This window comes from Convolutriloba macropyga, chromosome 5 (assembly GCF_964194025.1).
Source record: "Convolutriloba macropyga chromosome 5, txConMacr16.3, whole genome shotgun sequence".
Classification (NCBI taxonomy): domain Eukaryota; kingdom Metazoa; phylum Xenacoelomorpha; order Acoela; family Convolutidae; genus Convolutriloba; species Convolutriloba macropyga.
Genome location: NC_134472.1, coordinates 18,836,526 through 18,907,027, shown reverse-complemented (window position 1 = coordinate 18,907,027; position 70,502 = coordinate 18,836,526). Strand labels below are relative to the sequence as shown.

The window sequence follows — 70,502 nt, the reverse complement described above, 5'->3', positions numbered from 1 at the left end:
TCCTTACACAGAAAAACAAGCCAAAACACAGGGTTTATGAAATCCAGCTAATTTTGCACATTTTTTGGACAAAAAGAAAAAATCTTTCACTTCCTGATTTTCTAAGTCGCTCACTGACGACGACAACAAAAAACGAACACCGTCCACAAACGGTAGAAATACCACATTCAATTACATTTTTCATGTAATCAATCAGCAAACACCACCAAGAAAGTACCACTTTACTGCATCAAAAGAATGTTTTAACAATATCTCCACAGATTTAACTATAGACTCACAACTTTCCTCTGTATCTGAGGTGTATCTAAATATTAAAGACAATTATTTTATTAAGACAAATGTTCCACTTAAAAAGTTATATATCTTCTTGTCTCATACGCTGAATATTTAGCAAATGGACAACGACTAGACTAGAACGCATACCACTCAACTTTTTAAACAGATACAACAAAACCAAAACATTACAGAGACATATCCAATAGTCCAATGTACGGATGTTACATTGAACACCAATAAAACAGAACCACTAACAACAATTTCGGAAAACGCTACCAACGCCGAATTAATAAACAGTATAAAATTCTCACTTCCAGCAATGCGTGACTTCAGACCTAAATCACTAGAGATTTACATTTATTTTCAAACAGAAAACTCTGAAATAACAGAATTAATCGTATATGAAACACAGCTACATTATCCAGTTCTTAACAAATACTTAATCAAAAAGATTGTTTTATTGTATCCCAGAATCGAACTCTCCCAAAAAATAATAACCACTTTCTCCACTTCTAACGGCATTTAACAAAACACATACACATGATCTCTCAGGTGATCCCGGACGTGAGAAAACTCATGCTTCATTCACAACTTACTTTTTTTCGAACATCAGAACACGGATTTTCTCACACAGCTATTCTCACAAAAAAAGCTTGGATTGCCAAACAAGCAAATCTATGCTATACTTCCTTATGGCTTCAAAACAGCCATTTTTTGAAAATTTACAACACTTCAACCATCGTATCTCAATGAACACAAGAAGACCAATCGATCGATCCGCAGATGGAAACTCATACATTTATGTTACCGTAGATGCATTTTCACACTTTGAAGTTCTTCACTTTCCCCACGAAATGATGCAATGACTGCATTAAACGCTATTTTTGATAAATGGGTGGTGAAATTCGGAATTCCAGATATATTAGGTAAAGATAAGGGAAATGATTACATTAACAGCGACTTCATACATTTTTGTAGCGTTTGTAATTTTCAATTCAATTAACGCTCGCCGTACGCATTATGAAAAAAATGTTCTAGTAGAAAATAGTAATAGACAACTAAACACATTCTTTCGCACAGTTTTAGATATACAATATGATACATGGTCACAAAAAGCAAAAATCCTTTTCTTATGTCTTTAACTCACGCGTTAGAACAAATATGGGTCTCTCCCCAAATGAAAATGTCTTTGGCATTAAACCAAAGAAACCGATAATTTTTAATTTGTCTTCCACATCAGATAGTTTTGGAAAATGAATCCTACACAATATTCTCCTTGTAACTCTTTCCCAAAACACACTCACACTAATCACCTTGGTCATCATCCACAAAAGTTACAAAGAGGAACATTTGCACATTCGTTCCCAAACCGACAAAAAAACACACTCAGATGTCTACAATGAATTACTCAATTATTTAAATCAAAATCATAATCTAAGAACATTATTGAATTCCCGCTTTGGCACGGCTCAAACAGTTAAAATCAATTCAAACGTTTAAAATGTGAGTCAGGCCCAACAAGTGGGAATATCAGAAAGATGCGAGCACAGAAAACTGTCCCTACCTAAAATATAGATACCCCACTATAGTAATTTACAAATTAAATAATAATAATTCGCCACCGAAGTATTTTTGTCCCATAAAATCCGAAAAAACTCTTTGTTCAAGAACAAATGGAGAAATATTTCTCCCATAGTTCCCTATAACGACTCCATCCATAAAATCCGGCTATCACCAAGTCGGAAACCGTCTCGTTTAATATGAACAGCCAAAATCAAACATCAAATTTTGATCAACCCTCCCCCAAAACATCATATACACAGTTTAAACTACCCGATACTGAGTGGGAAAGCTACAAAACCAGAAGTGACCGCTTACAAAAGCAACCGACGAAATACTACAGAACCTTCATACCACCGTCAAAAATTTCAACTTCACGAACGACAAACTACTAAAATAAAAAAAGCCACTCTAAATACATACATTTTCCCGTCTCTCGCTTCATTTAGCCGAACACAAATTAGCATAACACACAAAGTACATAGTAAATAGAACATACAAAAAAATAAAAGTATATTTCTCCATAACGAAAAGGGTAATTCGAATAGTTCATATACCCCTCGCCTCCTAAAAAATAGCTTATACTGGGAATACTAACAAAGCCACTTGCCCCAACCAGATGCCCATAACTATTATGTTTCCGCCAGCTATTTTAGCATAAGAAAAACCACACCATCAGGAAATGAAACAGAGAGATATATAGGTCAGTCACCCTGACCACAAAAAAAAGTAAATTACCCGGTAATTAAGTTAGCAACCGACCTACAGATTGGCCAAGGAAAAATCCCCCAATCAAATAAATTAACGAGATATGACTCGGTAACTTCTTTTCTTACCGGAGAAAAGTCGTGGTCAGGCCAAAATACGTTGCCCAAGATCACAGTCTTTCGCTCTCAGGAGTCGGAGATTTAGAGCTCAGTGTTTTTTTGGTGAAGTACCTTGAAAACTAAGTGGTAGTGGGCTTTGAAATGAAGGTGATGAATTGACTATATTATTAGAGTGGTTCCCATGAGCCTGTGAGAGTGAGCAATGAATATTAGTTACTGATCCTTGTGGTGGATTAAATGGATTAGTTGCGATTTGCGATGGGGCTAGAGAAGAAAATTGAGAGCTTAGTGGCTCTCACTTCTTTCCTAGAATTTAACTCCTAATTTTTAACTCTCTAACTAGAGATCTTCTCTCACCATCTTTCTTTTATCTCTACACCAAAGACTCTCTCACCCAATCTCTCTCTAAACTAAAATCTCTTTATCCTGCAGACTCTCTCCTCAAAATTTACCAGAACTGTCTTACAGTAGGTGTCATCATTTTAACTCTTTAAAAGAAAGCCACAAGCTCAAGAAACCGAGGATAACATTTACTCGGTCATTACTACTGCCAAATCTGCAGATAGACTTCGTCCTACTGGATACTACCACTCCCGCTTTGAGCCAAAATCAATAATCCCGTACCCACCTATCAGTGCCAAATACAAGTACACCAAACGCGAACACAACAAATAAACACTCAAACTTTATTGCGCTACTCAGGCTTTATCGCAAATACCTTGCGACAAACACCACTTATACCAGCTTAACCAAGAACACCAGAAACAGAATTAAAAAAAATTGCAACACACCACATTTTTCAACTCAATCAATTAATTTTGCGAACGCGAGCAAAACTCACAGCTCAGAACACCCACAAACTATACATACGGTATCAAACAATAACGAACCACAAGATTATACTTATGTTGACTGTTCAAACTCAGAGCCACTAAGCTCTCAGTTTTCTTCCCCAACCCCATTGCAAATCGCAAGCAATCCATTTAATTCATCACAAGGACCAGTAACTAATATTGATCGCTTGCTCTCACAAGCTCATTGGAACCACGCATTTAATATAGTCAATTCATCACCTTCATTTGAAAACAACCATTTAGTTTTCAAGGTACCTCACAAAAAAACACTAAGCTCTAATTCTCCGACTCGTGATCCAGATCAACATTCCCAACATTCACTGTATCGGTAAGCAACCAGACATTACTGGCACTTATCCTTCTTTACCTATCAAGCTGGACACAAAATATGTAGTACCCCTCCCGCCCTTTTCGGAGACCATAATAACGGAGAACAACTACATAATTCAGTTCAAACAAAAAATAATCAAATTATATACAATAAAACCAGTACAAAAACAACGAGCACCCGATCTATTTAAACAATCGAAGATCATTTTCTCAGATGAGATAGTAGTCGAACAAAACAAATTAATTTTTTGTACACAAGCGGCAGCTCTAGCGATTTTCTAAGTAAAAAGGTCCCTCGCCGTTCATCTATCAGGAAATTCAATACAAAACACAAAAACACAAAAACACCGCTGGCTATTTCGTATTCTATTAACGCACACTCAGGATTATCTCACACCTATCCATTAAAGATCTAATCATACTGCTGATTAATTTGTTCTTTTCACCCAAACTACCTATAAAACAACCGATTACGATTAAAAACATAACATCTCTACTTCCAAGTCAGGAGCACAAGATTTCATTGCTTCCCACTATGACTGCTCTTGACAACATATCACAAATATGCAGTTTTAAAAGCTCAATAGAATTGGCGAATGTAAAATCAGATCAGCGGATTTTAAAATTTTACTGCTCAAGTTTCCATCTTTTCACAATTTCAAATGCTTCAATTAGGAGCATAAGCCTTACAAGCAAAAATTAGCGACAAAGAAATCCTTTGCCACAATATCTCACACAAAACAGACTTCAGGTTTGATCACGATTATTGGTATAAAAATAATAAGAAAAGTCCTTTCTTTCCAACAGAAGTTGAAGCTCGAAGGGAACTCGCATGTCTTGGTCTCGTAAAAAAAAACATAATTATCAACCACAGTTGATACAATTTGTGGTACTTAATGCCCCACGTCGGCAAGCTAATATAGAATCCAAGCAAGGCCGTTTTCAATTAAATTGCTATCAACCTTTCGCTTTCAAACACGGAAGTCTAGTATATAACTCAAGGGACCACGATTGGATCCCAAATACCACGGATAACCCATGGGATCACTGTCCAGGACAGAACCCTAAACGCGAATCTCACGTCATCCATACATTAGGATGGTCATTACAATTAAATGATATCACGCTCATCTTTGACTAAAGTCCGAAAGTGTTTACTATGGCGAAACAGGCATGAAAAGTGATATTGAAACGGTGTACTGTCCCTCAAACCACGCTATTAAAGCAACAGTCATCTGGGAACCGAATGATCACTGTCGAATTTTCGACGTTGGTAGATCAAACGCCCGAATGATAAATTTTCGAAAACGCTCACAGATAATGAAACTTACTCCGGAAACCACCATAACGCACATAGGAACTCAGATAGTTTTCAAGATAATCATAATGATCAACCAGAACTCTCTCGTTTTGAAATACGTGCTACATCTATCAGCAAATGTAATGAGGATGGTCCTTATTACGCCACACAAAGTCAATATATCTTTATTCAAAACACAGATGGTTTGAACTTTGATACAGGCAAAGCCTCAGAGGAATTTAAAGATGTCCACACAACTACCCCTAAGAATGTACACTCTGTTACACCTTACACTAAAGCAACCATTCGAAATGGGTATATTAAACCACAGGAATCACAGGTCTATATAATTTCAGAAAAATACGAATTTTTCCGCAAAAAAAATTGCATTGGCGGAGTACATTTTAAATTACAAATAATGCAAAACTCGATTACATGATTAGTCGAGTTTTATTAGAAATGGACCACACAAGGCTTTCCAAAAACAAAAAGCTTTGCGCTCTTGATCGTGATCTAAAAAAACGGTCTTTATCCTTTTAACACGAAAATTTCCTCATATCGGATATATTATTACAGGTCAACGGAACATATTTGCCATTTTAGAAAGTTCGAACTTAATTTCACATTTCCGATGCAAAGCTGTATGTTCACCTCTATAGGTAATAAGAAATCAATGTTTAGAGCGTGTACGTATACACTTTCAGCACAAACTCCAATTTGTAGATCAAATCACACGCCAAACATTTCCTTGGTCTATTAAAACACAATGTAAAGCTGACAATTTCGATCATCAAACTGCATGAGACGCGGATGGCGATTAAAGCGCAGAACTACAAAAAATATTCACACCCGATTAAATTAAACGACGCTTTACCCACGCCGATTTCACTGCACAACAACTCGACATTTATAGCCAAAGAGATAGGACCAACTCCAAAGAGAAGACGAAATTTAACCAAATAGAATATGCATCTGAGAAATTGAAGGCAATCCGGGGACAGCTTATTCTCAATTTACCAAGTACTCGTATATAACAATTAATTTGTTTCAGAGACACCCGAGCCGTCATCCCCTCAGACCTTAAGATGGAGGCTCAACGATCCCCTTGAATTTCGAGCCAACGGAATGTGATCTTATCATGCTGGACGTCGACAACATCCTCCATTCACCGCTTACGCCATTGGTGCTGCCCCTCCAGGCGAAATGCAAACACCGGCCCTCTTCAGGATAGCCCAGTCTTCTCCACAGCCAATGATTAACCCACTGCCTTCACCCGTCACTTACTCCTCATCATCCGAGGAACTGCCATTACTCATTGGGAGGGACAAAATCTCCCTGACAGCCATAGTTGAACCCATAAACTGGTCACAAGAGTCGCTCCTACACGGACAACAACCGGTATCACAGCCACCGCCACAACAACCTCCCCACAACTCATCTTTTTCAGATATAGTAGCAGCGGAACAATCGTGTAGATCGTCACCAGAGATAGTTTTTCCAAACTCTGGAAGGATACATGGACATTATCCTCATTCGCGACCACTCACCTAACCCCCAACTATGATGCCTACGCCAGCACCACAATCCTCGACCGTCTATCAATCGAGCTATGTGGTACCCACAGTACTTCCACCTCGTTCTCAACCATACTTCCCCCGCCCTCTCCTTACTCAATGCCAACTTCAACTGACATTTATCCCTGCACGGACTCTTCGCCACGAATTCGTTCGAGTCCAACACCAAACGAAACTTACCCTGGGCGGGCTTCAGCGATTTAGGTTTCACAGTCGCCAGCTAGAATTACAGCAAGCCCACCAAGAGGCTCATAGTCCTCATCCTCGAAATCTAGGGTAAACCCCTTTAACCCTACACAAAAAACGTTGCAGATAGCACGTGGTTCCCATTTCAAAATCCATCAATTCACGAATCTTCTGGGCATTTACAAGGAGCACGGTGTTCATGTTCATGAGAGAATAAATTACGTTTCAACGACCCATCATCATACTTTGAAGCCAAGGACCACCACTTGCTCACTCGGACAACTGGAAAACGAATATGTCGAGGAAGGCTGAGACAAAGACCTCCCACTTGAATGCGCTCACTTCCCACTGCAGGCTAATATAGAAGCCAAGCAAGGATGTTTTCAATTAAATTGCTATCACTCTTTCGCTTTCCAACACGGAAGTCTAGTATATAACTCAAGGGACCATGATTGGATCCCAAATGCCACGGATAACCCATGGGATCACTGTCCAGGACTATGACTGCTCTTGACAACATATCACAAATATGCAGTTTTAAAAGCTCAATAAAATTGGCGAATGTAAAATCAGATCAGCGGATTTTAAAATTTTACTGCTCAAGTTTCCATCTTTTCACAATTTCAAATGCTTCAATTAGGAGCATAAGCCTTACAAGCAAAAATTAGCGACAAAGAAATCCTTTGCCACAATATCTCACACAAAACAGACTTCAGGTTTGATCACGATTATTGGTATAAAAATAATAAGAAAAGTCCTTTCTTTCCAACAGAAGTTGAAGCTCGAAGGGAACTCGCATGTCTTGGTCTCGTAAAAAAAACATAATTATCAACCACAGTTGATACAATTTGTGGTACTTAATGCCCCACGTCGGCAAGCTAATATAGAATCCAAGCAAGGCCGTTTTCAATTAAATTGCTATCAACCTTTCGCTTTCAAACACGGAAGTCTAGTATATAACTCAAGGGACCACGATTGGATCCCAAATACCACGGATAACCCATGGGATCACTGTCCAGGACAGAACCCTAAACGCGAATCTCACGTCATCCATACATTAGGATGGTCATTACAATTAAATGATATCACGCTCATCTTTGACGTAAAGTCCGAAAGAGTTTACTATGGCGAAACAGGCATGAAAAAAGATATTGAAACGGGGTACTGTCCCTCAAACTACGCTATTAAAGCAACAGTCATCTGGGAACCGAATGATCAGTGTCGAATTTTCGACGTTGGTATATCAAACGCCCGAATGATAAAAATTCAAAAACGCAATTTTCTTGAAACACTCACAGATAATGAAACTTAATCCGGAAATCACCACTACGAACATACGAACTCAGATAGTTTTCAAGATAATCATAAAGATCAACCAGAACTCTCTCGTTTTGAAATACGTGCTACATCTATCAGGAAATGTTATGAGGATGGTCCTTATTACGCCACACAAAGTCAATATATATTTATTCAAAACACAGACGGTTTTAACTTTGTCACAGGCAAAGCCTCAGAGGAATTTAAAGATGTCCACACAACTATCCCTAAGAATAGGGATAGTTGTGTGCACACTCGGTTACACCTTACACTAAAGCAACCATTCGAAATCGGTATGTTAAACCACAAGAATCACAGGTCTATAGAATTTCAGAAAAATACAAATTTTTCCGCAAACAAAACTGCATTGGCGGAGTACATTTTAAATTACAAATAATGCAAAACTCGATTACATGATTAGTCAAAATTTATCAGAAATGGACCACACAAGCCAGCCTTTCCATAAATAAAAAGCTTTGCGGTCTTGATCGTGATCTAAAAAAAACTGTCTTTAACCTTTTAACACGAAAAATTCCTCTTATCGGATATATTTTTACAGGTCAAAAGAACATATTTGCCATTTTAAAAAGAGCGAACATAATTTCACATTTCCTATGCAAAACTGTATCTTCATCTCTATAGGTAATAAAACATCACTGTTTAGAGCGTGTACGTATACACTTTCAGCACGAACTCCAATTTGTAGATCAAATCACACGCCAAACATTTCCTTGGTCTATTAAAACACAATGTAAAGCTGACAATTTCGATCAACAAACTGCATGAGACGCGGATGGGGATGATTTATACCGCTTAACGCCCTACGAATTAAAGCGCAGAACTACATAAAAAGATTCACACCCGGTGAAATTGAACGACGCTTTACCCACGCCGATTTCACTGCACAACAACTCGACATTTTTAGCCAATGCGATAGGACTATCTCAAATGATAAGATGAAATTTAACCAATAGATGATGCAGCTGAGAAATTGAAGTTGCACAAGCAGTTAATTTTGCAGATTTAGCAAAACAAGCACAACTACAAGCACAACTTCCACAACTACAAAGCCAATACAAAATCAACTTTAATAGATTATTTATAAACGGAAAAGATTTGAATGCGTCCTTTATCAGAATCTTTGGACACTCATGGTACGTATTAAAAAATTGCCAATATCACATTAGTAACGAAAATTACGTCAAAAGTATTTTTACAACCAATTTTTTATGTCCTACAAACTGACTCTAATACCAATAAACCACCTTCCCCAAAGAGAGATGATACTCTGTTGAAAGTAGTACTCCACACTCTCGCATTGAAATGAATTGATTACATAACGTTTCTCTAGTACACAAAAACTCAAATAAATACAGAGCTTCAACTCTCCCAACATCCATTTATGAATGCTATTATTTAAACATAGAGTCGTAACCAAAAACTGATTTTCAAACCCAACACTTACACACCTTCAATCCTAACAGACGTAAACGTTCAAGTGCTATCTCACTTTTTAAGGACTTTTTTGGTTGATGCTGTTCACCAGGCAATCCCGGAAGAGCTTATTCTCATTTCACCAAGTAATCGTATATAACAATTAATTTGTTTCAGAGACACCTGAGCCGTCAACCACACAGTCCTCAAGATGGAGGCTCAACGATCCTCTTGAATGTCGAGCCAACGGAGTATGATCTTATCATGCTGGACATCGACGACATCCTCCACTCACCGCCGACGCAATTGGTGCTGCCCCTCCAGTGCCAGAGCCTGTTTGTGAATGCAAACATCGGCCCTGTTCAGGATCGCGCAGTCATCTCCACAGCCACAGCCTTTGTACGCGGCAGTTTACTCACAGGTGAACCCACGGTCTTCACCCGCCACTTCCTCTTCATCATCCGGGGAACTGCCATTATTCATTGGGAGCGACAAAAACTACCCAACAGCCATAGTTGGACCAATAAACTGGTCACAAGAGTGGTTCCTACAAGGACAACAACCGGTATCACAGCCACCGCCACAACAACCTCCCCACAACTCATCTTTGGCAAATATGGTAGCAGCGGAAAAATCGTTTAGATCGACACCAGAGACAGTTTTTCCAAACTGGGCACACTCTGGAAGGATACATGCATGGACCTCATCCTCATTCGCGACCACTCACCTACCCCCCAAATATGATGCCTACGCCAGCACCACAACCCTCGACCGTCTATCAATCGACCTATGTGGTACTCACAGTACCTCCACCTCGTTCTCAACCATCCCTCCCCCACCTTATCCTTACTCAAGGCCTACTTCAACTGACATTTATCCCTGCACGGACTCTTCGCCACGAACCCGTCCGAGGCCAACACCAAATGAAACTTACCCTGGGCGGGCTTCACCGATTTATGTTTCGCAGTCGCCAGCTAGAATTCCAGCAAGCCCACAGAGAGGCTCATAGCCCTCATCCTCGAAATCTAGGGTAAACCCCTATAACCCTACACAAAGCACGTTTCAGATAGCACATGGCCCCGATTTCAAATCCATCATATCACGAAATTTCTGGGCATTTACACGGAGCACGGTGTTCATGTTCATGAGAGAATAATTTATGTTTCAACGCCCCAACATCACACTTAGAAGCCAAAGACCACCACTTGCTCACTCGGGCAACTGGAAAACGAATATGTCGAGGAAGGGTGAGACAAAGACCTCACTCTTGAAAGCGCTCATTTCCCATTGCACCCACACTTCACAGATTTTGATTTTTGTCACACTTCATTGATTTTGTCACACGTCCAAATATTTCTTTGCTCTGGATGACCGCCAGAACGACTATCTCAACACCATGTTCACTCGAGACGTTGCCCTTTATCGTATTTATCAGAACAACAATCTTTCTTACCTCCAGTTCGGTTTTCTGCAGCCCACAGAGAAGGATATGAACAACCAAACGAACAAAGTCAACCGGACAAAAAAGTTGCACACATTATATAACTATCATTTTGTCCAGCAGCATTTCCACAGAACAAACCAACTGATGCATGTAAATTCCCGGTTACAGTTTGTGAACACGAAGAGCACCTCACCTTATTACCTTAATTACAGCTACATAATCAAACCGAACTACTGTGAGGGCACTCTACGTAAATTTGATCCCATCAAAAAATACTTCTTGACACCACTCTATGCCAAAACTCACAAGCCGACCCTTGTTCTCATCTAATACTTCCAGTGCGTAGAGGGAGGAGCCCAACATTGTATGTATGGACACACTTTTAACCTCCTCTACCGTAACTGGATAACAGACAAGCTAGCGAATAGAGAGCCGGCGCCGGAGGAGACACAGATCCCCAACCATTTGTTGACAATGCAGCCACATTGCAACACAGATTTGTACTCTCGGGCTCTCGCCGCTTGTTTTGCAAGGGACAAGCAATTTTTGGAATTCGTCAGGGACCCAGACAATTGGGCCCCTGATTTCGAATTTGCACTCCAATATTGAGCACAATCCTTCTACAATGGGCAACTGTCACCTCATCTAGAAGACGCACTGTTCGTCAAACTCTAAAGACGCACTGTTCTTCAAACTTCTTTCCTCCAGTTGCAGCTTACCCAGCAGGCATTGAACTTAGAAAATTTAAAGGGATTAAATAGCTCATACAGTAGCTAAAAAGATGGATTTCCAACATAATGTAAACTGATAAATCTGATCGAAACAAACCTTGTACCAGATGGAGGTAGATAGAAATCTTGTACAAATCGACTGAGACTACAGACTACACGCGCTCCTCCAACCGGGAACAAATCCTCACTACAGGACAATGGGAGACAGTTGGGTACTCTAACAGGACTGGCGTTACTGGCCACCACACCCTGGCCAGCACACTTTTACTGGCTCCTCACTTGAAAAAGTTGTGGACTATTCACTGACGGCACTAATCAATACTTCACTGACAGGGTCTTCAGACGAAAGCACAAGTCACCCACTCCAACACACAAGGAGAATGGCACAACCAACGTATTTCAGCTACAACTCACAAATTCGGATCAAAACTCTCAACCCCGTATGGATGTGGCAATAGATATACTGGATGTACACTTCCCGCAAATCAGAGACTGAGAAGACAGTATTCGCTTTTATATAGAGAGAACTCTTCTAACTATATTTAGTCTATTAGAGTAGTTGCACGATGTGTATACCTCTGACTCCGGTGTTAACTCTTTTATATATCGTTATAATTGAAGTATATCTTCAGTGTTTTACCGCGTTGGTTAGTCTGAGAGATATAGGTAAGCCTACTTCGCGCACAGAAAAAAGCAGCCCTAGCTTTTTATACTTTAAGGCTGTAAGGCTTTATACTTTCGCAAATTTTCAATGCACAACATTGAATTTGTTTTTTTTCTTTATCAAATAAAATGTTCAACATTCCAAAATAATGAGTTTTAGAATTTTCACAGGTTTAAACTTTAAAAAACAATACAATTGTATGAAAATCGGGCAACCTTCCCTGCAAGTTGAACAAATCACTAGCAGTTTATCCAGACTATGTTAACTGTAATAAACGCTTTGATACATAAATTTTTAAAATCTAGAACAAAACTTAGCTGACAGGTTGCCGAAAAAGAGCCCATATATTAACCGCCCCACGGTTAACAAAATCACCAAAACCGAAGCAAAAGATTTAGTTAAAAACTTAACTCATTTTTCAAAGTATTCTTATTTTTAAATAAATGTTCAAGCGCTAATGCCTCTCAAATAATATAGCCTTAAAACTGTCAAACGTAAGAGACCTTTAATCTAATCAATTCAGGGCATATGATCTGACTTTTTTTATTAAGTAAGTGTCGAAGTCATTTTATTGAGCGAGACAACTACTGAATGGTTAAACATAACCGACAAACGTCGGAAGAACTGCTCTCGAACGACTAGTGTAAGCTCAAATCTATTGCAGCTTGTTTCAGTCTCAGAGAGTAACGTCAACGGGAGGAGCATATACAATTACTAAGGGGCGCTTCAAATGACGTCATAAGAGGTTCCCGGACCTTGCTCACAGTGAGTTGCAGCGCTGTACCAATGACTCTCAATTGTAACCATTACTGTGCCAGACAAATAGCGGTATAAATACTTTTGCCAGTCTGTCCAGAGTCGATTAAGAAACATCCCAGTCTATCCCTTTTCTTCGCAGCCTCGATTTTTTCAATGGCGATAACCTCAAAAGCTATTCTAGCTCCAACTATATCATATATTGGTGCATAGACTACTCGACAGGTCGTAAGAACATGGGAATAGCAAACCTTCTTTTTGCCTCTAAACAACCAAAATGATAAACAATAGTAGGAAGTAAATACTGTCTCAAGAGAGTGGGGGGTTATCCTAAGATACTAAAACATGGGATAATAGGGGGTTATCCTAGACAGAAGGGGATTAACCTTCATTCTTTACCAGATGTGATTATGTAAGACTATTTCCAAGGTGGCAAACTTGTTTTCGATCAAACAGCCAACATTGTTCTTAATTCAATTGCGTTCCGATAAGAGCTGCAAGTGATTAATTTATTGAAACGTATTTTAGCACTCATAAACACAAAATTTACACAGTTACGAATTCAAAGGCGCAATTTAGGTATTTAGGAACAAGTTCATTGTCTGCGTGCAACTTCAAATGCTGGTTCTTCTTCATAATCGCTACTACTCTCACTGCACTCATTAGCTTCAAATTTAATGAATGGGTTAGGGGAGGAAGAGCTGGAGCTCGTGGTAGCATCAAAATCTACAATATTATCGCTATCAATATCGTCCTCGTTAATAATACTTGTCATTGCAAATCCCGGGGCAGGTGTTTCATTCTTCCGGGCTTTCACTTATTGTTGTACCTGAGACAACAAAACTATTATTATGGCCCCAGTTTGGAATCGAGTCTAGGAGAAGGTGAGCATATTTTTCCACATTTTCGTAGTCCCACTCTACTTCATCGCCATCCCAAGAAAAATCTTCGACTCGGCATTGATCAATTTTATAGTGGCCAAATGGTAGTGTTTTAATTCCCTCATTCAAATTGTGGCGTTTATTATCAAAAGCAGAGAGACATATTTCATTCGTTGAAACAGTTTGTAGAACATGCTTTTCCGAAACAATCCTCGTGTTTTCAGCGCGCAGTGTACTACCAGTCACAAGCGTATTATTGTAGTCTCTGGATGTCGAAGCAAATTTTGGGCTGCACTGGTTATTCCTTTGGCGGACGTTTCGGTTACCTATGAAAAGAAAAAAATGTAGTCAGTACTTTGTTATTTTTTTGGCATTATTAAACGTAAAATACTCACTAGCAGAGGTAATGCTGTACAGCTTTGGCTTCAGACATATAAACTCTTTTATATAATCCCCATTAAATTCGTCTTTGAATTTTAAGACGACGCATTTATTTGCTTCGCTGTACAGTTCGTGACCTTCTGGATAATTTGAGATGTCAAATTGATAAAGAAGATTGCTCTCCTTCAGTTCACGGTAGAGATCTTCACAATTGATCCGGTTTAGCAAGCTATCAGTATCACTATAGAGTAATCGACACTCAAATGAAGATCGCATTGTTCCATAGTGAAAATGATACATGTAGTATTTCGCTAGATCAAGTATTGAAGCCCCTACTTTAGTCGGTGTATCCCAATAGATCTTTCCTGGACGGGAGGAGAGAGCTGCCATCTTCTCGCCAAACATTTTAAATTTATCAAACTCAAGCTTGCTTACTATGGTTAGGGTTCGTCTTGCGTCTCACGTAAGCTCAATTTTCATCCGACGTGTCGAGTCGCAGTTTTTCCCATAAACGGCGTTTTTTATTAGTTTATAGAAACTCTTCTCAAACTTATTCGAAGCCGCTGGTCTCCTCTCACTGTTCAGGGTTATATAGGGTGTTAAGCAATTGTTTTGAGTAAACTGTAGCACACAATGCATTTTCTAGCCGCTAATCCCACGTTAACATACAGTTTCAACAGCTTGTAATGCAGCACATAATGTGCTTAGTCGAAGAAAGTCTGCAACAGTTTGGAATTTTTGTGGGGGGGGGGGGGGTAAGTTATGAATCTCTCGCAAATTTACTTGGTAGTCGCTGAGCCAATCATCCTCAACAATATTTTTCTATGGTGCGAGGGGGGAAGTCCAGATAGTAATCGTGTAGACTTGCTGGATAATGCAAGTCGACTTCCGCGAATTAACCGACAAGGGTTATCATCAGGAAAGTTTTGTATCTCAGCCATTGTTATATCAGAATTTAGCATAAAATGTGACCGAGGGAGTTTTTCATTCTGCATGACGCCACCGTATAGGTTATTGGCGTCCACGCAGAAGCCAAATGTCGAAGGTTCAGAGGAGTCATTATCTGGTAATTATTTATTATTTGCTGTAAACTTTCTCATCTCGTAGTCTGAACATACTCCCCCACGTACTGCTCCTTCTATCATATCGAGGTGCTCGCGTTCTGTAAGCAATTCGACCTCCGCCTTGCATATTCTCAAGGATGCTTCCTTAGCCATATTTGGCAAATTGTAAAAATGCGTGCAATCGAGTTTGTAGGTGGAGAAACTGAGCTCTCTGTGGAACTCACAAACGCATGCGAGAAGAGCACAATCGGTTTTCAGGTATGCATCGTTGTAGTCTTTTAGAGTTTGACAATTCATAGTGTTCCACATCGTCCAGGCGTGGATCAATTTTTTTTGAGTTATTGTTACTGCGTTTCCTTCTAAAGTGTTACACCATTCATTAAGAGGCGGTAAGTATTTTTCGCTGAACTTTTCTCGACTGCTAACATATGAAGAGGGGTAAAATCTTTTTTGCTGGAAGAGCTTCAATTCTGTTGAGGATAGTTTAGGAAAGACAGAAGCAAGTATTCCAAAACGCTCTCTTGGCAAAATGTCAACCAATTTTTTGAGAGACGAACTCATCATTTTGATTGAAAAAATAAAACTGAGGTTTTCATACTTCGTGATCACTTTTCCATCATCTAGGGTTATGGTCTCCACGAGTTCTCCAAAAATCATGGAAATGTATTTTTATCAGTATACGGAATTATACTTACAGTGGTCGTTGGCTCACAAGATTGCAGGACTAAACAAATGTGATGAAGATCAATATTTTGTATATTATGACCCACCACAGGGGTAATGTTGACTTTCCTTTGTGCTCGGTTGCACTTTTCATGAGCACAGCCAAGAAATTGTGCGCTGTAGTGGCAGTGATCCAGATCAACAGATCAAGGACTCGTTACATATCCAACATTCGCTAGCTGCACTTTTCGGATACTGTAGCACAGCAGGTCTCCATATGTTCGGTAAGCTTTGGAAAGCCTTCTTCACACAATCAGAAACAATTCCAGCAAATATGAAACGCAAATCGGAATTTGGTATTTCTGAGTTGAAAGACTACTTTAACAAAGTTGGTTATCAATACATAACGGTAACAGTCAGCTCGTTTCAAAGCAATAGTTCGATTGTGAAGTTTGAGACAAACTTTGACTTTCTGAGTGGAAATAGGTCTCTATCATCATAACCAAAAACGTTGATTCGCACTTCATTGAGATTTTTGAACTGATTGATGCCTTCTAGCCCCATGGGCATATCGAAGTGTCTAGTTGGTTGATGAAGGTCGGCTTGCTTGTAAGTTTCGGGTGAAGTTTTCTGTGTTGTAGTTCCTTCGTGGTCGATCTAAGCCAATATTGTTATGCATATGATATGCGGTAAAATAGTAGTAAAAGAAACAATTTGCATCCTAATGGTTACGGATATTAAGCACATTGCGGCAATTTTTTAATTTTGAATAAAATGCATTGTACGACGAGCCGGTTATAGGTCGGTAGCGGGTAAAGTCCACAATTATATATCGCGCGTTTACTATTTTATCCAGGTTTAATCAACTACTATGAACATATCAAGTTGCGGTGAACTAAAAGTAGCGCTTTACGTTTCCCACTGAACAACACTGACAAGATAAAACTTGTTTGATATTTTCAAATTTTTAGTACAATATACAGAAAGACTTTTTAAACCATGGGTAGATCCTTTTAGATATTAGGTATAGGTGATGTGCCAAAGCATATCATTTGCAGTTTTTTGGATTGCTTAAAGAATTTTTAGATCAAGTCAAAGTAAACTTTGAATTTTAATCATTTATTTTAATCGTTTTTCTTCATTTTGATAGCTAATATGCTCTAATGGCATTAAGAAAGAGAAAACATTTGTGTTTCAACCCTTTAGGTGTGATATTGCACTTCAGTAGCCTACGTAAAAAGAAAAATTTGATTTGATTTCCACAGAATTTTTAAAAAATATTCCAAAAACATTGCTTTCTTGTACACTTTGTTAAACTTTAAGTACAGTGGATGCGTGGGAGTGTTACGATGCAAAGTTTTATAACTGTCACGGTGTTTGAACAGTTAATAAATCTACTAAAAGCAAATGAAATTTTCAACTTTTTTCGCTTGATGTTGAAAAAAGCAATCTTTTAGGAGTTTCACTGTAGATGCCGATGGGTGCGTCTGATGATGTTGGACCTCATGACAAAAAATGCTCCCTGGACACAAACGTAGGACCCGGCACGAAAAAATTCGTCATCTTTAACAGGAAAAAAGTTAGGATTTCTGTCAATCATGATCAATCAATGTCATCACATGACAGCTAATGACAAGTCCCCCCCCCCTTGCAAGCATTTTTCGATGACAGATGTTATGAGACGATTTTATCACCAGCCCCCAAAAAATTGGTTTTTAGAAAAAACCTGTTGTTTCATTAATATTTCGGGTACTTCAATTGATAATCAAGGCCAGATGTTAATGAGACGTTTATGTCCAGATGTTTGAAAATCGGTGAAGGAGCCGTTTTTCGGCCCTGACCTTTATGACCAAAAGTGACAAGAATGTATCACTGATTACAAATCCGTAAAAAAATGTGCATTTTTTTTTTTTATTTATTACTAATTAGACTAATTTTGTGCTAATTAGCTGTTAATTAATGGTTAACTATCTCATGAAGAATTGTGTTTAACTTGACGAGCGTTATGAGCTTTTTTGTAGTGCAGTGTCTGATAGTATCAAACCAATAGTCAGTTTCATCCCAACTATCTGTTGGAACCGAATTTTTTGGGGTCAATCGTTTTTTCAATTTTTTAGACCACATGTGGTCATTTTTTTATTCATATCGATAGCCCACTAGAATCACTTGGTGATGACGTTCAGGTTTTGAGTTTTCATTCCGTCGAAAAAATTTTATTCAGCAGAAAAACGTAAAAATCTCATTTTTTATGAAAAATTCCATTCTTTTTTCCTCCTTTTTGCTGAAAAAATGATGTTTTACTAATTTAACTAACACCTGAAGATGCTGGTATTATATCAACATACCAAGAACAATTTGTTTCTTGAGGTTTTTGTTTGAAAAGTACTTTATGCATTTTTTTGAATTTTTTGTTCAAACCCAATTTTACATTGAAATCATCAAAGAGTGATGGGCTTGGGGTTGGAGTAACAGTTGTACTTGGATCCACAGCAGGAGTTGTTGGAGCACTAACTGAAACACTCGGTGGCTGACTGTCCGGTAAGGATTGTGATGATTTGACACCCCACAAATCACCCAAGTTTTCGTAGGCTTCTTTTGTGCTGAGTTGATTCTCGATTAACGGCTTACAATCGCAGTCGTATCTGTACAAGATACGTCTCACTTCTTTCGGCAAAGATTCTTCAGTTGAAAGCATTTGTGGCTTAGTTTTTTGGTGGTAGGGTGTCCTTCAGAAGTAATGATACTGCATTCAGCCGGCTCCGTTTTTTTCCGGTAGGGCAGCCATTGCGTTAATAAACAGCTTTGGTATCAAACAATGCTGGTAGGTGTACCACAAATCGTTTTTTCTTCTCTGTTGTATCAGAACGAAAAAATTTTCAATTACTGTTCGTTAAACAAGAGTTCTCTCAACAGAAATAGCAGACTCCGAAAGAAATTTCACGGACATTGTTTCGAAGTTTGTTTTCAAGTTCGTTTCATTAGTTAACTGTTAAGTAAGTGCAAAAAAAAATATATGAACACAAGTATAAAATTCTTTCACAAGTGTTTAATTAAAACAAGGTTCGCCTTTTCTAAGACCAAACGTATGATTGGAGAATAGACTTTAGTCACACCTAGTTGCACAATTTAGCTCTCTTTGTTTATACCATATGGTTTTCATTGGGCGCACTGTGGTTTCTTTACAGAGGAATTTGAGGTCACCTTTGTTTTGAATGGGTTTGTATGTAAATTGTGTTTGGTCTCTGCACTATACTATCTAGGGCCACATCTCTTCTGAATTAATTTGTATGTAAGATACATGGGTCCCTACACTATTAATGTTTTATTCTCTCCCACACAGAAGTGTGGGGTTGTGTTGATAAATTTAATGCTTTATAAAAAAAATGCATATACTTGTTATCTTTGTTCGCAAGTAGGTTCACGTAGCTTACGGTTTATAGAGCTATGGCTTTAATTAACTATTATCTAAGGTCACATACGTATAAAAGTTTAAAATGAACAGTCTCAAGTACGCCGTGGGGCATACTTGAGACTATATTAACCAATCACTTTGATTCAATTAGAAATATGACGCCACTGGTTTGATCCCAACTTACCGCGCCTCCTAACTTCGTAGTTATTTACATTATGTTGACTAAAAGTGATAAAAACAAGTTGCCTACCATGCCTTTTAGTTCTTCAAAAGACACAGAGTTTGGATATTGCTATTTCGACATTCCCCACACTGAAAAGCGTTTGGTCATGACAACTTTTTTTTATCACTTTCAGTCAACATAATGTAAATAACTACGACGTTAGGAGGCGCGGTAAGTTGGGATCAAACCAGTGTCGCCATATTTCTAATTGAATCAAAGTGATTGGTTTATTTAGTCTCAAGTAATCCCCACGGCGTACTTGAGACTGTTCATTTTAAACTTTTATTCGTATGTGATCTTAGATAATAGTTAATTAAAGCCATAGCTCTATAAACCGTAAGCTACGTGAACCTACTTGCGAAAAAGATAACAAGTATATGCATTTTTTATATAAAGCATAAAATTTATCAACAGAACCCCACACTTCTGTGTGGGAGAGAATCAAACATTAATAGTGTAGGGACCCATGTATCTTACATACAAGTTAATTTAGAAGAGATGTGACCCCAGATAGTATAGTGCAGAGACCAAACACAATTTACATACAAACCCATACAAAAAAAATGTGACCTCAAATTCTTCTATAAAAGAACCACAGTGCGCCCAATGAAAACCATATGGTATAAACAAAGAGAGCTAAATTATGCAACTAGGTGTGACTAAAGTCTATTCTCCAATCATACGTTTGCTCTTAGAAAAGGCGAACCTTGTTTTAACTGAACACTTGTGAAAGAATTTTGTACTTGTGTTCATATATTTGTTTTGCACTTAATTAACAGTTAACTAATGAAACGAACTTGAAAACAAACTTCAAAACAATGTCCGTGAAAACTCTTTCGGAGTCTGCTATTTCTTTTGAGAGAACTCTTGTTTAACGAACAGTAATTGAAAATTTTTTCGTTCTGATACAACAGAGAAGAAAAAACGATTTGTGGTACACCTACCAGCATTGTTTGATACCAAAGCTGTTTATTAACGCAATGGCTGCCCTACCGGAAAAAAACGGAGCCGGCTGAATGCAGTATCATTACTTCTGAAGGACACCCTACCACCGAAAAACTAAGCCACAAATGCTTTCAACTGAAGAATCTTTGCCGAAAGAAGTGAGACGTATCTTGTACAGATACGACTGCGATTGTGAGCCGTTAATCGAGAATCAACTCGGCACAAAAGAAGCCTACGAAAACTTGGGTGATTTGTGGGGTGTCAAATCATCACAATCCTTACCGGACAGTCAGCCACCGAGTGTTTCAGTTAGTGCTCCAACAACTCCTGCTGTGGACCCAAGTATAACTGTTACTCCAACCCCAAGCCTATCACTCTTTGATGATTTCAATGTAAAATTGGGTTTGAACAAAAAATTCAAAAAAAAAACGCATAAAGTCGTTTTCAAACAAAAACCTCAAGAAACAAATTGTTCTTGGTATGTTGATATAATACCAACATCTTCAGTTGTTAGTTAAATTAGTAAAACCTCATTTTTTCAGCAAAAAGGAGGAAAAAAGAATGGAATTTTTCATAAAAAATGAGATTTTCACGTTTTTCTGCTGAATAAAATATTTTCGACGGAATGAAAACTCAAAACCTGATCGTCATCACCAAGTGATTTTTGTGGGCTATCGATATGAATAAAAAATTGACCACATTTTGTCTAAAAAATAGATAGTTGGGATGAAACTGACTGTTGGTTTGATACTATCAGACACTGCACTACAAAAAAGCTCATAACGCTCGTCAAGTTAAACACAATTCTTCATGAGATAGTTAACCATTAATTAACAGCTAATTAGCACATAATTAGTCTAATTAGTAATAAATTTTAAAAAATGCACATTTTTTTACGGATTTGTAATCAGTGATACATGCTTGTCACTTTTGGTCATAAAGGTCAGGGCCAAAAAACGGCTCCTTCACCGATTTTCAAACATCTGGACATAATCGTCTCATTAACATCTGGCCTTGATTATCAATTGAAGTACCCGAAATAATAATGACACACCAGGTTTTTTCTAAAAACCGATTTTTTGGGGGCTGGTGACAAAATCATCTCATAACAGCTGTCATCGAAAAATGTTTGCAAGGGGGGTGCTTGTCATTAGCTGTCATGTGATGACAATGATTGATCACGATTGACAGAAAACCTAACTTTTTTCCTGTTAAAGATGAGGAATTTTTTTCGTGCCGGGTCCTACGTTTGTGTTCGGGGAGCATTTTTTGTCATGAGGCCCAACATCATCAGACGGACCCATCGGCATCTACAGTGAAACTCCTAAAAAAATGCTTTTTTCAACATCAAGCGAAAAAAGTTGAAAATTTCATTTGCTTTTAGTAGATTTATTGACTGTTCAAACACCGTGACAGTTATAAAACTTTGCATCGTAACACTCCCACGCATCCACTGTACTTAAAGTTTAACAAAGTGTACAAGAAAGCAATGCTTTTGGAATATTTTTTAAAAATTCTGTGGAAATCGAATCAAATTTTTTTTACGTAGGCTACTGAAGTGCAATATCACATCTAAAGGGTTGAAACACAAATGTTTTCTCTTTCTTTATGCCATTAGAGCATATTAGCTATCAAAATGAAGAAAAAAGATTAAAATAAATGATTAAAATTCAAAGTTTACTTTGACTTGATCTAAAAATTCTTTAAGCAATCCAAAAAACTGCAAATGACATGCTTTGGCACATCAAATATACCTAATATCTAAAAGGATCTACCCATGGTTTAAAAAACCTTTCTGTATATTGTACTAAAAATTTGAAAATATCAAACAAGTTTTATCTTGTCAGTGTTGTTCAGTGGGAAACGTAAAGCGCTACTTTTAGTTCACCGCAACTTGATATGTTCATAGTAGTTGATTAAACCTGGATAAAATAGTAAACGCGTGTTCTTATTATCCAATAAAACTCCAAATTTTTGAAAGTTTGAACAGCGAGCTTCTTATAAGAGCCTCGTTTGGAATACAAACAATTTCGCCATTTGAAGTTGAGTTACATGTTTACGAAAGTTGTTATTATCTCTGCTAACTTTTGAATCTTGAACTTTTCAACTATGGCTTTCAAATGCAAAAATTTTTCAGCGACTTTTGCTAACAGAGGAAATCAATCTCGCCATGAGCATCGTTGTCATGCCGACGAATTAGGTTTACCCGTCTTTACCTGTTGTATTTGTACATTCACCTGTCGATAACTTTCTGAACTGCAGCAACACATGAGGAAATATCATCAAAAGTTTACAAATTGTTGTCTGTCCTCCTATATGGGCTTTAACGACACCAGACTATTTGCTCAGCATATGAGTTTTTTGCATTCTTTACCTGTCTTATCGCGATCAATACCAACCAACTCGAACACCGGCTGAAACTGCCTTTAATGGTACCCGTCAGAGCTACCATCTGCCGCCATCAACAAACCAAGCCAACACAGACCTAGCTCAGTTCATGATCCAGCAAAAACCACAAATCGGTTCGCTTATAGAACAAAAACTCTCAAGGATCACAAAAGTTCAATTTTGTTCTCAACTTCAACTCCAAAAACCGAGTCAAAACGAAGATCAGGAAGATGAGCCTATTAAAATTTATGCAAATTCGCTCATGACAACCGTTTATAGTCAGGGACATAGCAGTGAGACCTTCTGGACTATGGTCGAGAAGATGATGATAGTGCTAACTATATTTGCCTCTAATGGTAGTGGTCGGGTGCTTGAGAAAGTTATAAAAATAATTGTGGACTTTGCCCGCTACCGACCTATAACCGGCTCGTCGTACAATGCATTACATTCATAATTTAAAAATTGCCGCAATGTGCTTAATATCCGTAACCATTAGGATGCAAATTGTTTCCTTTACTGCTATTTTACCGCATATCATATGCATAACAATATTAGCTTAGATCGACCACGAAGGAACTACAACACAGAAAAAACTTCACCCGAAACTTACAAGCAAGCCAACCTTCATCAACCAACTAGACACTTCGATATGCCCATGGGGCTAGAAGGCATCAATCAATTCGAAAATCTCAATGAAGTGCGAATCAACGTTTTTGGTTATGATGATAGAGACCTATTTCCACTCAGAGTGTCAAAGTTTGTCTCAAACTTCACAATGGAACTATTGCTTTGAAACGAGCTGACTGCTACCGTTATGTATTGATAACCAACTTGGTTAAAGTAGTCTGTCAACTCAGAAATACCAAATTCCGATTTGCGTTTCATATTTGCCGGAATTGTTTCTGATTGTGTGAAGAAGGCTTTGCAAAGCTTACCGAACATATGGACACCTGCTGTGCTACAGTATCCGAAAAGTGCAGCTAGCGAATGTTGGATATGTAACGAGCCCTTGATCTGTTGATCTGGATCACTGCCACTACAGCGCACAATTTCTTGGCTGTGCTCATGAAAAGTGCAACCGAGCACAAAGGAAAGTCAACATTACCCCTGTGGTGGGTCATAATATACAAAATATTGATCTTCATCACATTTGTTTAGTCCTGCAATCTTGTGAGCCAACGACTACTGTAAGTATAATTCCGTATACTGATAAAAATACATTTCCATGATTTTTGGAGAACTCGTGGAGACCATAACCCTAGATGATGGAAAAGTGATCACGAAGTATGAAAACCTCAGTTTTATTTTTTCAATCAAAATGATGAGTTCGTCTCTCAAAAAATTGGTTGACATTTTGCCAAGAGAGCGTTTTGGAATACTTGCTTCTGTCTTTCCTAAACTATCCTCAACAGAATTGAAGCTCTTCCAGCAAAAAAGATTTTACCCCTCTTCATATGTTAGCAGTCGAGAAAAGTTCAGCGAAAAATACTTACCGCCTCTTAATGAATGGTGTAACACTTTAGAAGGAAACGCAGTAACAATAACTCAAAAAAAATTGATCCACGCCTGGACGATGTGGAACACTATGAATTGTCAAACTCTAAAAGACTACAACGATGCATACCTGAAAACCGATTGTGCTCTTCTCGCATGCGTTTGTGAGTTCCACAGAGAGCTCAGTTTCTCCACCTACAAACTCGATTGCATGCACTTTTACAAACTGCCAAATATGGCTAAGGAAGCATCCTTGAAAATATGCAAGGCGGAGGTCGAATTGCTTACAGAACGCGAGCACCTCGATATGATAGAAGGAGCAGTACGTGGGGGAGTATGTTCAGACTACGAGATGAGAAAGTTTACAGCAAATAATAAATAATTACCAGATAATGACTCCTCTGAACCTTCGACATTTGGCTTCTGCGTGGACGCCAATAACCTATACGGTGGCGTCATGCAGAATGAAAAACTCCCTCGGTCACATTTTATGCTAAATTCTGATATAACAATGGCTGAGATACAAAACTGTCCTGATGATAACCCTTGTCGGTTAATTCGCGGAAGTCGACTTGCATTATCCAGCAAGTCTACACGATTACTATCTGGACTTCCCCCCTCGCACCATAGAAAAATATTGTTGAGGATGATTGGCTCAGCGACTACCAAATAAATTTGCGAGAGATTCATAACTTACCCCCCCCCCACAAAAATTCCAAACTGTTGCAGACTTTCTTCGACTAAGCACATTATGTGCTGCATTACATGCTGTTGAAACTGCATGTTAACGTGGGATTAGCGGTTAGAAAATGCATTGTGTGCTACAGTTTACTCAAAACAATTGGTTAACACCCTATATAACCCTGAACAGTGAGAAGAGACAAGCGGCTTCGAATAAGTTTGAGAAGAGTTCTAGAAACTAATGAAAAACGCCGTTTATGGGAAAAATTGCGACTCGAAACGTCGGATGAAAATTGAGCTTACGAGAGACGCAAGACGAACCCTAACCATAGTAAGCAAGCTTGAGTTTGATAAATTTAAAGTGTTTGGCGAGAACATGGCAGCTCTCTCCTCCCGTCCAAGAAAGATTTATTGGGATACACCGACTAAAGTAGGGGCTTCAATACTTGATCTAGCGAAATACTACATGTATCATTTTCACTATGGAACAATGGGATCTTCATTTGAGTGTCGATTACTCTATAGTGATACTGATAGCTTGCTAAACCGGATCAATTGTGAAGATCTCTACCGTGAACTGAAGGACAGCAATCTTCTTTATCAATTTGACATCTCAAATTATCCAGAAGGTCACGAACTGTACAGCGAAGCAAATAAATGCGTCGTCTTAAAATTCAAAGACGAATTTGCTGGGGATTATATAAAAGAGTTTATATGTCTGAAGCCAAAGCTGTACAGCATTACCTCTGCTAGTGAGTATTTTACGTTTAATAATGCCAAAAAAATAACAAAGTACTGACTACATTTTTTTCTTTTCATAGGTAACCGAAACGTCCGCCAAAGGAATAACCAGTGCAGTCCAAAATTTGCTTCGACATCCAGAGACTACAATAATACGCTTGTGACTGGTAGTACACTGCGCGCTGAAAACACGAGGATTGTTTCGGAAAAGCATGTTCTACAAACTGTTTCAACGAATGAAATATGTCTCTCTGCTTTTGATAATAAACGCCACAATTTGAATGAGGGAATTAAAACACTACCATTTGGCCACTATAAAATTGATCAATGCCGAGTCGAAGATTTTTCTTGGGATGGCGATGAAGTAGAGTGGGACTACGAAAACGTGGAAAAATATGCTCACCTTTTCCTAGACTCGATTCCAAACTGGGGCCATAATAAGAATTTTGTTGTGTCAGGTACAACAATAAGTGAAAGCCCGGAAGAATGAAACACCTGCCCCGGGATTTGCAAAGACAAGTATTATTATCGAAGATTGTACATTTTGATGCTACCACCAGCTCCAGCTCTTCCTCTCCTAACCCATTCATTAAATATGAAGCTAATGAGTGCAGTGAGAGTAGTAGCGATTATGAAGAAGAACCAGCATTTGAAGTTGCACGCAGACAATAAACTTGTTCCTAAATACCTAAATTGCGCCTTTTGAATTCGTAACTGTGTAAATTTTGTGTTTATGAGTGCTAAAATACGTTTCAATAAATTAATCACTTGCAGCTCTTATCGGAACGAAATTGAATTAAGTTGGTTGTTTGATCGAAAACAAGTTTGCCAACTTGGAAATAGTCTTACATAATCACATCTTGTAAAGAATGAATGTTAATCCCCTTCCGTCTAGGATAACCCCCTATTATCCCATGTTTTAGTATCTTAGGATAACCCCCCACTCTCTTGAGACAGTATTTACTTACTACTAACAATAGCCTCACCTTCGCTGCGCAGTTATTCAAAGTGATCATATTTCCAAAAATTTGTTCTTTATCTTTTGTTGACTTTATAAAACTTGTTAGAATTCAGCTACACCGATATGAAATTGTATGCCAAATAATTTGAGTAAAATAGAGGTCAGTAAGCACTCAACTATATCACCGTACATTTAGGGAGCAAGGCATTAACGACTTGAAAGACATTGTATTGTTGTTTATCACTTTTTTAGAAAAACAAGTTTTTTCGGAGAATTAGCACGCAGCCCTAGTGATTTACATTTAAATTATGTCCTAATATTATTATTTACAGCGCAAAATATTCTTTTTTGGCCAGACGTTTAGCTTTTGAAACGAAAATTGGCATCAATTGACAAAAAAACAATGTTCTCTTTCCCTGTACTATTTAGAGAATCAATCAAATTTGTTGACTTCAAATTGTTATGCAAATCTAGCAAGATGAAATAAAAATGTACGCAGAGGTGTTATCTGTCACTGGTAAATGATTTCAATTGGCATTTTATTGGCAATAATGAAATTGTCAATTTGAAAGTCACAGCAACTTTACGCAACTGGCACTCAACTTGGAATTTTTATAGACCTGACATAATTCTTAGTTAATTACAAAAATTACATTCGTCCATAAAAAGCTTTGTGGGGGCAAAAACTCCACTTTTTTCTTTTTGCACGAGATTAGAAGAGTTAGCTTTAATTTGCATCTCGCTTCTCTTTACCCACCTGATTTTTGACGGATATAACTAATTCAATGCTTTTTTTCAAATAGTGCAGCACTTACGTGTATACGCCCCAGATTTTTGTTATAAACAGAACAATTTCTGAATTCTAAGTGACCAATTACGACATCAACCTTATGGTATAAAGTTATAACTAGGTCAGACACGCCCATATCAATTAGTTTCATCAATTAACGACATATCCACGCAATTAATTCTGTAAAAAATCAAAATTACCACGTTAAGCCCGAAAATTGGGAAAACTGAATTGAAGATTCTCAGAAGCAAAAACCAAAGTATATATATGAAGAATGTTCATCAATGGCAGGAATTTTCTATAGTTTTATAGCAAAATCAATTTGCATGACCATTACTAGTCAGCGCAATTGTTTTACCACATTTCTGAATTATTTTCAATAAAGCCTGCTTTGCACTATTTATTAAAATATGAAAAATTAATTGAGTGAGACAGGCAGCTCGCATATTTAAAACAATGTGGACGACAAGGTAAAGCAGACAGAACTATACGCTACAGTGACCACAAAAATATAGTTCTACTCATGCATGCAAACTTAAGCCACTCCCCCCCCCCCCCCCGTATTTTAACCAATCGTTTAGCTCAGATTATATCACCGCCAAAAACAAATGCAGGATATTGCAACGGCTACCTAGTAGCTGTCGATAGTTTAAAAATTCATTGTTGCTGCGTCTTTTTAAACGTGTTACGCCTTCACACCCATACTTTTTGTCCAAACATTTAACCCCGGTCTCGAGCACTTCACCCAGATATTTATAAATGATAAATTTAAGTTTCCAAAAGATACGTAGCATTTGGTCACAGTGTTTTGGGGCGAAAAACCTCGCGTAGTTAAGCGAGGTAGATGTAAAATTTTGCGATGTTACAAATATATGGGGTGGAGTAAATCGGAGTGATGAGGACAAGAGCCCCCGCGAAAACAAACTTTTTTAACTAAGTAAATTGAAAATATAACCCAGGGGTTAAATATTACAAGTTCAGAACGTTATATACAAAATTAGTACAATGTCAATAATCAAAATTAATGGTTCCGTTTTTTAAAGGTAAAAATAACCTTTGAAGCCACTAACGTTCCTTTCCAACGGTACAAGTATGAATTGTTGGAGAAGATGCTATTCTAACATGCGTTTAAACTGTGAGCGTAATCAGATAATCCGGACTTCATGCGAAAGTTTACTCCATTTCTGGATTATTAAAACTTCAGCAGGCAAAATGTCAGATTTTACAAAGAGATCTCTATATCTCAAACTTTTTCTCACATAGCAAACTTTAATTCACCAATTGGTTGTCGATTAATTCGCTGCAGTGCAGAGAAATTCAGGTTCTGAAAAAAGTGCACTCAAGTTAAATGAGAAAGGACTTGGGATTTGAAGAGCATCAATCGTGCTTTCAGAAGAAACTGATAACGTATAAGGTAAATGGATCTAATCGATGTGGCCATACTTGATAGGACTTTGTTGAGTTGTACATGAAAGTTTAATTAAGAATCAATTATTATACCCAAGTATCTGCAGTGACTTTATGGCTTAATTTCTTGTCCCCAAAAACTATATGATCAAAATTTTCATTTTTTTTGAGACGCAAAGAAGTTCAGTTTTACCGGTATTCAAGGTTAATTTGTTTTGCTTTAGATAATAATATGTTTTCTCCAGTATTTCAGAAACACATTTTCCCAGTTCGCTTACATTGTTTCTGCTAAAATGGAAACTTGTGTCATCAGCAAACTGAATTATGCCGAAGTTTCTTTGTACCTTTTCTCGAAAATCATTAATCTAGACAAGAACAACTAGTAACCATAAAACCGTTCCCTGTAAAAAACTTTGTTCAATATTGAATTATATGCTTTAGCTAGATCAATAAAAACCGCAACTGAAATTTTTAAGTTATCATAGTTTTCTTGTAATGCTTCGATTAAGTGTAAAACAGCAACTGTAGAACACTTATGTTTTTGAAATCCAAACTGTGTTCCGTTCAAAATTTTTTCTTTGTATAATTTCGCTAACTTGATTGAGAAGTATACGCTCAGTTTTGCAAACATTGGAGTAATTGAGAAAGGCCTATATTTCTCACAAATTTTTCATCCACTTTTTTTGTAAACCGGGCTAATGAAAGCAGGTTTCATATTTTCTGGAAAAAATATTTTGACTAATGCATGTGTTAAAAACGAACTGCAAATACGTTCCGATTGCAAACGCGTTGCTGGTTGATTGCCCAAGCATTAAAAATGCCTGGATCCGGAGTTGATTCACTCGACCACTTATTGTTGTCGAGTGAATCAATGGCGTCATAGAGTTCCTTTAGTTTGACTGTTCTGAAGCAAAACTTTTCCCTAACTTCTTTGCGAGAAATATTTGAAGCGCTCACATTTTGTCCAATGTATAAGCCTTATTTTTGAACTCTTCTATTGAGACAATTTGCAATATCAAGTTCATTTTCTACTTCTCTTTCACCGTCAACTAGTTTGTCTATAACGAGACTCCCTTTCTTTGCCAATTCTTTCGATGAAACTCCATTGTTCTTTACTTGTTGGTAATTCATTGAAAAATTGTTCGCAAAACTGGCCTATTAACCCGATTTCTCTGATATTTGAAACTGGTATGCTCTTGCTCCGATGGGTTCTTTTTCGAGATTATAAAAACTATGTTTTTCCGTGATTTTTTCCTTCAGCTCTTTTAGCATTTTTCTGCTAGCAAAGTTTTTCAGCATTTTTCTTTCTGGTTAAAAACTTTTCATAAGTGGGGCGTGCAACTCCAGAGTAGTACTGAAAACGTTTACAAATACATTGTACATGCTATTTCCATCTACACATTGATATAAGTTAATCCAGTCCTGATTTGAAAGATCAAGACCAAATTTATTTGCATCGAACATTTTTTTTGTTTCTACTGATAAAACTTTGCTTTCTATTTTTAGGTTCAACAAGAAAATTGGTAGTGTACAAAACAATCAAATGATCCATTTCAACTGATGGGGAAAAATCTGAGACTCTTGAAGTTGGTTTTTGCTGGAAAACCCATGACCGATTAGTGTTACCCATTGGCTGGTGCCTCGTGTTGGTTTTTCTGTGTTTGATAAAATCAGCCCAGAATTACTCGCAAATTCAACCAATAAAGTTGATTCTTTTTTGTTGAAATAATTGAGATTATAATCGCCAAAAAGAAAAACTTCGTCATTGGTTCAGAACGCCGAGGAAGTTTCTGATGTTAATTCATCAATGAAATAGTTTCCCAAGTTTTTATTTGGACAATACGAAGCATTTATTAGGATTTTGTTAACCGATAGCTTAGATAGTTCTACCCATAAGGACTCAAAAAAGCTTTCATTGAGTACATTTAGATCAATTTGTTGTTTTGAAGATATGTCCCTAGGCCTTTTGAATACCATCACTTAGGAACATTCGAAAAACGAAAAAAGTGGAACCTGATTTTCACATTATAATGATCATGATTTTGGTTGTGTGACATACCCCAATATATAAATTTTTCATTTGAAGTGCTTAATAAAAAAGCAAAAACTATTAGTTTGGAAATGTTCATTTTTCTGTTGACAAAAAACATCAAGTCAGACAACCAAAAGATTGATTAAAAAGGCTGAATTTGTCGCAGTGCAATGTTGTTTTGTGATACAGTAATATTATGCTGTTGATAATAGTTGCAAATACTCTTGACAATTTTTTGAACTCCAGCTAAATTTAAGTGAACACCATCATGAGATATTTCCGATGTTGTGATGTTGCATTTCAAAACCTCTTTTGTCCATTTAATTGTTCCATTTAACTCCAAAGCAATAATTCCCAGTTGCTTATTGAACTCCTCAATTTCAATATTCGATTCACGCGCATAATGGCTATTTTTAACTGGTGGAACTTCAAGTAGAACTCGGTGAGGTTTCAACTTTTTAATTGCTTTTGTAACAGTTTCACATAAATGAGATGCTCCGACCATCCCCGAAACACCCTTATCAATACTATTATAACCGGCACGAAAAATGAGTGATTGGCATTTTGATCCTGACGAATACTGCTCGACTTTGTCCCAAATCAATGATTGTTGCAGAGGGATAGGCATGAATCCCAGTATCATCAGGAATATCAGATTGCCGTATTGTTTTTTTGTATGTGCTGTCTGAAATTATAAGATGGTTAGTGTTTCTGTTAATAAATTTTGGGAAAAACTTTAGTTCCGACCGCTCAAAAAATTAGTCGAATTTTGAACATTGTGACTCATTAAGTTTTCCAATAGCGAACTGTTCTGGTTCCGTAAATATCCGACTTCCGATTGGAATTGATCAATCATTCGACACTGGTCCGCGTTTGCATTATCTTTCAATTCTATCTGCTGCTTTTGTTTTTCAATAACATGGTTTTGTTCCGAGATCTTTTGTCGATTAACTGTTTCTGCTCTTGAACGATTTCGTTTTCTTGCTCTAACTGTTTTAGCATGTCTACGATGGTGTTTGTAAGTCTTGAAAGATCATTACTCAGTTCAGTTTTAGTCTGTTGAGGCATTTTTAATCAGAACTTTAGTTGGATATGGATCTACGCAGCAAATTGCGTTTACCAACTGTTCTGCTCTTTGACTTTTTCAGTTCTTAAAATAATATAAAATTCATAATTGTTACGTAAAGTTGTGAGCAGCACGCATATGCTGAGATTAGCTTTGAATGTATGGATTTGTAAAGTATCGGATATCAGTACTTAACAGCAAGACATCGACATCGCACTTGAATAAAAATCAGCGAAGTTAAGTTGGAAGGGTCGCGAAAGTAAAACATAGAAATTTAAATACAGCTTGAATTGGTCACTTTTTGGCTGAGTTTTCGTGATTTTAGTAGTATTCTGTGACAATATTCTACTGAAAACCTATAAAATTGGCAAGCGCAAAGAGAAAAAAATGTTTTCACAAAATATTTCATTTAGAAAATTCAGAAGATCATATAGAAGTCTAGCACATCTTAGGCAAAACTGAAAAAGATGGCAAAAACAAACTAACCTTTAACTCATGGAAAAGGGAATTTACACATTTCCCAAAAAGCAATTACAAAATTGACACTACTCTAGATTTAAATCAATGCCCAGAAACAACGTTGATTTTGTTCGACACCTACGATGACCCGAAAGACCGACACGAGTTAGGGGTTTTGTCAGATCGAGTCGGGGATGTATTACTGGGAGAGATTGACAACATTGGACATGAAATTGACGGTCTTCTAAGACTCAGTTTTGACTTCAGTCAGTATTGTAATTGGGATGAGGGGTACACTTTCAATCATACTGTCATCGTTTTAATTAAAATAAATCAAATAGAAACTAAGAACCTAAATATTTAATTCAAATTATAGCGGAATCAGGTTTATCATCAACGCCTATTTCAGTCATCGTTTTTAACCAAAATTTGCCAGGTAGTCACGCGTTTAAAATTTGAAGTATTTCCCATTTTATCCCCACTCCCAAGAAAATATAGCCCACTATAATGGCCAGTAGATTGGGACTGAGCTGTAGTTTCTTTAGCAGATAAACAACACTTGTATAACACCCGAATACCACCTAAATGGGTATGAAAATCTCAAATTTTCGATTAATGGGGCCGAATTTGTACCCTTAGGTTCTCTAAATAAGTTGAAATAAATCCTCTACCCACGTATGCCTGGGTACGTATGCCTGGTAAACTATAATTTTGAATGAACCAATTACTAAAGAAAATTATAATAGCGGTGCAATAATAGAGGGGTGAATTAATCAGGTTGCAAAGATTGGGGGTGAGAGTAATCAGGGTGACAACACTATTAAATTACCTTCATTTACATAAAAAAAAAATTCTTTTAGTAAAAGACCTACCTCTGAAAGCATGCGCAATTGCACTCAGCTTATAAAATTTCATAACATAGCTGGCAGATTGCCAGAAAATAGCCGCAATAGATTCGTAGATCGGCAGTCTAAAACAACAGTAAAAAAGACAGACCAAAAAAATTCGTCTTTTCATTGAAGGCTGATCTGTTATATTTTGATTAAAAATCTGTAAAGTTATTGCTGCCTCTATTAGCTGATCTCAAATAACCTTCATTTAGAGTGACACACACCCATTTGACCTCATCTCTTTGAATTAAAGTAAATAAAAGTCAATTTCAAAGTGAGGAAGTCATTTTTGAGAGTGAGGTAAGTCAAGTGTGACCAAAAATTTAATCACGCGCATGAACAAAAGAACTCGCTCCACTAAGAGCGCAAAATGACGTCACACATGCAATTCAGTTGAAATTGCATAAACGAATGAACAAAAAGTGGCTGTTACGTCATATGGTCGTAACAAAAATCATGGCGACGAAATAAAAAAAACATAGCAGGACAAATCCTGACACACAATTCAAAGAATTTTCATTGACTAAACAGAAAACTAGACCAAGAACGGACTATGAATGGATTGGGAAAACCATTTCGAAAAAAGTCCGATCCAAAAAATCGAAAACACTGTAAAAATCAAAGTGAAATTGCCGCATGTGAACAAAAAATGACTAGCGAGAAAGCGAATTTTTGTTCAAACACCATTTTCTCACTCTACTTTAAATTTAGATCGAAAAAATTTCACGCCGCAAAACCACTCGCTTTTTCGCTCCACTTCCTGTTTCGGCGTGACCAAAATCACTACTCCAATTTAACTTCAAAAATCATGAAAATGTGTGAACAGATCTTAAAAAAAAAGACAGCGGCCCAATACAATTCAAATTCTTTGAATTGTAAAAAACCAAGAGAAGGCCAATAATAGCCCCAGCTATCGCTGTGCGGCTATTAATACGAAATGTTTCGCTCATTAGATTGAATTACATTCTAAACTTAACAGAAAAAGAACTATTATTTCACTCAGTCACATTTTTCCATTTGGAGTCAGTTTGTTTAGCTTGAGATAATTCTGAAATCTCTGGAACCGCCTTCTACCGTCTAGAAAAAGCAGAAACTCAGCGTAGCTTCGAGGTTTCACTTCAGGCACGGGAACAGGCTGGCCAGACTCATCAACAGCCGCAAACACAAAGTAGAACTCATTGGTTGTTTCTTCAACTCTCTTTATTGGGTTCCTCACTTCAGCATGACATCTCAGAAGTAGCAGGTTGCCTTCCGTGTAGGTTACCTACAAGATAACCGAACTATTACCCGAAAGAAAAATTTCAACTGATTTTGGAGTAGTATCGACTGTTCGTAGCTCTGAGAATCCGACAGTTCTCAGCTCCCAGCGTATAGTCGACATTTTTATCGTTTCAGTTTAGTTAAAATCAAAAATCAACGTCATCTTGGTTTACCCAAGCATTTTACAACTAGATGCAAATTACAGCTACGTTGAAAAATGTGAAATGGACTCTTGGCTGCGGTATTTTTACAGTATCAGATACAGAATAATGGAAAATTTGACAGCACAGAAACATCAACTAAAACGATGCGAAGTCCACAGAAATTTTTTGTAAACTGCATCTGCTGATAGTAAAAGTCAATATTGAAAGGCGGTACAATCTCGTATCATCCAATAAACCAAGCCCTGACAAGCACTCACATCAGAGGAACAATTAGCGATGGTCATCGACGTATATAACCGTACATACAGAAAACTAAATAAAAAAATTCAGAAAGAAATTACTTTCCTCCCTTTTTAAGAAAACCATAGTGTTAAAGCCATTAAATCCAATAACATCTAAATTACCGTTCACGAGACGTGTTCTCACAAAGCATACTTCAGCTTTGAACAAAACCAATGAAGACAAAGAGACACATCAAATTTAATTTATGTCTGTCCAACAGTGGAGTCAGAGTCATCCAAAACAAGCACCTACATATTAGAACCCCTGCCCACATCAAAATACCTGAGAGTAGAAAACACATATAGTCAATGGCACCTCTCATTGTTGAGTCCAGGTGAAAAGACAAAAGGCAAACAAACGCGGGAAAAACTCCAAAACTCATCAACATTTTGTGAAAATAAGTACTATCGAAGCCATAAAACTGTTAGTTCAGAACTGAGACCACTGAACACATTTCATTATGCCAAACCTGGAGTTCTCTCATTAGAATGAATAACAAGAAAACGGAAAAGAAAAATTCAAAAAATCAACTTGTAACAAAGCAAAAAAAAATTAAATTCAAAAAAATACCATTTCAAAAATAACAAAGAGAATTGCCATAAAGGAAGCGAAAGAACCGTTATATTACTTGACAAAACAGAAATAACAGCTAATAAAGTTAAAAAAAAAACAAATTGTCCTTAAATTTATGAAAACAAATAGAATCAAGGCCAAAAAAGTCAACAGCCAACAGCAATGAACGAAAACACACAACAGAAAACAGATGATACCTGCAAGGAAAAAGCCTAAGCAACATGACATAAAAAACAACCAGGCGCAAAATTCAAAAATTCACTAATTTTTGTAAACGAATAGTGTCAAAGTCAAACACCATCAGCTGTTAACTAAAACACCTATAATATTTTATTAAAGATTCGTTAGAAAACCGGTAAGACATCGGTAAGCAATTACTCAGCTCAAGTAACAGGGCATCAAAATGAACAATAAGTACGGATGAAACTCAAAATTCATTTATTTTATGGAAAAAAAATAAAACAAAAATTATTAGCTATCAACTGAAAAACCTAATCAGATTCACCTTTGCCTCGTTATAAATCCAATGAGACCTGTTAATTGTTCACTATAAGCTCAATGACATTAAATTAAAGAACAACAAGAAAAAGAAATACAGGCAATATTGAAAAATTGACTAATAATTTTGAAAACAAATAACGTTATAAGTCATAAAAAACCAATAGCTATGAACTGAAACCATACAATAATTTTAATTATGCCTCATTAGAAAGCCGGCAAGACCTTTACATGGTCAACAAATACGGTTAGAGCCAACAATTTACTATTATTTTATGAAAACGGAAAGCATAATTCAACGACCATTACCTGCCAATTGACGTTTCAAATTAGTTTGAAGTTTTACTCTTCAAACCACTTGTTTTGTTTCGACCGCTTGATCGTGACTAAAATTCAAACGCCAATTTGACTTTAAATGTCAAATGGGAAAATGTGGTAACATCTTGAAAAAGAGCCCGCCCCAATGGAATTCAAATCTTTTCAAATGTAATAGGAGCACAATAATAGCCGGCGCACCCATTATTAAACCAAGCTCGCTCTTGGCAGGTCCCTTCAGGGGGAAATTCATATTCAGATCTGCTCAAAGACCGAAGAGACGAAATGGTAAGAGTAATGATTGAAAAATCTCATCGCTTTTTCAAACAAAAACTACTACCTCAGTTTGTGTCTACATTTCGCAGGAGTCATATATAGATCACAATTTAGAAATTTATGCAACATTGAAATCAATTTATTGTAGCAAGTTACACGGTACAGTTGCATCGACAGCATCGTCTTGCATATAAGAACAATGGATTGTTTTGGGATGTACATATTTAATGGTAAAAAATTTGTTTTAATTTATTTTTAAATGTACCAGGTCAAAATAGACGAGTCGTTCGGACTTTCCATTTCGATTCCATTTTTGCAGTTTTACCCAACAAGATCCTGGTTAAAACGCTCGGTTTTCTTCTCCGAGATCTTATTCAAATTATTGCGTCAGCAACTGACTTTGAGAGAGTAGATTGTAGAAAATGGACGAAAAGATTTTGAACACTAGTGGCTCTTTAAATTTACACCTGAAAAAACTAACGTCTCCTCACTTCAGAAAGCTGAATAACTTCAAGTAGACGAGTCACTTCAAAAGGGCGAACAACTTCAAAAAGACGAGTACCTTCAAAAAGGCGAGTAACTTCAAAACATAGCCGGAAAATAGCCGCGATGTACGCTTGTGGCCTATGAATTGAAACAACTAAAGAAATAAGATTGACAGATCGACGACCAGCTTTTTAATAGACCACTAGACCTTTTGGGTTAGATTCGGACTGACATTTTTATGAGGCACATTTGCTCAAAAAGGAAAACGCCCTAATGGAGCTTTTTTAAAATTAATATTTTCAAAATTAATATTCCATATGAAAACTCAAGACTTTATTACTCAGGGATTAGGGCATATAAGTTTGTCACTACTTAGATGGACACTATTGACCTTTAATTAGTAAATGTTCATAAAATTTAAAGTTCAATAAGCGAGTTCAGAAGTCAATTTTTTGAGCGAGGTAAGTCACGCAAAGCAGAAATGACGTCACGAACACAAATTTTAACTGCAAACCAGTAGAAGTTACTGAAGTCATTGAAAAAGTCAATTCAAAGAAGTCGCGGTAAGACGAAACAAAAATCTGTTAGACGGTAAAAAAAAATAGGAGCGCAATAATAGCCGCCTGGAATTGCTGACGCGGCTATTAAAAAGGCGAGTAACTTCAAAACGGCGAGTAACTTCAAAAAGGCCAGTAACTTCAAAAAGACGAGTAAACATAGCCGGCAGATTGCCGGAAAATAGCCACGATAGACGCTTCAGGCCTTCCATGGATTTGAAGCGACTAAAAAAGATAGACAGATTGACCACCAGTCCTTCAATAGACCCCTAGACTTTTTGGGTTAGATCCGATCTGTCATTTTATGAGACACATACGCTCTATAAGGAAAAAGCCCTAAGGGAGCTTTTTCGAAAATAATATTCAAAACCATAATTTCAAGACTCTAATACTCGAGAATTAGGGAAAATACGCTTGGCAATATTTATATGCACACTATTGATCTTTATCTAGTAAATTGTCATAAAATTTAAAGTTCATTAAGTGATTTCACAAGTCATTTTTTTAAGTGAGGTAAGTTCCCAGTAAATTCACCACTCTAATTACTTGAAGGACTTCACCACTCTAAGTACCAAACGCGGCTAAGGGCCTCTAATGAAACTTGCTACCCGCTGAGCTTTACCTGTTTATCCCGTTTTGAAAGCTCAAAGTCATGAAAAGTCAGGGTACGACGAAACAAAAATCTGTTAGACGAAGTAAAAAAAATTAGGAGCGCTATAACAGCCGCCTGAAATTGCTGACGCGGCTATTAATTACATTTTCCGCTTATTTGACGGCACCGTTTTGTAAAACATACCAGCCGGAAAATAACCGCCGTTGATTCCAATAAGCATGATTGGGATTGAAAGAAAATATTTTTTTAATCCGATTTAATTTGATGGCATTTCGTAGTTCAACATACTTCTGATTCTTAGAGAGAGGCTACAGGGGCTACTATCAATACCAATAAGCATTAGATATGGTAACTAAGACTTATAGGAACGACGTTCAAATAGCGGGCATCTAAAATCCCGTTTCGATCTCTGACTTAATTTTTTTTCATGCTGACTTCATTCTGAATTACTTTGCTGAGCAACTGATGTTCAAAATCACTTTCAGCAGAATGGGAGAAAAGAGAAACTAGCCTAGAGAAGTCAAAAGATTTCACGCAAAATGTTGAAAAAGCGGCAAAATGAGGTAAAGCGAAACATTTTTTTGTTCGACGAAGTAAAAAAAAAACAGGAGCGCTATAATAGCCGGCTGAGAGGATGAGGGCGGCTATTAATAATGATCACCTGAAGTGTTCTGAACAGTAGTATTAGTGTAAAAACAACTCGCGTACTTGTGAAGATAGGAAGAGCAGATCACCAATTGAGACTGGCTTTCTAAACGAGATATCATCTATGAACACAGGCACTATTTTACTGTGGCTCGCAACCAGAGCGTTGCTCCAGCTGTGTTCCAGAGCCTTACGCATCACATATCCTCCGAATATCTTGTTATGGAGGTTCCTGTGCTCAGGGAAACATAAAATTGACGACTTCAATATTGCATCAGACATCCATTGAGCAGAATCGGACTTCTTAGATCTTTTGAAGGTTCGCTGTTCAACATCTACACTTTCGACAAACATTTTATGAATCAACCGCGACTCCTCTTCATTAGGAGGTGCTCTGAGCAATGAAGATTTGCCACATTCAATTCTCTCTTCTTTCGCCTTCTCACCATCCTCAAAATCCAGTTTCTCTTGTTCTGTTTCTACAATTAGCGGGTTCACCGGAACCTTCTCATCCTTTCTGGAATGTCTGGCCACCATTAGGAATTTAGCATTTAGGATAGGTTTGTCATTTTGGGATACACTTTCTGTAACTTCCATGGATGATGTGCCCACCCATGTGACCCGAGCGCTCAGAGTTAGGTCTCCCTCGTCGGGTATTGTGTATGGCTCGTGAATTAGCATTTGGTCAACTGCAGCTGTCACGAGGGACATAGAGAATGTATCGTCCTCCGTATCGCGTTTATTGTGATAGTATCCTGAAATAACGTCACAAATATGGTTACTGAAGAGTACAACTGCAAAAATTAGGGAAGATCACTCACAAATGAAATGTTGCGTTAGATAACAAGTTTAAAAATGGGATCTCCCGAATAGAACTTCCATTATGGCATATACACGGTAATTGGGGTATACACTCTATGCCCAGCAAGCTGTGAGTGAGATGAGAGGGGGGTCGGTTTAGACATGAGGGCCAAAAAAGGCTGAAAACAATTTGCGATATTAACGAAACGACGCTTGAGTCTTAGCTAGCTTTTGAAACCATTATTTAGTGTAGTTTGCATGTTTAGAAGAAAATACTTGCAACTATTTTGAAAAATATTTCGGGAAAAGCTTCAAGGAAGTGTTGTTTTCTTTGAGCTCACCTGCAATGACAGCCCCATAGTCCAAATCTTCTAGTAGTTTTCCAACTCGTACATTTCCATGGAAGTTAACGTACTTTTCACGCACGTCCAAATCTGATTTCACGGGAATGGAGAACTGACATCTAATAAAAACGAACAAATCATCCTATATTCAAGCTATTCGAATTGTTTTAATAACTGATTAGCCCAATTAACGACCAGGAATTGATCAATTTGACTGATTACTCTTTAACAGAATATAGCTGAGAAATCAATCTGAAAAGAGTGATGATATTGGAATCAATCTCTAACGCTATTCAAAGTTCGATACCTGTTGTGCTCGGACTTAGATACGATGACTTCTAAAATAATCACAAATTTCAGCAAAAAAAAACAAACTCACTGCTTATTGTTCAGGAAAACATGACTTATTGTTCATGAATATTTGCCTAAAATCATGAAAACTACGAAGATAACTCATATCACACTGTAAAATAATACGATGTGCTTTCTACATAGATTGAACAAGAGGTAAATTTGAAAAACATTGGCCAAATATTACTCATTCTGCATTAAGTAGTCTTTTGCAATATTTTAGATGCAAAAAAAAAACAATTTTCTGAACTTTTTCGGTTATATCTCAAGATTGCAAAACAGGTACTTAATGCAGAATCAGTACTGTTTCGTTGATGTTTGTCCCTTATATCTGTGTACCAATCAAAGTCGAAAACACAACTTTTTGTTTTCAAGTTTGATATGAGTTACCTGCATATGTTTGATGAAGTACCCTTTATCAATATCAAGAGGCGAAAAAAATCAGATAAAACAATTTTCTGATTTTAATTCGGTTATAAGGACCAATCATGTCAAATTGACCGGTTCATATAAACAGTTATAACTGTGAAGCATGAAAATTTTACGAACATAAATACCTATGGACCAATCAATGTGCAAAACTGAGCTTTTTTATTTTTTAAAGTTTGATATGAGTAATCTGATCTAAGTCAATTAAAACCGATCTCAGTTTTTCTTTACTTTTCTAAATTATAACTGATCTCAAAAAAAAACATCAGCTAAATTTGAAGAATATCGACAACATATTACTGATTCTGCATTAAGTAACCTTTTGCAATATTAAAATGCAAGAAAAAAAGATACAAAATAAAAACATTTTTCGGAACTGTTTTCGGTTATATCTTAAGGTTGCAAGAAGGTAATCAATCCAGAATCAGCATTGTTTCGTTGATGTTTGTCCCTTTTACCTGTGGACATATCAATGTCGAAAACAGATCTTTTTGTTTTGAAGTTTGATATGAGTTACCTGCATAAGTTTGATGTGAAGTATCCTTTATCAATATTAAGAGGCGAATAAAAATCCGATAAAACAACTTTGATTTTTTTCGGTCATAAGGACCAATTATCTCGAATTGACTGTTTCATATAACCAATATCTGAAGCGCGAATATTTCAAGAAAATCAATACCTATGGACCAATCAATGTCGAAAACAGAGCGTTTTTATTTTTTGAAGTTTGATATGAGTAACCTGAACTAAGTCAATTAAAGCCGATCTAAGTATTTCTTTTTCCAAACTAAAACTGATCTCAAAGAGAAACATCGAATAAATTTGAAGAACATCGACAATGTAATACCGATTCTGTATTAAGTAACCTTTTGAAATATAAAGATGCGAAAAAAATCAGATACAAAATAAAAGCAATTTTTGAAACTTTTTTCGGTTATATCTTAAATTCTTTTTTTAAAAAAGGTACTTAATAGAAATCATAGAAAACTAACGTAATTAATAATAATAACTGTCTAGCAATACCTATGGACCAATCAATGTTGAAAAATGGGATTTTTTTTGACGTTTGATATGAGGTACCTGATCTAAGTCAATTAAAGCTGATCTCAAAGTTTTTCTTTATTCTCCTAAAAAACAAATGATCTCAAAGAAAAACATTGACTAAATTTGTAGAACATCGACAATATATTACTGATTCTGCATTAAGTGACCTTTTGCAATACTAAGATGCGAAAAAAATCAGATACAAAATAAAAGCAATTTTCGGATCGTTTTTGGTTGTATCTTAAGGTTGCGAAAGTATTTAATGCAGAATCAGAAATGTTTGATCGATGTTTGTTACTTCAACCTGTGGACCAATCAATGTCGAAAACAGAACTCTAAAATTTTTTGAAGTTTGATATGACTTTTGAGGTTTGATGAGTTTGATTGTTCTGAGATGCCCTACGAAAAGTTGCCAGTTATCTGAAACGATCTAGTGTAAGAATTAAATTGGTTTGAAAGAAAAAAAAATGATCAAAATTCAGTCTAAACGGACTTGAAATGTAGCAAAAAATCTTGTTTGTATTTATATTCTAGATTAAGACATCTTTCGGGAAGGCAATGTAATGATAGGTGTGGAATTTTATCAAAAATACTAAAACTTGTCTTTAAAAATCGATATCTTGAATTGTTCTATTTTCGCACTATCATCGAATACGGTCAAGCATCAAGCCAAATTGAAGCTGTTAAAATTTGTTCAAAAACAATCCCCAAAAGCGAAATTCGTTTGAAAGTGGGCAGTAAAACTCTATACTCAGAGAGCTTTAATTTGATACCACATATATAATTCTCGTATGCCCTCAAAAAGTCAAAAAGAATCAACAGAAGATTAGGGGCTGGCTGGCATAAACTTCTCCCATATTTTTTAAAAATTTGGGAACAAAAATTTAGGCATATGTAATTGAGCCCGGGACTTTAGAATGTCCGGCAGCTGCACTGCACTCGTCTACTTTGGCGTCAATTCCCAATTGAACCAATTTATCCGGTTTTACCAATTTATCCGGTTTGTGAAGACGAGAAATCGTGGTCAGACGAAATATTGGTAGTCAAGAAAAAGAACAATTGGAATAAAGATACACGCCTTTAAAAAGCCAACACGACTAATATAATTATTACAAACTTTCTTTAAGTGAATTAATTGAAATCATAGAAAATTAACGTAATTAATAAAAAAACTGTCTACTTTCAGCGTTATATTTACGAGTAAAAAATTGCAGTAACATTTACCACGCTGTTTAAAAAAATCTGAATTTCAGAATGAATGAGATTCTTCAAAGAATAATCAGATATCATTTTTACGTCAGTTCCTTTCTATAAAATGAAAATCGTTCAGAATTCAGCGTATTAAATTTTACTCAACAATGTTGATTAATATTGTACCCACGGCACCGTCTAACCAGAATCCGTTTGTTATAAACTGCACCTATCGTCGGCAATAAAGTGTTTTTCTTCAACAGAACAAGCACAACTTGAATTCAGAAAAATGGAAATAAGAACTAACGCCAAAAACATTTAATCAAAACTATACTCTAAGTTATCCACCAACTCTAAACTCTACACGCTTAAAGACTTTTTCATTTTGCTTAATGTTAGTAATTTGAAGCAAAGGATAGATTCATTCTTCTTATCTAATTTGCATAGCTAAAAACTCTAAAATTGATTACAAACGTTACCTAGAATTCACAAGAAATGTGTCCTTTAATACAACTTAACTAGAACTTATAACTTATATTTAGACAACTTGAATTACCTGAATTGCAATATACTAGAACAAGCAGTTATACATTTCTGGAACTTGACCCACAAAAAAAAACTTCTAATTAATTTGTCCTGTGAAGTCTAAAAAGAGAATTTACAGGTAGTGACGTAGAAATATTTTTACGTAGACTGGGATACTGGTTGTGGAATGAGCAGACTTCTATCTTTGATAGGATCCAGCACTTTGACATTTCTGTGAGGTTCACTGGCATTCCATTTCTCAGTCATCCCAGATGCTCTTACAAGACTGTCTCTCACCTCCTGGATAGTTCCCACTCGACCACTACTCAGAGCGGAGGAGCTACAGCGTCTAAGTGATGACAGCATGCACAAAACTGGAAAGATGAACCCATATAGTTTTTTTGGATCTCTTACGCCACCCCGACCGAGCACACCTCCACCTACCCCGAAACCGCACACCTCAATCCACCCCCGAAACCGTCGGAGTGCAAAGAACTAAACATTAATTCAATCGCAAAAAATTTTTTTGAAAGGAATAAAACGATAAGCCAAATGAATATTGTTCCCCTTGTGAACATTGCGCAGTCACCTGAGAAAGAACAGGTTTCGTTGAGGAGGAGTATACAATAGCTCAATTTCTGTGCATTTTTTAAACAAAGCAGTACCTGTTTTTATTGACCAAAACCGACTAACGTCCAACAATTTACTCTCATACGACAGTCCGGGAAATTTATTTAAGACGGGACAGTTGTCTTGATAACTTTTTACCATTCGGCCCCGGTGTAAAAGACTGAAGCATTAACCAATCGGCTATCAGTGTCTCGTGCAAACTTATGTTGCTTAGTGCTTTTGTTTTAACAACTGACTTAATTTCTAAATAAGAGCAATTTACGTCACGCATAAATCAAGAAGACAAGCTTTAAAAAGTCACCCGAGAAAGGAGATCAAAAATGTTCCAGGACACAAGCGTTCTAAAACCCTAATTGCAGCCGAAACCATTATCTTTTGTCTGAAAACTATTATTTTTTGCCTCACCAGGGTCAAATAAAAAAATATTCGTTTGGAATTGAAAACCTTGTCACAGCGAAATTTCAGAATTGACATCCTTGAAGCAAGTAAAAATAAGACATTGATAAATTACACAAAAATTTTATATATTTAAAAAAACAGACAAAAAAACTCACTTCAAAATCGTGAAACCGCAAATTAATAAAAAAAAATAACGTCTGCTAACGTGGAAAAATATCCCAAAATTCAAAACAGATCAGTTTAACTCGAAAACCGACAATGTTGACATTCAAGAAACAAAATAATTCTCTTTTGTTGCAGATATATTTGCTAAGATTACTTCAAACTATTGAAAAATTTATCAGAAATTAAAACTCAAAAAATCATTTATACGGAAACATAGACCCAAAAAAATTGATAATAAACAGTGAATTCAGTTCAAAATATCAGCTGAAGTCACAGTAATTTAAACAAATTGCAAGAGCTACATAATGTTAAATCAAACCAATTGCAAACAAAAGAAAAGTGAAAATCAGAAACGGTAAAATCTCTAAGTTTTTTAACAACTCAACTGCAGAGCAAACAAAACTACACGCAATAACTACTCAGCCTAGATATTTGCGAGAAAGAAAGATCAAATGCTAGAATGTGAAATTTTAAGGAAACATTGTATAAAAGGCAACAAAAAGGCATCTTCATATCTGAAATTGGAAATTCGTTTTCAGTTCAAATTCAAACAAAAACTGATAGTAGAAGAATAAGTGCAATTTATGAATTTAGCATTGGAAACAAATATAAAAAGACAAAACTTAGAAAAATAGACAAAAAAATCGCCAGAACTGGAAGAATTAGCAAGCTGTCAGATACTGATTACAAAACAGACCACAAAAAGATTCAAAATTGAAGAAGTAATTGAGACAAACTCCAAGAAATTCCACAAGAAATGAACAAACATGAGTCGAATTTGCAGTTGAAACTCTACATCAGGCGCCCATATTATTATATCATTTTCAGAGAGTTACAAAATGATGCAGCGTGAAAAAATATATATTTCTGTAATAAAACAAACTACAACCAAAATATTGAGTCAAATCGACCAAAAAACCGTTTATCTAAGTCGGAAAGTCATTCACTCCACGCAGAACAAAAAAGTATTCGCTCAGAATTATTTGCTTTACGTGGCAATTTCACTTATTTTGACTTTTGGGTCAAAAAGTCGCCTGAAGAAATAGTGCTTCTGGTACAGAAAAACCTGAAAAAATACAATACTCCTCTCGAGTCGTAAAAAGACACATAAGTTCACAAAAATTGCTTCAGACTTCGTTCGAGATCAATTAATCAACTAATGAACTTAGTACTCAACGCTAATATAGCAAGATCATTAATTAGTTCAATAAACAAGAAAGCAAATACTGAAGAGCAGGTCAATTTTATATCGTCAGGATAATATTGCCAAGCTGAGCTTGCAGGAAGGGACAGCCTGCTCGAGGTATCCCCTTTAACCCCACAAGTTCTACTTGTTGATTTCTGTTTAAAAACCAACTTTTAAAATTTACGTACGACCCCGGAGATGTTCAATTACTTATCAAGATACCACAACTTACAGTGTCAAACAACTTCCAAAAATCTAACAACAAACCGAATGGCAGCATATATTTTCAATGTTTTGTAGATTGAGTCAAGGCAAATAAGAGCTGGCTGAATGACCACAACGAACAAAAAAAAAACGTTGCAACGTATTTAAACATTGATATATACGTAAACTAAACTGATTTAAATATCACTTAAGACAAAAGTTTTGCCATAACCTTCTAGAAAACAATGGATCCTTGCTCGACAACGAAGTATTGTAAGTATAGAATAAAGAAAAAACCCGATCAGAAAATCATCCCCCCAAATACTTCAATGCTGTTATCTATCTTATTTCCTTACGACAAATTTTGCTTATTCTTTTTCTTTATACCTTTACCCTGACAGCAGGTTAATTATTTCAGAAAATGCACACAATCCCTGCGCAATCATCCAATAGCGCTACTTCAGCTGTGGTTACTTCACGTTTTCCACAGCAAAGCGATGACCTAGAGAAAACAGGTTTAACTGAGGAAAAATTGCGAAAACAAAAAATCGAAACACTTGAAAACCAACAATAATAACTAAATGATACACTACGTGCGCACGAGCGTTATACAAGCAAACAATGTTTGGTTACTTGCATCCATCCCTTCGATCCAACTGATGGAAGATTTGTTCTTAGTACCACTTTGAAATTTATTTCTGACTATCTCGGAGTTAAATTATCTGAAGATAGAATTAAAGCCTGTCATAATCGCCCAGTAATCAGGGCCACAGGATTGTTTGCTTCGGTTATTGGCAAATTTGTCTAGTTCGAAGAAAAAGATTGGGTTAATAGCTGTCGACGAAACAAACAAAAAAGAATCACTAATGCAAACATGAAGCGGAGCTGAAAGCTGAAGCATCTGAAAAAGAAAGTCTTACTTCAATTGTATCGTATCAGTTCTTGTCAAAAAGTGACAATTAAACATCATATTTGCCTGTGTAAACATTCAAGACATTTAAAACGTCGACTCTAGAGCTATTAAAAAAATCAATTGTGGAACAAAAATTTACGCGTGAAGTTGATCTTGACGATGACTCTGATAGCAATTGTAATAAACCACCTAAAGCTTAAGAAGTTGTCAAAATTGAACAAAAATTAGACAGCGGAAAAAACCAACATGACTACGAACAATGATTTTATATTATTTGCCCTTAACTTTCACTAAAAAAGCTATTGCTTAAGAATCATATTAAAGTGGAGCCTTGAATCAGTTCCCCCTCTCATTATTTTAAAGGAATTAAGCATGGAAAAGCATTTTTTTCGTTTTCAAAGCGTAAGATATCCGCAGCTCTGAAAGCAGCATTTGCTTTTGTTTTTTTTTGCTGGTCCATCTGTGGGGTCCTCTTCATGCAATATACACGGGATCTGAACCTTTTCCGTTAAATATAAAACAGGTTTCTTTTTCTGTTTTTTTGCTGGAGGCTTGCGATAGTAGCAGCTTTCAGGAAAAAAAGTTACGTTTGTTTTCTCTTTTCTGTCACTAACATTACCTTTTTGGTTGCGATTCTTCTAAGCAAACTGAGTTTTTGTCTATGGTCATTTCGCAGAACAGGTGTATAACATGGTATAACAAGGATAACATTGTCTTGTTGTCCCGAAAACGTACTTTGAGCGCAAATGAATAATTCTTCAAAATAGTAGGTCAATACCTAAAAATTTTGTAAGAGTTTGCTGTAATGGTATCAGCATTAGACGTTAAGCCGATAGAAATGTTTAACTAAAACTTGGCTCTATGACAAATGCGACACACACTGTTTTGAAATACATGGTTATCAGAAACTAATTGCAAGTAACAGAGAAACAAAAGGAGGAGGAGTCGCAATCTACATTTAAGTGCTTAGCTACAGAAATATTTTCTGTCAAAATTTCTCTATGCAACTGAAAGTCAAAAATAAGAGCGTCTCAATCACAAACACTAACCAAAAACAAAATAAATCAACGAACTTACCGAAGTAATTCAAGGCTACCTCGAAAAAGTTGAATTAAACTGATGATATCATTTTCCTATGTGGTGACCACATATCGACCACAACAAACCACGCAGCGAACTAATGGCTTTAAAAAAAGTTCCCAACGCGTTTGATTTTGTAATTGTCAAACAATTGGCAGCACAATGGAAACGATCAGTAAAAGCAGCATTAATGTAGTGTATTGTAGTCATGACATTGAGAGCTCAATCATCAAGACTATTAACAATGACGATTACAAGGTTTTACTTCACATATAAATAAATTGTAGGTTACAATTGGATACAGAACAACCGTTCACTGTGAGACTCTGGAGAACATTTACTGATTCGTCAGTTTTGACAAACATGGATTTTGAACTAAATCGCGTTTTAGGCAAATTTCCTGGAAGACGCTACCGTGACGATGACTCAAATGCAGATTTCATTAAGTTTCATGGGCTCGTTGAGGCTATCGTAAATCCATTTATTCCAACTACAGTATCCAAACAATTTAACTGCAAACAAGCTTGGGTGGACAATAAGTTTTAGCCTGATTGAAAAATAACCTCGATCAAACTTTCAAAAACTTGAAGGAAATAAGAAAAATTAATTCCAACGCCAAAAAACAGCTTCTTTAAGGCAGTTCGTGAAGTTGAGGGAAACTCAAAATGCAACTTAAGCATTGACAAGAGGTATTTCAAAAATCTTCACCAACTTTTTTCTGCAGGTGAATCTAAGTTGACACCTACTTCCATAAGTCAAAACCAAATAGAACAAAATAGAACAAAAAACCCAATGGTATTCATTCAGAAAGTGCCGAACAAAATTTCACAAAATCATTACTGTTATTAATTTTACTCTCAAATAAGGAAATTTTCGCTTGTTCCTGCACTCACAGTACTATTAAACGATTGCCTCAGGAAGCGCGTGTTCCCAGACTGTTTGAAAAAGGCAATAGTTAATCCTCTCCAAAAATCGAGAAAAATTTTTTGACCTTAACAATTTTAGGCCTTTTCTATCCTACCTACAATCAGCAAAATACTTTTAAAAAAATCTTGTTCGCTCAGATAGGCAGATTTCACGACAAAAAATGTTATTTCTCGAAAACAAAACGACTTCAAAAGAAAAATTTCCACGAATAACGCTCAAGTCAAGCTAACGTCTGAAATACAGAATTCGTGGGAAATTAAGAATCCAGCAAAAAGAGCAACATTTTTGGATTTACGAAAAACTTTTTATACAGTGAACCACAAACACCTACTTAATCTACTTCTCAATCTGGGTTTTAGAGGGCCGGTACAAGAACTCATGTCTTCCTATCTATCAAACAGAAGTCAGAACGCTGGGATAGGTTATGAACTATCTAATGAAATATCATCATGGGAAACTATTGGAGTGCGTGCGCCACAGGGTTCAGTTCTGAGACCTCTACTTTTCATTTTATATAAAAATGAGATCACTCAATTTTCAGATGGTCTTCACTCTATTCTATCCGGCGATGACACAGTTCTGCTGAACGTAATGAACAAAAGTATACATTATCAGAAACACGTAAACGATGCTGCCGGTTGATTGAATAAAAAATCGATAAAGAAACTGTTAAAAAAAACGGTGGAAGTTATTATTAATAGAACAGGAACAATGAAGCTACTGTTCAGCCTATCAAAATAAAGGACGAAACTATTGAACGAAAACCTCATGATATTGCAGTTGTTAATGACAATCATTTGAAATTTAGCGAGCAACTTCAAAACTTAACTGAAAAGTTGAACACAGTTATAATTTAGTTTTATCGCTTAAAAGAATTGCTGACATTTTCACATTTATGGTTTTACTATTTTGTGTATGTACATCCGATTGTTCAATGTGCTGTGATTTTGTATAGAACCGCGTGCAAAACAGCGCTAGAACCACTGGAATCTAAACAGTCATTTGGTTAGAATTACAAGCCGTTTGAGAAAACACGATTCAATTCGTACTATGAGTGCACGCAATCAGATCTTAACTGTAAAGGAACTGCATTTGAAAGAAATCCGAAAGTTATTAATCATAAATTTGTGCCCATTGGAGTAAATTGAATCAATAATAAATTGTGTTGAACTTGAGAAGGTATCAAGATCGAGAAGTACATGTTGATCCATCCAAATCATCTAATAACGCAACTGCCTGTCAATAATAAATTGCGTTGAACTTGAGAAGGTATCAGGGTAAGGAAAATACTCAACCTGATGCTCAAGTACGATCCCAACTTTGCAAAAGCATAAAAACAATGATTAGAACCGAACTGGAAAAAATGTTTTCTCTATATGTGTCCAAGGTTACATTCAGGGCAATGCTGAACTACTTTCAAAATATTACTGATGTTTATTTCTTTGTTTATTCGTTTTTTTTTCAGTTTTTTAAAATCCGTTTTCTTTGTCAAAGTGGAATTTTGTTGAATTTGAAGAAGGATTTCTGACCAAGTAACTTTGAACTGCTTGAAGGCATCCCTAGACTAGGCTTCTTTGAAGCCTATTGATGACCTGTTGGAACTGAGTGATGTGTTTCTGCCGAGTGAATAACATGTCCTTAGCTTCTGAAAATCAGTTTAATTTAATTTAACATGGAAAACTATGTTGTTAATTGTTCAGTTTGATACGGGGACTTCTATCACAGACGCCGAATAGTAAATCACAGCCTTTCAGTTTTAAAGGCCTTCATTAAGTTCACTTGGGCTATAGTGAAAAGTCCGAATCATGATTTGGCTAAACGCTTTTCATTTTTTAACCTTTAAACAGCAATAAAAGTACTAATTTAAATTTGCGTTAATGCAGATTTTCCTGCTTCTCTTCTGTACGATTACGAAGATCAACTACCATTGTGTTCTTTCTAAAAATTCCGCACGATGAGAGACTTTCAACCAATAATGACTACTGGCCACTAGAAATGATCAAGTATGCGGTAACAGTTCGTTCTTTTAATCGACTTGATTAATAACGCACTCCTAAGTTTTTAAATAGTTTTCATATCAACAGATAAACGTGAGCTTCACAACCGTACCTTCAAAGTATATCTAAGTTCAGAGTCCCAACATGTATTGATCAGTAGTAAAAGTCGATTATCGATAAAACTACATATGAAAAATTGGCTATTGCCAACAAAGCGCTGTATAATCAGAAACTCCAAATAAAAGCTACGAACTTTTGTCAACTGCAATATATTCGGAGCTGGAGCTTACTGCTGCCAAAAGCACAAAACTCCGCTTACCTGATCTATGATCGACAAAACTGTAACAATCTCAATTTTATTTAAATAATTCAGTACATACTTCTTTGTGCCTCAAAATTCGTGATAAACAGCGAATTTTTGATCGCTAAGTAAACCATGTTAATTTTAGCATGTACATCGTCGTATAAAACTTTAAAAACTAGGATTCATTCTTTACAAGTAGTTTAAAGTATTTAATCGCGTGACTTTAATCACGCCTAATAGATATCAAATATTGAAAAACATGCGAACTTTAAACCTGAATATCTTGTCAAAAAATCAAAATATTTGAAATGTCTGTTCAACGCTTGATTTAGTTTTTTGAGGGAATTTTCAAGATATAACTTGAGTATGTTAATTTCATGCTTCACTCTATGCACACCCAAAAGATATAAATAAATAAACAAAATTGAGAACTTTAAACCAAAACATTTTCTCGAAAAATCAAAAATTATGAAATGTCTCTTCAACTATTGATTGCTTTTTTAAATAATTTTAATGATACCGCTTGAATATCTCTCCGCAAGAGATATCACTCGGCCCGAATTTGCTCAACAAGAAAAGTAGGGCTATTATTTAGTTCCTAACCTCCATTTCATGGAGGGTTGGAACAAAGAGCTGCTCAAGTAAACTTAACTTTAATACCATTTCCATGAAACCAAAAATTATTTCCCTTGCAATTTAAGAAATGAAGAACGCAAACAAAATCATTGAGTTTTATTGAAAGTTGTACAAATTAAAGATTTATTTTCAAGGTATATTGGATATTGCAGAAGAGGCCGCTATTCTTAAAACCAATCGGAGGGGAGTAATAACTTCTCGCGGATACATGCACTATGCTAAGTGATGAAGCAACGCAATTACAATTAGCGGATATGGAACAAAGTGACAAGAACTGGTCGGTGGGTTTGACTAACGGGTCGGTGGGTTTGAGAGGCATGACCATGCACAGCGATCGCAATCGCGTTCAAACTGATATTAAGCTATCTAAACTACAGGCCAAGCAATATTGCCGTAAAGACTAGCTGAAAGAGGGATTCTCTACAAAGTACAAGGGGGGTGAAAGAAAATGACTACTACTTGTTGTTTGGAACTGGTGTAGAACATATATCAGTCCATTAGAAAAAGAAAAGGTTGATAAGTGTGAATTTCAAGTTCTAATACTATTACAAACAAAAAAAAAGATATTTTAATCGTCAGCAAACTTCAGTTGTTCGTTAAGTTTCTGTTTTTCAGCCGCTCGCCTCAACGCCGCGAAAACTTCCTCTTCCTTCTCCTCCAAGTCAAAATTACAATCCACGTTTGCGTAAGTGTTCACAACTTCTCGAGGCTTTGAATGATTTACCGACGCAAATAACGAACTCGTTGTACTAGAAGCAAAAATTGTAGGTTTCTTGTAGTTAGCTGGAGGCACCCCAAGCCATTCGAAGTATAATCGATTACTTATAACACCCTTTTCATTATTGAAAGCTTTAATGGCAGATTCATTATTTGAAAACTCCAAAATTGCTGTTCCTTTTTTCTTGGACGACACTACTAACGCACTGATTTCTCCATATTTACTAAGAAGTTGAGTCAAATGGTCACTATCGTAATTTGGATCACCGTCTTTGTTCCACTTGATCTTTAACTTTGAAACTGAATCTTCAGAAACAGCTGCATTCATTTCCTTTTTCAACAGTTCTTGCTCTTCGTGTAAAAGTTTTGAGCCATTAGCGCGCAAATCTCTGAGCAAATTTTCCAAATTCTTCACAATTTTCACTTCCTCCTGTTTATCTTTTTGTTCAGCTGCTGCCTTCTCCTTTCGCTCTAAGTCCTCTTTCAATTTTCGTCTCTTTGCGTCTAACTCATAATTTCTAGCAGCTGCCGCTTGTTTTGCTTTTAAAATACGATCATACTCCGCCCGAGTTTCTTTGTTCACAAGAACTTCAAATATTGCACTAATTTTCCTAAACATATCTGCTGCAGCCGGATTGTCCGGATTTTTGTCAGGATGGCATTTCAGAGCTTTCTTTCGGTAAGCTTTACGGATCTCCTTTTCCTCGGCATTGCTTTCGATTTCTAACTCAGCGTATAGATCTTCCTTAAACAAATCCGCTACATTCAAGTCGTTTGTTGGCATATTTCAAACTGAAATTCAAAGTTGATCACATTACGTTGTCTTTCTTTTGAAACCTCAAAATATGCAAATGCTCGCCAATAATTTTACGTTGCTTCACAACAACTGTTTTCGAGAAACCCGATTTCAACATTAACTCGTCAAGGCTTTTCAAGTCATTTGCTGATATAGCAACAAGATACACAAACCCTCCGGGACTAACAACATTTTGCAGATCAGGAACTAAACGTTCTAATGTAGCGGTGCCTTGTTCACCCCCGTTCCAAGTTCTGTCCAAAAGACCATCATTCGAGTCGATTACCTCAGAGTTCTCGCAGCAAACGTACGGAGGGTTGAAGACGACAATATCAAACATCTGAGTACCATTCGGTTTCAAACAACTCACGAGATCTGCATTAACAAGGTCAAAGTTTAGCCCGTTTTTGTTGACTAGAAAGGTCTCATTGGTAGTTCTGCACGCGTGAGGTGAAATATCAATTCCCAAATAGAAACAACTGGACCCCAAAGATGTCGATAAAGCAGAGAGAATAACTCCAGAACCTGGTCCGATTTCACAAATTATAGCTGGCTTCGACTTCTTGATGGAGATCAGATCCTGTTCGAGAGCATCCAAAAGCAGGAACGTATCTTCCCGAGGTTCATAGACCACGTCAGGGTCAAGGTGCTGGAAAAGGGGTGTCTGCATTTTAGTATCTGAAGTGAAGGCCTTTTTTTCACCTCAAAACAAAAAAAACTCAGACATGATCAAAACATCAAACTTTTTCAAACACAAACTCGATATCGGGAAAAGCAACATCAGAGGGTATTTTAGGTACTCTGAAAATTTACAAAAAAGAATAATTAGAGTAAAAATTTCACTTCCTGTGTAGTGAGTTACACCCTCATTTTTGTACAAGTGCAAAAACGGTATAATGGAAAATCAACTATTAATGAGAAGAATTCCCTTCCCTCTGAGACCATGCAATTATACAAAAAAATAGATGAATCAACAGCAGGCAAATAAACACTACATTCTATAGATTATCCTTTCAATTGCAATTACTTGCAATCGAATGTCGTGTTTGGATTCCGAAAACCACAATTCGTTTTTTGAGGCGATAAAGCGGCGGTGTTTAAAATACTCGCAACTTCAAAAAGAAAGACTATTACAGATATCATCATTAACATCTAAGCCTAGTGTACTATGCCAACAAACCAGCAGGTTGGTGTTTTGCATCCCGTATATGATGTTTAGTTTCTGCTTAAGACCATTACAGTTCAGTAGCAAAACGTTCAGGATTGTTTTCTCACAGTGCCAACATAAGAACTACCCTACATGTGATGAACGCCCAAACGATGTATACATCTTCAACATAACACCCTCAGGCGAATAAGACAGCTTCACATAGATAAATCTGCCTAAAAGACGACGTCCCTCCTGCTCCCCCTAGCCGAGAACCACATGTTACTTACCATGGGGATGATGCAGAACGTTCGCCGCACCACTGTCATTTATGGAAATGCAATTCAGGTTCTATTATTATAAAAACTACTTAAATTAAAATGTGACAAGGTAACCAGTTGGAAACAACAAACCGAATACCAGCCAAACACAATGCATCTAATAGGCACTCTTCTTTCTGCTTGGTCTAAACGTTTTTGATTCAAAAACACATGCGATACAAAAAATGCAGGCCAAGCAAAAGATTTCTCTTATCAAAAGCTACACATAAAAGAAATGAAAATTGTAACAAAAACTTCGCTAATAAAACTGCTCTTGAAGTCCTCAAAAGCAATAGCTTGTAACAGGAGCCACCACAAAATTTAATCAGTAGGCAGACAATTCGCTCCGCGACACAAAAAAACCTTGAAGGCTTAAAAAAAATTTTTTCATAAGTTTAGAACTTGAATTTAAGTTAACATTTTTCAGAACAGCATTAGCGGAACAGAAGCCTGCTCTGAGCAATCCACAGAACAAGCTCAGGAAAGATGTCACATAAAACAAACATAACCGACTAATCTCGGGCGAATTGCTCTCAAACGACCGGCGAGTTGTTGGGGCTTTGGTAGTAGGTAGCTGGTGCTTAGGGATGATAGCATTAGGGGATGGGAGCGGAGTGGGGGTTAGGTGATAGGGGGGTCAAGCCATTGTGTGGGGCGAGGGGTGAGAGCGGAGTGGGGGTTAAGGAATAGGCGGTCAAGCCATTGGGGGCGGGGGTGACTGAGGGGGTCACACTTTTAAGACTAAGAACTGTCCCCTCACACCCTGAAATTGTCTCATCGAAGCAGTTTTTGTGAATTGCATAATAAAAAACCAGTTAAGCATCAGGCTAAGAGAGCTGCTCGGCCACTAAGAGTCCCACAAGTGCTGCCTGTTTCTCCAAGTTTTTGAGGACGAAAAGTCGATTGGATCAGAAGAAAAATCGGTCAAGCAAAAAACTGAAAAAAAAGACCGACAGGACTAATATAATTGCCACAAACTTCGGGAAATTGACAGAGAAAAATTAAGCCCAATGGAAACCAAAACTGAAGTAAACAAAGAAAACAACGTAAAGCATCTCTCCATATTTTTACTGCAGAAGACAACTAACTCATTCAAGGAGAACGAGAGCATACTTGATCAAATAGAATCATTTATGACCAAAAAAATCTCAGTTCACCGAAAACAAAATGATTAGAAACAATTTCTTCATTCCGGAACATTTACTGTAATCTATCTGAACGATCTCGATCAATATCTAGCTAACGTCGACGCAATCATAGCGGCCAGTCACAATAATTCCAGTTCATTTCAAAGATTCGGCGATTATCTAGACAATTTCTGCTCACTTTGGTTCTAATTTGGTAAAATACAACATCAAATTCATTGTGTCAATTTCCTAACAAGTCTCCATTGCCCAATTCTACTGACTATTTTCTTAATGATTGATTTTTAAGGTTTCATATTCGTAAAACTTTGCCAACCCACAGTACTGATGCTTGACGGTATTGATGCTCAAACTTTCCAGTTAAAGGAGAAATTTTACTAGCTCAACTTTATCCAGAAACCAATGAAAGGCTAAAAGTTTACATACAATCATGGCTTCTACAACAACCAAGGCAATTCTGATAATTAAATATTACTGTTTTTGGATGGTTTAATTGCTACATCAACTTAAATATTCACTTCAAAATAGGGTGAAATATTCACTTCAAACTTAGATATTCACTTCAAAATAGGGGTTGTGTATGAAAATCGAAGCACTAATTTGGATAGTTTCAAGTTTTTAAGCTCAATCATTTTTTTTCAGCTAATTAGCGCACCTTTGAAAGGAAAGTTTTCTTGTTCTATATTCAACCCCAGCACCAGATTCAGCATCAAACTCCTAAAATTGCCCATCACACAATAAATTTATATCCTCTCAGCAGTTTCGGTGATCGTGACTTACAAAGCAAATCTCTCAGAGAATTGAATTGCACTGCACCTTAATGTTTTCCAGTCTTAGCATTTTACCCTAGAAGTTGACCCCAAAACTTGACCTGTCAGACAAATATCGCATGGAGCAAAGTAGCAGAAATAAAACTATTTCAGCCAACTGTTTGAGAAGTTAAAATCTTTGATCCATCTTTCCAATTACAAATTACTTCTTTTCAGCGCTGCAAACTTTTGACTCACAGTTTGCTTCTCTGCTCTATAAAAGAAACATAACCGGCAAATTACGGGCAAATTGCTACCAAACGACTACGAGTTGTTGGCTTCGGTTATACCCAGTTCTGCCAAGAGGTCGGGGTGAGCAGATTGGTGTAGGGCTTTAGTTGGGGATGAACTTGTTTCAAAACAGTCGGTAAATCGCATACTTAGAGATTAGTAGGGCGTCAGAATCTAAGAGAGATGCCCAGCCACTAAATGCCCTCCGTCCTTTACCTGTTATCCCGTTTTGAGGACTAAAGTTAAAGCTGTCAGATGACAAATCGGTTAAGCAAAAAATCGCAAAAAAAAGACCACAGGACTAATCTAATTGCTAAAATTTTTGTTTCAGAGCAATTAGTTACAGTGTTGGTTCGGACAAAAACAATTAGGATTAGATAAAAAACTTTGTTCAGATTTGATGCCTTCGGTGGATTAGGTGATCTTTACCATGGCAATGATGCAGAAAGTTCGCCGCACCACAGTCATTTATGAAAATGCATTCATGTTCTAATATAAAAAGCACTAATTAACTTCAAAATATGACAAGGTAACCAGTTGTAAAAAACAAACCGAATACCAGCCAAACTCAATGCATCTAATAGGCACTCTTCTTTCTGTTTGCTCTTAACGTTTTTGATTCAAGAACACATGCGATACAAAAAATGAAGGCCATCTAAAATATTTCTCTTATCAAAAGCTAAACATAAAAGAAATGAAAACTGCAACAATAACTTTGCTAGTAAAACTGCTTTTGAAGTCCTCAAAAGCAATAGCTTGTAACAGGAGCAACCACAAAATGTAATCAATAGGCCGACAATTCGCTCCGCAACACAAAAAACCTTGAAGGCTTCAAAATTGCTTTTTTCAAATTTAGAACTTGGAGCTAAATTACTATTTTTCAGTAGAAAAGCATTAGCGGAACAGAAGCCTGCTCTGAGCTATCCACAGAACAAGCTCAGGAAAGATATCACATAGAACAAACATAACTGACTAACATCGGGCGAATTGCTCTCAAACGACAGGCGAGTTGTTGGCTTTGGTAGTGGGCAGCTGGTGCTTAGGGATGATAGCATTAGGGGGTGGGAGCGGAGTGGGGTTAGGTGATAGGGGGTCAAGCCATTGTGTGGGGCGAGCAGAGTGGGGTTAAGTAATAGGCGGTCAAGCCATTGGGGCGGGGGTGACTGAGGGGGTTACTTTTAAGACTAAGAATTGTCACCTCACACCCTGCAATTGTCTCATCGAAGCAGTTTTTGTGAATTGCATAAACAGAGACCAACTAAGCATCAGGCTAAGAGAGCTACTCGGCCACTTAGAGTCCCACAAGCGCTGCCTGTTTCTCCCGTTTTTGAAGGCGAAAAGTGGAATGGGTCAGACGAAAAATCGGTCACTCGAAAAAATTCGCATTAAAAGAGACCACAGGACTAATATAATTGCTGAACTTTGTTTGAGAGCACTTAAAAAAACTTGTCGTTAAAAAACTGCAGGAAATTGAGCCCACGAGCTGAAAAGTTTTTGACATTAGGTAAAATTGAGAACAAGCGAATAACTTGAAAACTTTTAAGCTCAATAGCTTAATGGAATGGCTTGGTCAACAGTTCAATGAAATATCCTCAAACAAAGCACGATGTATGAAAAAGTATGTACGAGGTGTGCTGTACGTTCATACCTGTTTTGAGGATGGGTGCCGGAATATACATTTTGTAACCATTTCAAAACTCCACCAAATCTGGCGCTTAGAATTTTTCCTTTATTAGAAAACATGAGTAACTTTTTTCCTGTGCTTACTTTTTCGTTCAGATTGCGAAACATTACTTAAATAGTGTTTTCGGGTGGGGGAGGGGCAGTTGAGATGACTGTTATTAAAATCTGAAATAGTGATGGCTGAACAAAGCTATTATTGGCCATCTTTCTGTTTTTCACAGTACAAGGAGTTTGAATTGTATTCGGTCATTGTCTTTTCTTAAAATCAGTTCGAACATCGTTGTCGTTTTGTTGTCATATAAAATCCCAATTGGGGTAACGATTTTAGTGAAAATCAAGTGAAAAGTGGAGTCATAAAAAAGTAATTGAAGGAGTTTAAATTTTTTTGAACGAAATTTTTTAATCTGATTACGGTTTCTGTCGATTTTTATCTTAATATTTTATATACACTTTTAAATACTTAAAGGCATGCTCCAATGTTTCATAGTTGTATTTGTTTCAAAACAATTAGGCTATCATCACAACAATTTGAGGTCATGTTAATGTGTCATCCTTAATCACGCGTTCTATTGGCTTTTTAATAAGGCATAAGCCGCTCTCCCTTGAGGCTTAAGTAAAGATACTTAACGCTTTCTACTCATATCTAATAGTTTTAACTTCGACTTGATTGATCTCAATTACAAATTAAAAATTACAATTACAAAATCAAAAATTACATGTTTTAATTGCTTTCACCCAACTTTTTATAAGAAATTTGGGTTTTGTCAAGTTCCCTATTCACTTTCTACAATAATGGTCGGTGCTGTCTGAGGTCTCGTATTTGGAACATTTATTTCACATTGATTTTTTTTTGTTTTCAAGCCTATGGCAACCTTAGTAATATAAAGCAATGGGAAAATGAGCTTATCATGCAGTTTTCTTTGTATTTTGTGTTCTGAGTTGGTACGTGCTTTGCTGACTAGCTAAGGCAGCTTTTTCTACTGAAACTGATAGTCAAGTATTCAGTTTCTTTCTATATTTGGATTGAAATTCAAGTTTTTCGAGTTTTCTTTCATTATTTCTTACTTTTCGCTCATTCAAACACGTTTTCCAATTTTCTCTGGTTATTTTTTACAGCAGACTCGAGCTGATTTGTCCTCTTCGAAATTGATTTTTGCTAATTAATTAGATTATTTGAAGTTAATTCAATTACAGACATCACAACTTGTAGGAAAACCCGGTTTCTTAAAGTTTTCTTTGATATCATTCTTTTCATTGGATTTCTTTAACTACAGGTCTACGAAACCATTGCAGCTGTTGTCTTTCAATCTGGTGGGGTCAGTATGTTTGCATGCGTCTGTGTGTGAAGGGGTGGGGGTGGCGTGTTTGTGCAGGGTTTGGGTGTTGTGCGAACTTGTTTGAGTTGTATGTAAACGTCTGGGTTGGAACAATTGCTGTGCTTTACAGAGCAAATCGTCATTCGGTTTTTCTTTATATAATTTTTTATCTCAGCGAGGAAAAACAATTGTAGTTTTTACTGGAAAAGGAGGGGAAAACGGTCCTGTGCATTTTTCTCTTAAAAGTGTTTAAGAAATTACTGGTTCAAAAATGTATTATAAACTCATCGAAAGCAGCACCATTTGATAAAACTTCAGAACACAATTAAATACAGATCAACATTTAAATATACGGAAACTTCCGCGGCTAGAACAGATTTGGAAATAGTCGCTTTTTGACAATATAGAACACTGTGCAAATGAAGAGGGTAAATGCAAGGAATATCAACAGTTTATCAGTCAACGCTCTTCTGTCGTACTTGGAGAGAAGCTTTCTTGAAGTACCCACAACCCCTGTCATTGTTTTAAGCTCTTCTTTCGTCTCTTCAAGGGCTGAAATTGTTAAGAACAATATTATTTTGTGGAGGAAATTACCAATACAGAGTATTCGTCCCAAATAAAAAAAATTGTGCGTAGGACGGTTCCCAGACAAGCATAAAAATATCCAATTACATGAAAAGTTTCTCGAACAAATTTCAGATTAGATCTATTAGTTCTGATTTCAGGTTCTTTATTTTAAAAAAAAGTAAATTTGATCGTAAGTATCTACATCTACAAAATTTAATTTCAGCACTCGTCACCATCAAATTATGGTGTTCAGATTCCAAAATTCCGTAACAAACAGTGCATGGAAAAGTTCAACCGTAAATTATGGGGAGCAACCGTTAGAGCAACCGTAAATTATGGGGCGGGGGTTAGGAGAGAGGGAGGAGAGCGATGAGGGGCTCTTATGAACCGGCCTTCATGAATTTGTGTCATGAAACACCATGAATTTATGTCAATCGCTAAATTTATGTCAACAGTTTCTGTCAATCGCATACTTAGAGACTAGTAAGTTGTAACTGCTCAGCAACTTCATGTCCTCCGGGCTTTACTTATTTTTTATCCAATTTTTGAGGACGAAAAAAACCTATCAGACCGGTAGTAGGAAAAATTGCATAAAACAGACCAGCATTACTAAAATAATTACCATATTTGAGTTAATCTGAATATAATTACAAATATATAACTTCGTTTGAGAGCAGTGAAACAGGTGACTGATAAGTCAATGAGAAATACTGGCATTCGTTGACAACCGGTGAGCGATTCGAGATGCAAGCCAGAAAATAGAAGAAATTTTAAATATCTGGCAATGTCTTTATATGGCACTGTATACAAAATCTGGCACCGTAGAGATCTGGAATTTCAAAACTTGCTGCACATGAGTTTCGGGCAATACTTAAAAACTTAGAAGGTCCAGTACTCACTGTTGGAAGATCCAGCAAGCGATTCTAACGTCCGTTCTGACTTTTTCACCTGCTCAGCTAACAGCCGACTCACAGATGCCAAATTTTCAGTTATATCTCTACTCTGTTTTTGCATTGAGATCCTATTTCTACTATCGCGTTCTAACAACGAACGACTTGAACCACTCAAAAGCGCTTCTCTAGTCTCGTTATCAATTCTTTGGTGGCATTGCACGTTCGCTTTTCTCAACGCTGTTCTCAAAGTTGTCAATTGATTCTTGTATGATATGAAATCCTGGTTGAGTTCGTCGCGTTTCTTTTTCTCTTCTAATTCCTCGGCGAGGATTCTTAATTCATTAAGCTTCGATTCGTATCGGAGAAAGCTCTGTCTTAAATCTGCATTTGCTTCTTCCAGGTCTATCTTGGACCTTACTTCGGATCGAATTAGTTGTAGTTGCGATTGCACAGTCAAATAGATTTGATTAATGTCCTTTAGGACAATTGAAACTTCCGATTCCATATCACTTCTGAAAATGTCTAAGGTTGACAGCATACTTATTTAATAGTATATAAGTGCAATCCAAGTACATGAATTGTCATGAAAAGGGTTTATGCGTCTAAGAAACTCCGATTGTGAGTAAAAGCAAAGCAAAACTGCATGCATGGTTATGCGGGTGTGAATTTGGATCATCTCTTTAAGACCTCATTACTGGAGTCAACATTCAAATTAATCGTAACCCACCATCTTCGGATGAATTTCCCTAGAACGAAAGACGGGTACATGGCTTTATTTGGCCTCTTTCATCAGAAATGCAGATGTGATTGATGATTGCACCCTGTGTTAACGGGGGTGAGGGGCAACAGCACTAAGGTGCTTCAATGTTAGAGCTTATTATAGCCATAATTTAAATGCGAAACATTGAACGATTTCAGCAGCTTTTCATTTGACTTTTAGAAGCAAACTCCATTTGTTTAAAGGCTGAATGGGAGCTATTCAGTTCACGCAAATGCTCAGGAAGTCAAGGACGAAAAAGTGGATCTGAAAGTGAAGTCGACCAAGCAAAAATTTGCATCAAAAGGACACACGACAACAAACATTGATTTAAACTCCGTTCCGTAGCAACAGAACACTCTTTGTCAATTCTACCAACATAGCTGGCAAATTGCCAGAAAATAGCCGCAATAGCTTCATAGATCTGTAGTCTCAAAAAGAAGGTAAAAAAGACGGACCAAAAAAGAAACTTATTTTCATTAGGGGCTGAGATGTAAATTTTGAATGAAAATCTGTATAACTTACTGCTGTTTCTATTAGCTGCTCTTATTTAACCTTCAATTAGAGTGACAAGCACTCATTTGACCTTATCTCTTTGAATTAAAGCAAAGAAAAGTCAATTTAGAGTGAGGAAGTCATTTTTGAGAGTGAGGTAAGTCAAGTGTGAGCAAAAATTTAATCAAGCGCATGAAAAAAACTCGCTCAACTAAGAGCGAAAATGACGTCACACATGCAATTCAGTTAAAATTGCATGAACAAATGAACAAAAAGTGGTTGTGACGTCATATGGTAAGAATTTTCATTGACTTTCATTGACTAAAAAATCGAAAAAACAGTAAAAATCAAAGTGAAATTGCCGGATGTGAACAAAAAACCACTAGCGAGAAAGCGAATTTTTGTTCAAACACCGTTTTCTCACTACTTTAAATTTAGAGCGAAAAAAATTCACGCCGCAAAACCACTCGCTTTTTCGCTCCAATTCCTGTTTCGGCGTGACCAAAATCACTACTCCAATTTGACTTCAAAAATCATGAAAATGTGTGAACAGGTCTTAAAAAAAAGACAGCGCCCCAATACAATTCAAATTCTTTGAATTGTAAAAAACCAAGAGAATGCCAATAATAGCCCCAGCTATCGCTGTGCGGCTATTAAAAACAAGAGAAGGCCAATAATAGCCTCAGCTATCGCTTCGCGGCTATTAATAAACTGTGCATCAATATCATCGAAATGACAGATGAAAAAACATTAGATTGAATCAGAGTTTTGAGATTAAACAATTTCGTGAAAAAAAATAGCACCGGAAAATTACAAATCATAAATTATTGAACAACTCGTCAGAGTCTCTCCATAAACTTGTGTAGATACTTGAGCCTCCATCAACTCTTATAGTCTCTCCAGTAAAAAACGCAGCCGCCGGAGAACATAAAAAGCATATTATAGCCGACACATCTTCTGGACATCCGAGACCCAACGGAAGGCTTCGTTTAAATTTCTCAAATACTGGAAGTTGATAGTTTGATTCAGCCATCTCGTTAAATATGATTCCAGGTGCTATGCAGTTAACCCTAACGCCAAATTTGGCCCACTCGAGAGCCAAACTTTTTGTTAGGTTTTCAACTCCGGCTCTTGAGGCTGAGGAGTGACTCATACCAGGTATAGTTCCCGTGGCCATATCAGCTGAGGTTACATTTATAATATTTCCGCCTCGCTGTTGCATGTCATTCAAAAATACAGCTTTGCTCATTAAGAATGAACCAGTTAAATTTGAATCGACGACCGCTTTCCATGCTTTGAGTGGAATTTTCTCGGCTTTGGATAAAAACTGACCACCAGCTAAGTTCACCAAATGATCAATTGGACCAAATTTATCGCGCGAAGAGAGAACGATTGAATTAATGTCTTGTTCGCTTTTCACATTGCCCAATGTACCGTATAAGCTTTCAGGCTTTTCTGTCCGTTCGTTTATAAAATTGAGTGCGTTTTCAAGTTTACTCTCCTTTCTGGACGTTATGGATACGTTACAGCCTAACTTTAACAGATCGATTGTAACTTGTCGCCCTATCCCACCAGCTCCACCAGTTACTAAAGCATGAGTGCCTTCCAATACAGAACTGTTAAAGACCTTCAAAATATTACGCATAATCTTTCTAAAAGTGCAAACCTTATCACAGTCCTTCAATTAATCACATCCTTCAAGTTTTCGACGTAACCGAACAATCTGCCGCCCTACCCCGTAATTGCTTTCTGAGTGTACAACCTCGCATGAGAAGTGGGTAGACACAGTCTCAATAAATTGATTAATGGAACCACCGACTCCAAAATAGTGTACCTTGGAGGCCAACAGGATAGCTCCATTCGCAGTAAGGACCTTGTCAAAGAGACTATTAAGGGCACTATAATTAGAAACATCATACAAAGTTTCACTGCTCACAATTACATCAGCGATTCCGAGATTGGAAATCAGTTCGGCATCATTCCAATCTCCGCTAACGAAACGGCATTTTTCAAGTGCAACATTCAAATCGTCAACATTCGCTGCAAGGTTCTGGATGAGATAGTCATCTATGACATCAGAATTGAAGTCTTGAAATGTAACCGACTCAGCCCCATTTTGTAAACAGAACAACCCTAGTAGTCCAGAGCCGCATCCTAGATCGAGCACATTTTTACCGGTAATCAAATCTTTCTTTGATGAAAGAAATTTCAGTAGGTCAATGGTACTCTCCCAAACTTCACATCCACCTTCATATTTCTGGGACACTAAGCTGTATTCAGAATTTTTACGCGTTTTCCGGTTCTTTAAATAAGACAGCTTGCAATTCACCAATTCTACAGAGAGAAATGACTCCTGATTCAAAGACATCGCATTTTCTGCACTAAATCGATGCACACGGCATTCTGCAGCCTTCTCATTTTTGCGTTTACTTTCTCCATTTGAATCTTTTATAACTGTATCTTCATTGGAATTGAAATTAAACTGGAACATTGCTTCAGAAAAGTGGATCTCGCATCTGAAACGTCAAAAACCTTAGATAATCGAAATGGTGGCAATTAAATCGCTGTTCCGATCGTTAGACACTGCGGCAGAACCAACAAATGAAAAAAAAATCATAGATGCCCGAAAATAGCTGCGATATCTTTGTAGACACACATTCTCTAAAAGGCAATAAAAATTAATGAAAAAAATAACGAAAAAAAAAGATCAATTTGAGAGATCGTGTGACTTAAAACTTAATCACTCGAATAAAATAACTCGCTCAAATACGGTGAAAAATGACGTTAAGCATGCAATTTAGTCAGCAACGCATGAATTTATGAACTAGCAGATTTTTGCAAAAAGAAGTAATAACCGATTTGAAATCTTAAAAGTTATACATTTGTCCACAGGAACTCAAAAATAAACATAAACCGGCAAATGTCGGAAGAATTGCTCTTGAACGACAGGCGAGGCAATTTAATTCATGGTCTTTAGTCAAGATCAATTTTTCTTTATGGGAGCAAAAAAACTTTGACCCCACCCGGATCGAAGCACTGACCTCCCACACTATCCACTGCGCTACGCGTCAGTTAATGTAGCTTTGCTGCAACCGATTTTATATTGGCAACTTCGGAGCACTAGAGATCACTCAAAAATGATGAACGAAATCGTGAAAAAGTCTCTTGAGAAGTCACAGAATGTTCTAGAAAAGCGCAAAATTGTCAAGCGAAAGATTTGCATTAAAAAAAGACACACACGTTTACAATAATTGCTATGAACTGCGTTCAAGAGCAATTAATCAAATGGAGTAAACAAGAAAAACTAGAAATAGCAAGCTTCATTTCATTTTTTGTCTCGAAATTGAAAATTGACGTCATACACAAACAACTAAAACATTTATCAAAAATCATCTGACCGACATATAACAACTATGAAATGCAAAAACTTTTAAAAAATCACGAAACACAAAGCTGTTTTCCTGAAAATTTGAATTCTACGTCAAAGTTTAGGCCTTTTTGGTAACTTCACAACACTGATCACATTAAAAGTTTATACCGCTTGTGTGCTGCAATTTTATAGAACAAGCATAGTAGGACAATTTGTGAAAACCAATCCAAGAATTGAAAGAAGTTTTTGAAAAACCCACACAAAAGGCGAGATTTTTATAAAAACAGATTGAAAATAATGTAATTTATATTGTAGGATGTTGTCTCCAACTGTTCCGTCAAAACTGCAAGAATGGGAGTAGCTAAAACAGCTTCTCAGAAGAATCTGGCTGCATGCAAACAAGAACAGGTGCCGGATAAAACGTTAAACTGGCAAAAATTCAAATATTGTTTTAATTACTATTATTATTGGTTTAAGCACCATTTAAAATCTCAACAGCGCAGGAAAATTAAAATCGATAAAATTTGAGTTTTCGCCTGAAGAACAATTCATATGGTACGTTTCAGCTCAAAAGAGACTTTATTCCACTTAACATGCGAGAACGAACGTCTTCCAAAATCAGTGCGAAATTTGGGAACAAGTAAACTGTAAAAATATTGAGACCTTGTAACCATCGTGTTTCGTTTGATTAAATCCGATAAAAATAGTGGGAGTTTGGCTAAGGTACAAAGCGATGCGCATACAATTGTATTTTTAGCACAATGCATTGCCTAATTGACAACCAGTGTAGCTGCTTGAGGTACAAGGTTGGTGTTGAAGGAGACAATCGAAAAATCAAACGCGCAGCAGAGTTCATTATTCGCTGAAGTTTTGCTAATAAAAAGTTCGGCAGACAATAATAGCAGTAAAATTACAGTAGTAAACACGTGATCTAGTAAAGCATAGAACTTAATATATGACCTGCTCATAAAATACATATTGACCGCAATATTCGAAATTTTCACAATAATTGGGAGAACAAAAAGAGTTTTTTACTAAGAGTAAACCGGATTTTAACAATATAAAGAAAGCATCATAAATGATGATGGGAATCATCACGGAATTCTATTTTGACGGGAGACGTCAAGGAATATTTGTTTCTTGACGTGATTTGTCAGGCAGATAAACTGTTATCTGTTATTTTAACTAACAGGGACACGTGCGGTAGAAAAAAACTATGAGAAAATTCCAAAAAAATCAAAGAAAATGGGTAAAAATAACCTAAGATTAATCAACCATTGATAGGACCGAAACCACAGACAATAATCAAAATTAAACCCCATATAAATGAGCTGCCTTTTTCGTATTTTTTTGTCCTGCAACTGATATTACACTGGAGACAGAGATTTAAATAAAGTTAACTTTTTGAAAACTTTAAAACATTTGTCGGTAGGAGGACGTAAATAAAAAGCACGTTAACTCGAGAACTCGAAAATCGATTTTATTTTGACATAAATACACAAAACACAAGATTAACAAATCACGAATTTCCACCAATTTGCACCAAATTTTGTGGAGTTCAGTTGTAGAAGTCACAGCGGAATCTGTCTCAGGAAATCAGTTTTTACAGGTGAGAATTTACTCGCATGGGTCTAACTTTTACTCGCTGGTGAAGAGGGAGAATTCATTGTGTGGAAAGAGCGCATCACACCAAGTGAGTGGAAAAAAAGAGTTTTGTCTAGTTTTTGTCGTTGATAATTGAAACTGATTGCCACTGCCTTCATCTTGTTACTCTGGGAAACATTTTTTCATTCGATCTTAGTTGCCAAATTGACTTGTAGTAAAGCACCTAATATCATCCTTGTCGTAATTAGAGCACAAAAAAATAATATAAACATCAATAAAACAGGATAAATCAGAGTCCAGCTAAAATCATATTAAAATAATAAAGAGAAATTAGGTGGGACAGCCATCTATAAGAGTGTAAACTAAAACTTCTTTGAAATTAAGGGAAAAAACAAGTAAAAAGGAATTACCATATTAAAATAAGCGTTAGGTTTTATAAACAAAAGCTTTAAACAATAAAATAAAGAAAGTGTTATATAAATTCAAAGATAAAAAGAGAAAACACTTTCCAGTGACGATCAACTTAGCAATTATTTTATAGAAACTATTATTTTCTACAAATAAACAAAATTTGAAAAGGGATGCAATACAAGTAGGGGAACAGTAAAAAAGCAAAGGGCTTGACCTCTAGAATGCTATTACCGGCAGCTTTTACCGGTTCAAAGGACTTAGAAAATTACGTGATGCATTTTGAGCTATTGGCTGAACTACAAAAGTGGAAAAAAACTGAAGGGGATCCGGCCAGCAAAGTTGATGAACAGCCGCATTATTTTGCACTTAGGCTACAAAAATCTGCCATTGAGTTGTATCGCACTCTACCGCAAGCTACAAGAGAATATTATGATGAATGCGTTAAAACATTTAGAGAACACTATAGCGAAAAACCGGTCGTTTTCTTGTATGGCTAGCTCGCTACGCACAGCAACCAGAGGGAAAAAGTGACAGATTTTCTGGGAGACTTTTTAAAGCAGTTGGCTTAGAAAACTTAGCCAATGGAGTCGCAGGACATTAGAGACCATCTGCTTCTGAGAAGATTCCTAGAAAGAATCAACCATATTCTGTTGAGGATAGATTTCAGAAAGCAAATCGGCGACAGGTATATGAAAATTGAAATTTGGAACGAGCAATGCATCCTGAAGCTGCAACAAGATTAGAAGAGGAAGAGCAGGCACCGAAATTTGCGGCAAATAGACGGTGAAACGGAAGATTAAATGATTTCCAACGCCAAGACATAGTAACCGAGACAGATCTTTTGCATGAGATGAACCGTCTAGGAGGAGCAACAGGCAGTGTTTCAAGTGCAGAGCCTGTGGACAAGAAGGACACTTACCGAGAAATTGTAGAAATTGTTTCCTATGTGGAAGTTCCCAACACTTGAAACGAAACTGTCCTTTCAAAAAGATACCGGCAGTGAACTGTAATGTAATTAAAGTGTGATCGGCAAATACAATAAATATTTTAAATGCAAAAATTACACTTCATGGAAACAGATGCGTTGGATTAATAGACAGTGCAAGTAGTATATCGCTTTTGAGGTGGTCCACATACGAAAAACTGGGGAAACCGGGAAATGTGCAAACATAAAAAAGCAAGTGTTAACAGCTAATAACTCAGCTGTTAAAATAATAGGAAGAGGAACTCTTCTGGTGCAGTTGCAACGAACACTACCAGAGATTGAACAGGAATTTGTAATAATGGCAGATGAACGTATCGAGTGTCTGCTTGAAATTGACTTCCTGAAGGCAAATAAGTGTGTATTAAACTTACACGAAGAGAAGTTATATAGTAGTCAATTTGAAATTTCAATACCGCTGAGAACAGAGAAAACTCGAGGTGTTCAAATTGCTGCAATTGCAGCAGAAAACGCTTACATTCAAAGTAAAAGAGAATGTCTAATGAGAATTAAGTTAGCTGACGAAAACGGAGAAAGAATTCCGGGAATGGAAGTATTAGTGGAAGCAATTAAAGATTTCTGAATGAAAACTGGCTTGCTTCTAGCCGCTTCCATGATATCAATGAAAGATGGTTCTAGTTTGATGAAGTTGTTAATTCCAACGGACAATCCAAAAACTGTACACATGAACAACAAAGTGGGAAGTTATCTCGAAAACAAACAAAACTTACT

At 36.7% G+C, this 70,502-nt stretch overlaps 6 protein-coding genes across 6 annotated transcripts; all 6 read right to left on the bottom strand.

Annotated features, from left to right (window-relative positions):
- Positions 1 to 34,671: 34,671 nt before the first annotated feature.
- LOC142339201 (acyl-coenzyme A thioesterase 9, mitochondrial-like) lies at positions 34,672 to 51,230 on the bottom strand. Its single transcript, XM_075389023.1, has 5 exons — positions 51,119 to 51,230; positions 44,249 to 44,459; positions 40,543 to 40,664; positions 39,464 to 40,155; positions 34,672 to 34,995 (listed from the first exon to the last, which is right to left on the bottom strand). Exons 1-5 carry the CDS (start codon positions 51,144 to 51,146, stop codon positions 34,735 to 34,737), a joined length of 1,314 nt encoding a protein of 437 aa, XP_075245138.1. The 5' UTR covers positions 51,147 to 51,230; the 3' UTR covers positions 34,672 to 34,734.
- Positions 51,231 to 53,034: 1,804 nt separating this feature from the next.
- On the bottom strand, positions 53,035 to 54,027 carry LOC142339854 (dnaJ homolog subfamily C member 17-like). The gene has a single exon (XM_075390170.1). It carries the CDS (start codon positions 54,025 to 54,027, stop codon positions 53,095 to 53,097), a length of 933 nt encoding a protein of 310 aa, XP_075246285.1. The 3' UTR covers positions 53,035 to 53,094.
- Positions 54,028 to 54,052: 25 nt separating this feature from the next.
- On the bottom strand, positions 54,053 to 54,733 carry LOC142339855 (methyltransferase HEMK2-like). The gene has a single exon (XM_075390171.1). The coding sequence runs from the start codon at positions 54,707 to 54,709 to the stop codon at positions 54,053 to 54,055; it is 657 nt and encodes a 218-aa protein (XP_075246286.1). The 5' UTR covers positions 54,710 to 54,733.
- Positions 54,734 to 60,947: 6,214 nt separating this feature from the next.
- LOC142339853 (vesicle transport protein SEC20-like) lies at positions 60,948 to 62,658 on the bottom strand. The gene is made up of 2 exons (XM_075390169.1): positions 62,157 to 62,658; positions 60,948 to 61,242 (listed from the first exon to the last, which is right to left on the bottom strand). The coding sequence occupies exons 1-2, from the start codon at positions 62,653 to 62,655 to the stop codon at positions 61,058 to 61,060; spliced, it is 684 nt and encodes a 227-aa protein (XP_075246284.1). The 5' UTR covers positions 62,656 to 62,658; the 3' UTR covers positions 60,948 to 61,057.
- A 1,477-nt stretch (positions 62,659 to 64,135) lies between these two features.
- LOC142339851 (peroxisomal trans-2-enoyl-CoA reductase-like) lies at positions 64,136 to 65,192 on the bottom strand. Its single transcript, XM_075390167.1, has one exon. It carries the CDS (start codon positions 65,045 to 65,047, stop codon positions 64,220 to 64,222), a length of 828 nt encoding a protein of 275 aa, XP_075246282.1. The 5' UTR covers positions 65,048 to 65,192; the 3' UTR covers positions 64,136 to 64,219.
- On the bottom strand, positions 65,087 to 66,169 carry LOC142339852 (histidine protein methyltransferase 1 homolog). The gene has a single exon (XM_075390168.1). The coding sequence runs from the start codon at positions 65,891 to 65,893 to the stop codon at positions 65,087 to 65,089; it is 807 nt and encodes a 268-aa protein (XP_075246283.1). The 5' UTR covers positions 65,894 to 66,169.
- Positions 66,170 to 70,502: the final 4,333 nt, after the last annotated feature.

What these genes read in the sequence shown, in the direction of transcription:
- LOC142339201 (XM_075389023.1), bottom strand. Translation starts at nt 51,146, where the DNA reads ATGCCTTCAAGCAGTTCAAAGTTACTTG. An exon ending in AAGCAGTTCAAAGTTACTTG is followed by an intron (nt 44,460 to 51,118) that starts GTCAGAAATCCT and finishes TCATCTTTCCAG; the next exon opens with TTTTGTGCATGCTGTCATCA. An exon ending in CTATGGGGCTGTCATTGCAG is followed by an intron (nt 40,156 to 40,542) that starts GTGAGCTCAAAG and finishes ACGTTATTTCAG; the next exon opens with GATACTATCACAATAAACGC.
- LOC142339854 (XM_075390170.1), bottom strand. Translation starts at nt 54,027, where the DNA reads ATGCCAACAAACGACTTGAATGTAGCGGATTTGTTTAAGGAAGATCTA.
- LOC142339855 (XM_075390171.1), bottom strand. Translation starts at nt 54,709, where the DNA reads ATGCAGACACCCCTTTTCCAGCACCTTGACCCTGACGTGGTCTATGAA.
- LOC142339853 (XM_075390169.1), bottom strand. Translation starts at nt 62,655, where the DNA reads ATGGAATCGGAAGTTTCAATTGTCCTAAAGGACATTAATCAAATCTAT. An exon ending in GCTTGCTGGATCTTCCAACA is followed by an intron (nt 61,243 to 62,156) that starts GTGAGTACTGGA and finishes TAACAATTTCAG; the next exon opens with CCCTTGAAGAGACGAAAGAA.
- LOC142339851 (XM_075390167.1), bottom strand. Translation starts at nt 65,047, where the DNA reads ATGCGTAATATTTTGAAGGTCTTTAACAGTTCTGTATTGGAAGGCACT.
- LOC142339852 (XM_075390168.1), bottom strand. Translation starts at nt 65,893, where the DNA reads ATGTTCCAGTTTAATTTCAATTCCAATGAAGATACAGTTATAAAAGAT.